The sequence below is a fragment of the Dendropsophus ebraccatus genome, chromosome 13 (genome assembly GCF_027789765.1).
Source record: "Dendropsophus ebraccatus isolate aDenEbr1 chromosome 13, aDenEbr1.pat, whole genome shotgun sequence".
NCBI classification, from domain to species: domain Eukaryota; kingdom Metazoa; phylum Chordata; class Amphibia; order Anura; family Hylidae; genus Dendropsophus; species Dendropsophus ebraccatus.
The window spans coordinates 11,365,818-11,437,906 of NC_091466.1; the positions used below are offsets into that span (position 1 = coordinate 11,365,818).

General features: G+C 43.9%; 2 protein-coding genes across 5 annotated transcripts; one reads left to right on the plus strand and one right to left on the minus strand.

Annotated features, from left to right (window-relative positions):
* Nucleotides 1-7,338: 7,338 nt before the first annotated feature.
* Nucleotides 7,339-16,262, plus strand: HAPLN2 (hyaluronan and proteoglycan link protein 2). Its single transcript, XM_069949894.1, has 7 exons — nucleotides 7,339-7,414; nucleotides 10,483-10,610; nucleotides 12,099-12,215; nucleotides 12,713-13,066; nucleotides 13,627-13,743; nucleotides 14,017-14,199; nucleotides 14,665-16,262. The coding sequence occupies exons 3-7, from the start codon at nucleotides 12,125-12,127 to the stop codon at nucleotides 14,946-14,948; spliced, it is 1,029 nt and encodes a 342-aa protein (XP_069805995.1). The 5' UTR covers nucleotides 7,339-7,414; nucleotides 10,483-10,610; nucleotides 12,099-12,124; the 3' UTR covers nucleotides 14,949-16,262.
* Nucleotides 16,263-20,209: 3,947 nt separating this feature from the next.
* Nucleotides 20,210-39,463, minus strand: BCAN (brevican). 4 transcript variants are annotated; one of them, XM_069949440.1, is made up of 14 exons: nucleotides 39,427-39,463; nucleotides 36,941-37,025; nucleotides 34,144-34,530; nucleotides 33,538-33,712; nucleotides 33,333-33,460; nucleotides 32,636-32,929; nucleotides 32,073-32,462; nucleotides 30,434-31,621; nucleotides 28,728-28,838; nucleotides 26,115-26,273; nucleotides 22,331-22,413; nucleotides 21,888-22,032; nucleotides 21,611-21,793; nucleotides 20,210-20,969 (listed from the first exon to the last, which is right to left on the minus strand). In XM_069949440.1, exons 1-14 carry the CDS (start codon nucleotides 39,445-39,447, stop codon nucleotides 20,959-20,961), a joined length of 3,360 nt encoding a protein of 1,119 aa, XP_069805541.1. In that variant the 5' UTR covers nucleotides 39,448-39,463; the 3' UTR covers nucleotides 20,210-20,958. The 4 variants fall into 4 exon arrangements, with proteins under 4 accessions (XP_069805541.1, XP_069805543.1, XP_069805540.1 ...); XM_069949442.1 differs by having other exon boundaries at nucleotides 31,538-31,624; XM_069949439.1 differs by having other exon boundaries at nucleotides 30,434-31,624.
* Between the last annotated feature and the right edge of the window lie 32,626 nt (nucleotides 39,464-72,089).

Sequence of the window (72,089 nt, forward strand, 5' to 3'; positions counted from 1 at the left end):
GTCATGTGGGTCTCACCAGGAGGAGTGCAAAACACGGAGAAAAGAGAGAAACAAAATACGGTTCAGGGAAGAAAAAGAGTGCTGCACCTCACACCTATGGCTGATACTAGTACCTCTCGGCTGCATAAAAAACATCAGAATTCTGTATGTGAATTGATCAAGCCACACTGCCCCATGTACCTCGTGCAGGTATCTGATACACATGGGTCCCTACACTAAGTCCACACTGTGCCGGTCAGTGACCACCACCCCCGCAGGCGTGCACAGTCAGGGAAGGGGGGCCATGGAACGGCCCTGTAACCCCCATGCCACAGGACCAGTCCCAAAAATGCCACACCAAAACCCAGCCAGCACCACCGGCGGAGGAAGCTGCCCCCAAACAGCACAAGTCTGGATAAGGTATTGCACTCACCATAGCTATCAAAGATAGAATGGGACAGACAGGAGGGATTAAAACCATGAGCACTCAGGTGTCTCCTGCTAATTGCGGTCATGTGGGTCTCACCAGGAGGAGTGCAAAACACGGAGAAAAGAGAGAAACAAAATACAGTTCAGGGAAGAAAAAGAGTGCTGCACCTCACACCTATGGCTGATACTAGTACCTCTCGGCTACATAAAAAACATCAGAATTCTGTATGTGAATTAATTAAGCCACACTGCCCCATGTACCGCGTGCAGGTATCTGATACACATGGGTCCCTACACTAAGTCCACACTGTGCCGGTCAGCGACCACTACCCCCGCAGGCGTGCACAGTCAGGGAAGGGAGGCCATGGAACGGCCCTGCAACCCCCATGCCACAGGACCAGACCCAAAAATGCCACACCAAAACCCAGCCAGCACCACCGGCAGAGGAAGCTGCCCCCAAACAGCACAAGTCTGGATAAGGTATTGCACTCACCATAGCTATCAAAGATAGAATGGGACAGACAGGAAGGATTAAAACCATGAGCACTCAGGTGTCTCCTGCTAATTGCGGTCATGTGGATCTCACCAGGAGGAGTGCAAAACACGGAGAAAAGAGAGAGACAAAATACGTTTCAGGGAAGAAAAAGAGTGCTGCACCTCACACCTATGGCTGATACTAGTACCTCTCGGCTACATAAAAAACATCAGAATTCTGTATGTGAATTGATCAAGCCACACTGCCCCATGTACCGCGTGCAGGTATCTGATACACATGGGTCCCTACACTAAGTCCACACTGTGCCGGTCAGCGACCACCACCCCCGCAGGCGTGCACAGTCAGGGAAGGGAGGCCATGGAACAGCCCTGCAACCCCCATGCCACAGGACCAGACCCAAAAATGCCACACCAAAACCCAGCCAGCACCACCGGCAGAGGAAGCTGCCCCCAAACAGCACAAGTCTGGATAAGGTATTGCACTCACCATAGCTATCAAAGATAGAATGGGACAGACAGGAGGGATTAAAACCATGAGCACTCAGGTGTCTCCTGCTAATTGCGGTCATGTGGATCTCACCAGGAGGAGTGCAAAACACGGAGAAAAGAGAGAGACAAAATACGGTTCAGGGAAGAAAAAGAGTGCTGCACCTCACACCTATGGCTGATACTAGTACCTCTCGGCTACATAAAAAACATCAGAATTCTGTATGTGAATTGATCAAGCCACACTGCCCCATGTACCGCGTGCAGGTATCTGATACACATGGGTCCCTACACTAAGTCCACACTGTGCCGGTCAGCGACCACCACCCCCGCAGGCGTGCACAGTCAGGGAAGGGAGGCCATGGAACGGCCCTGCAACCCCCATGCCACAGGACCAGACCCAAAAATGCCACACCAAAACCCAGCCAGCACCACCGGCAGAGGAAGCTGTCCCCAAACAGCACAAGTCTGGATAAGGTATTGCACTCACCATAGCTATCAAAGATAGAATGGGACAGACAGGAGGGATTAAAACCATGAGCACTCAGGTGTCTCCTGCTAATTGCGGTCATGTGGATCTCACCAGGAGGAGTGCAAAAAACGGAGAAAAGAGAGAGACAAAATACGGTTCAGGGAAGAAAAAGAGTGCTGCACCTCACACTTATGACTGATACTAGTACCTCTCGGCAGACAGGAGGGATTAAAACCATGAGCACTCTGGTCTCTGGGTCTGGTCCTGTGGCATGGGGGTCGCAGGGCCGTCCCATGGCCCCCGTTCCCTGGCTGTGCACGCCTGCGGGGTTGGTGGCTACTGACTGGCACGGTGTGGACTTAGTGTAGGGACCCATGTGTATCAGATACCGGCACGAGGTACATGGGGCAGTATGGCTTGATCAATTCATACACAAAATTCTGATGTGTTTTTTATTTAGCCTAGGGGCACTAGTATCAGCCATAGGTGTGAGGTGCAGCACTCTGTTTCTTCCCTGAACCGCATAACTACTATAATACTGCTCCTATATACAAGAATATAACTACTATAATACTGCTCCTATATACAGGAATATAACTACTATAATACTGCCCCTATATACAGGAATATAACTACTATAATACTGCTCTTATATACAGGAATATAACTACTATAACACTGCTCCTATATACAGGAATATAACTACTATAATACTGCCCCTATATACAGGAATATAACTACTATAATCCGACATGGAGATAGAGGAGCGGCTGCACATCACACCTATGGCTGATACTAATGCTGCTAAGCCTATTTTAAAAAACCAACTTCAGGATGTTGGAATATGAATTGATCAAGCCATATCGCCCCGTGTACCAACGTGCAGGTCTCCTGGTTCACACAGGTCCCTATGCTAACTCCACACTGTGTTGGTCAGTGACCACCACCCCCGCAAAGCGTGCACATGCAGGGAAGGGGGGCCATGGAATGGCTATGCAACTAACTACTATATTACTATATACTACTATAATACTGCTCCTATATACAGGGATATAACTGCTATAATACAATGGGTTCTCCTCACACTCGGCCATGAAGGGGTTACTTGTACATTTCCCGCTATATTACTATGGGGTGATAGTAGTAGTGTGGGTGATGCTGGTGTTTGCCATTGATCGGACGTGTTTGGGCAGAGTTGAGGCTGCGGTAAGATTCATCTCTGTTGTTATGTGAAAGTTGTGGGGGCTCTGGCAGTATACAGCGGGGTACACAGCGATACAGTATGAGGCGTGCAGTCACATGTAGCCGCATCTCAACTCTCAGTGACCCAGATGGCTTCACATACAGAGAACATTCCAGGTATCCAGGAGCAGTCACCATGGAGAGGAATGTCTCATATCATAGACTGAGGGATGGGGGGAGTAGTCTTGGGGGCCCAGACTGTATCACACATTATAGGCTTAGATACAGCAGCTCAGCAGGCAGTATAACACATTATAGGCTTAGATACAGCAGCTCAGCAGGCAGTAAAACACATCATAGACTTGGATACAGCATCTCAGCTGTCAGTATCACACATTATAGGCTTAGATACAGCAGCTCAGCAGGCAGTAAAACACATCATAGACTTGGATACAGCATCTCAGCTGTCAGTATCACACATTATAGGCTTAGATACAGAAGCTCAGCAGGCAGTAAAACACATCATAGGCTTGAATACAGCATCTCAGCTGTCAGTATCACACATTATAGGCTTAGATACAGAAGCTCAGCAGGCAGTAAAACACATCATAGACTTGGATACAGCATCTCAGCTGTCAGTATCACACATTATAGGCTTAGATACAGCAGCTCAGCAGGCAGTAAAACACATCATAGGCTTGGATACAGCATCTCAGCTGTCAGTATCACACATTATAGGCTTAGATACAGAAGCTCAGCAGGCAGTATCACACATGAGCACGGGACTAGATACAGAGGCTGAGCAGACAATATCACATTATTATAGGCTTAGATATGTGGTGTCCTAACATGGGTGTTACGTGTATATACACCCCTCGCAAAAGTCTGTACTTATTGTGTTATTATGGTGATGAAATCATTACTAAGTTACGCCACTAGATGTCGCTGTATTATGTCTATGTATTTAGAAGCCACCCAGCTGAATCACCAGAATCTGTAGACCAGTAGGATTCATGTTTTCTTCTCTCCTATCACCTCTCTCCTTTTGTTTCTTCTGTTGCACTCTTCACCCACTCACAGCGCACCTTACATGCTGGGAGGAAGTACGTCACATGGATGTTTGAGGAGAAAAGGTCTTTCGTCCTGGACATTATGGAGGAAGGACACAAGCCAGTTAGTTCTCTACAGTGATCCTATCTGGGCCCTGGCCCTCTGCCAGGTCCCCATTCTCTGAAGTACAGTCTTAGCTAGCACCCCATATGGGAAGGACACAAGACAGTACACCTCTAACAACTTTCCTATAAGTACCGCAACCAAGCACTATGCAGTTTGAAAACCTCTTAGGAGAGGACAAGCCAGAGACAACCTCAACCCACGCCGTGGACAAGAAAAAGTCACAGAGCAGGACAGTATCCAGTACAGCTAAAGAGCTAGGAACTGAGCAAAATTGCGCAAAGCCTAGGAACTCTATCTCGCAGCACAGGTGTCAGCAGGGAACCCTCAGCATTCCGCTCATCCCAGGTAACAAGGTCTGGGGCCTGTGTCACCCATTAGGAAGGTTCAGCCGAGTTTAGTGGGAATAAGGTGGTGTGAAGACTAAGTAAAGGTCAATACACTGGCACAAGTATTCTACCTCATCCCGGCAGAGCGAAGTACGACATAGGTTGAGACTCTCGCGGCATCCTCCTCTCTGCTACTCTTTTTCTACGTATCACTCAGCACTGCTCAGTCAACACGACTATATCCTACACTGCACTTTCACTACAGATCTGGTCGTTTTTATTTGGAACTATTGTCAAGTGTGTTATCAAGTGTTTTACCCAAAGGAACTTTATACTACCTATTCTGTATGACCTGCTGCACATTTGCCAATAGTAAAGCAGCTTAACTACACTCCAGAGACTCTGTGATTTATCGCAATCCACCTACACAGCACACACCGCAACCTTGGGGCACTTCTGTGGGTGGGGGGTCACTACACCACTCTGGCCATCCGTGACATAACCCCAAGGGACCTAGTAGCAGGACACTGACCACAGGGGAAAAGGGTACAATCAGCCTTACACTACAAAAGCAGGCGTGCCATCACTGGCGTCACGAGTTACCACCATGTCCGGCTGTATCTCAGCCAACCACCACCAGAGTGGAGTCACACCAAACCACCTAGCAAGTGACCGGCCGATCCTCCGATGTAACATCATCACTGGGGGCATACTACCACACCACAGATACAAGAGCTTAATAGACAGTATCACAGATTAGAGGCTTAGATACAGCAGCTCAGCAGGCAGTATAACACATTATAGGCTTAGATACAGCATCTCAGCAGACATTATCACACACTAGTACAATATCATGCACGATAGGACTAGATACAGAGGCTGAGCAGACAGTATCACAGATTAGAGGCTTAGATACAGCAGCTCAATAGACAGTATCACAGATTAGAGGCTTAGATACAGCAGCTCAAAAGACAGTATCACAGATTAGAGGCTTAGATACAGCAGCTCAGCAGACAGTATCACACATGATATGAGTATCATACCCGACAGGACTAGATACAGAGGCTGAGCAGACAGTATCACACATTATAGGCTTAGATACACCAGCTTAGCAGACAGTATCACAAATGACAGACTTAGATACAACAATTCATCAGACATGTATGACAAATGACATGCCTAGATACACTTCAGAATCACAGTATGATAGGTAAGCTACTAACTGGGATCTGTAGTTCTCCTCCTCCCTGACCCTCAGACCTCAGAATCCCCCTGTGTATATTATCAGGGTTATTGATATCGGGGTCCTAGTGCCCCCCTAGTCTCGGCTCCTCTGCGATCACATGATCTGATGATTAGACGGCACATTACATCGATCTCTCGTGGTCACTGCTGCTGTCAGTCACCATAAGTGTTGTACTGATGGATCCCTTGTACATGATTGTCAGCAGGTAACAGGGAGGAGGAGGGGGATGCGGCTGCACACAATCACTTTAAGTGCTGTGATGACGGATGGGATTTCCCCTTACATGATCACATCTCTCCTATATCTGCAGGTGTATATTCGTACAAGACAGCACGTGTCTCTAGGTCCCTCTCAGGTTGGATACACCAGTCTTAAAGGGGTTATCAATATTTCTGCAAAGACCCTTTACTTTAAAGGGAACCTGACAGGTTAATATACGGTCCAGTCTGGGGCCATCGTGTTATAGAGCAGGAGGAGCTGAGGGATATATAGTTTTATAGGAGAATTTCCAGGATAACTTGTCATTTATTCTCTGCTCATTCTTGGCTCAAGTGGTCAAGTGGGCGGTGCTTATCAGTGATTGGCAGATACATATAGGGGGAGATTTATCAAACATGGTGTAAAGTGAAACTGGCTCAGTTGCCCCTAGCAACCAATCAGATTCCACCTTTCATTTTCCAAAGAGTCTGTGAGGAATGAAAGGTGGAATCTGATTGGTTGCTAGGGGCAACTGAGCCAGTTTCACTTTACTCCATATTTGATAAATCTCCCCCACTGTCTGCAGATTCAAAGTGCCAATTTCCTTTTAAAGGGGTTGTCCACTTTTACAATCTCTTGTTGTTAGGATTATCCTTGGCATGAAGCAGGCCAAGGCTCATCCTCCTTTAAGGAACCCCCCAGTGATGAGTTGTAATCTGTGGTTTAACCTGCTGGCGGGTGCTTATTTCTGCTGCAGCGCCACCACAGGGGAAATAAAGCATTACACAGTTTAAAGGGGTACTCCGCTGAAATGTATCCCTTTCTGTCCTCTCTGCAGTCAGCCCCCTGCCCTGTACTGATGAGGGGTAACAACGTCCACAACAGCTGTATATAGATGGGTTACTCTTCCCTCTGGGGAAGTCCTGGTTCGGCTTATTAAAGGAGTAGTTCACCGAAATATTTTTTTCTTTCATATCAACTGGTGGCAGAAAGTGCCAGAGATTTGTAATTTACTTCTATTAAAAAATCTTCAGTCTTCTAGTACTTATCAGCTGCTGTGTGTCCTGCAGGAAGTGGTGTATTCTTTCCAGTCTGACACAGTGCTCTCTGCTGCCACCTCTGTCCATGTCAGGAACTGTCCAGAGTTAATTTGAAGGAAAACATTTTTTTTGGTGAACAACCCCTTTTAATCCCCAGTCATGTTCTGTGGCTTCTTAAATGAACAAAAACCTTGACTTGTAAGGAAACATATCTCCAAAAATGGAGACCTTTTAGTACAGACCACAGTCCGATTGGAAATTTCTATTTTCTGTTATAGGAAATTCTCTATAAAGAGATCATCAGAATAACCAGAGACGCAGAAGAGAAGATGATCATATAGCGGCCACAACTGACTTCATGAGGAGCCAACAGCACCATCTTGTGGTCATTGGGAGTATTGCAACAGTTTTCCCAGATTTACTGGATTCTCCCAACAGGATTTCAACTATTTAAATGGAATCTCTGCTTGCTGTCATTGAATGGGAGCACCCCGAGCCCGGTACAGATCTATTTCTCCTGACAGCTGAGGGTTTTTAACCATCACCTGTATCACCGTTATTGATACCCTGGACGGTGTAGTAGCCATAACCTAGGTGAGTGTTTCCATTCACTGACAGCAAGCAGAGAGCTCGAAATACAGTCAGTTATATATGATGAGGGGCATAGAGTCATAGTCAGCTGTATATTATGGGGGGGGAGGGCATAGTCATAGTCAGCTGTATATGATGGGGGGGGGGCATAGTCATAGTCAGCTGTATATGATGGGGGGCATAGAGTCATAGTCAGCTGTATATGATGGGGGGGCATAGTCAGCTGTATATGATGGGGGGCATAGTCAGCTGTATATGATGGGGGGCATAGTCATAGTCAGCTGTATATGATGGGGGGCATAGTCAGCTGTATATGATGGGGGGCATAGTCATAGTCAGCTGTATATGATGGGGGGCATAGTCAGCTGTATATGATGGGGGGCATAGAGTCATAGTCAGCTGTATATGATGGGGGGCATAGTCATAGTCAGCTGTATATGATGGGGGGGGCATAGTCATAGTCAGCTGTATATGATGGGGGGGCATAGTCATAGTCAGCTGTATATGATGGGGGGGGGGCATAGTCATAGTCAGCTGTATATGATGGGGGGGGCATAGTCATAGTCAGCTGTATATGATGGGGGGCATAGTCATAGTCAGCTGTATATGATGGGGGGGGGCATAGTCATAGTCAGCTGTATATGATGGGGGGGGCATAGTCATAGTCAGCTGTATATGATGGGGGGGGGCATAGTCATAGTCAGCTGTATATGATGGGGGGGGCATAGTCATAGTCAGCTGTATATGATGGGGGGGGCATAGTCATAGTCAGCTGTATATGATGGGGGGCATAGAGTCATAGTCAGCTGTATATGATGGGGGGCATAGTCATAGTCAGCTGTATATGATGGGGGGGCATAGAGTCATAGTCAGCTGTATATGATGGGGGGGGCATAGTCATAGTCAGCTGTATATGATGGGGGGGGGCATAGTCATAGTCAGCTGTATATGATGGGGGGCATAGAGTCATAGTCAGCTGTATATGATGGGGGGCATAGTCATAGTCAGCTGTATATGATGGGGGGGCATAGAGTCATAGTCAGCTGTATATGATGGGGGGCATAGTCAGCTGTATATGATGGGGGGCATAGTCAGCTGTATATGATGGGGGGCATAGTCATAGTCAGCTGTATATGATGGGGGGCATAGTCAGCTGTATATGATGGGGGGCATAGTCAGCTGTATATGATGGGGGGAGCATAGAGTCATAGTCAGCTGTATATGATGGGGGGGCATAGTCATAGTCAGCTGTATATGATGGGGGGCATAGTCATAGTCAGCTGTATATGATGGGGGGCATAGTCAGCTGTATATGATGGGGGGCATAGTCAGCTGTATATGATGGGGGGGCATAGTCAGCTGTATATGATGAGGGGGCATAGTCATAGTCAGCTGTATATGATGGGGGGCATAGTCATAGTCAGCTGTATATGATGGGGGGGCATAGTCATAGTCAGCTGTATATGATGGGGGGCATAGTCAGCTGTATATGATGGGGGGCATAGTCAGCTGTATATGATGGGGGGCATAGTCAGCTGTATATGATGGGGGGGGCATAGTCAGCTGTATATGATGAGGGGGCATAGTCATAGTCAGCTGTATATGATGGGGGGCATAGTCATAGTCAGCTGTATATGATGGGGGGCATAGAGTCATAGTCAGCTGTATATGATGGGGGGCATAGTCATAGTCAGCTGTATATGATGGGGGGCATAGTCAGCTGTATATGATGAGGGGGCATAGTCATAGTCAGCTGTATATGATGAGGGGGCATAGTCATAGTCAGCTGTATATGATGGGGGGCATAGAGTCATAGTCAGCTGTATATGATGGGGGCATAGTCATAGTCAGCTGTATATGATGGGGGGCATAGTCATAGTCAGCTGTATATGATGGGGGGCATAGAGTCATAGTCAGCTGTATATGATGGGGGGCATAGTCAGCTGTATATGATGGGGGGCATAGTCAGCTGTATATGATGGGGGGCATAGTCAGCTGTATATGATGGGGGGCATAGTCAGCTGTATGTGATGGGGGGCATAGAGTCATAGCTGTATATGATGGGGGGCATAGAGTCATAGCTGTATATGATGGGGGGCATAGTCAGCTGTATATGATGGGGGGCATAGTCAGCTGTATATGATGGGGGGCATAGTCAGCTGTATATGATGGGGGGCATAGTCAGCTGTATATGATGGGGGGGGCATAGAGGCATAGTCAGCTGTATATGATGGGGGGGCATAGTCAGCTGTATATGATGTGGGGCATAGAGTCATAGCTGTATATGATGGGGGGCATAGTCAGCTGTACATGATGTGGGGCATAGAGTCATAGCTGTATATGATGGGGGGCATAGTCAGCTGTATATGATGGGGGGCATAGAGTCATAGTCAGCTGTATATGATGGGGGGCATAGAGTCATAGCTGTATATGATGGGGGGCATAGTCATAGTCAGCTGTATATGATGGGGGGGCATAGAGTCATAGTCAGCTGTATATGATGGGGGGCATAGTCAGCTGTATATGATGGGGGGCATAGAGTCATAGCTGTATATGATGGGGGCATAGTCATAGTCAGCTGTATATGATGGGGGGGCTCTGCGCTCGGGGTTGGGGGACGTTTGCAGGTGTCGGGTGTTATGTTATTATAACTGGGGAAGGAGGCGGCACAGAAAGGTTACTGGGAACACTGGGCTCCTGTCTAGTCTGGTGAGTGGGACGAGACCGGACAGAGGTGTCTAGATCCTCCAGCCACATGCTGACATTTCTCCCCGATCCATCAGAGGGAGCAGACAGTCCGAGCATTGACAAGACGTCCCCGGCCCATAACAATGGCGCATTGTCTCCTCATTGTCATCACAGCCCAGGGGAAGCGGACGACAGGCACACCGAACGTCTACTGGCCGCCCAGCAGCCGGAGGGGATACAACGGCCATCTGCACGGCCCGACACCAGGCGTCTGCTCCATCCCAGGATGGCCAGCTTATGAGGTGAGAGGATGGGGGCTGCATCATACACAGCCTATGGAGGTATCAAACATCATGGGCTTAGATACACCCACTGGATTATACCTGATAGGCTGCAAAATATGGAGCAGCAGAAAGTATCACAGATAATAGGCTTAGATACGGTAAAGAGTATCGTTCATGATAGGCGTAGATACACCGGCACAATAGACAGTATCATGCATTATAGGCTGAGATATACCATCACAGTATCACACAATATAGGCTGAGATACACCATCACAGTATGACACAATATAGGCTTAGATACACCAGCACAGTACACAGTATCATTCTTGGTAGGCTTAGATACACCAGCACAGTAAACAGTATCAAACATGATAAGAAGTTGATACACCGACACAGTACATAGTATCACACATTATAGGCTTAGATACACCAGCATAGTATCACACAATATAGGCTTAGATACACCAGCACAGTTGACAGTATTGTTCTTAGTAGGCTTAGATACACCAGCACAGGAGACCGTATCAAACATGATGGGATTTGATACACCAGCACAGTAGACAGTATCACACATTATAGGCTGAGATACATCAGCACAGTAGACAGTATCACACATTATAGGCTGAGATACACCAGCACAGTAGACAGTATCACACATTATAGGCTGAGATACACCAGCACAGTACACATTATAAACAGTATTGTTCATGATAGGTTTAGATGCAGCAGCACAGTAAACAGTATCACTCATAATAGGCTTAGATACACCAGCACAGTAGACAGTATCGCACATAATAGGCTTGGATACACCAGTACACCACTCATGACAGGCTAAGACATATCAGCTCAGCAGGCGGTATCACACATCATAGGATTAGATACACAGCAGACAATGTTATAAATAACAGGCGTAGGTACATGAGCTTAGCAGACCATATCACACCTGAACAGATGAGGTACATGTCAGAGAGTGTTGCAAATAAAGGACTTAGATACATAGCTGAGCACACACTGCAGGCTTAGATACATGGCTCAGCACACATTAGCGGCTTAGATACATGGCTCAGCAAACAGTATGGATTTGGGAGATACATCAGCACAGCAGACAGCATCACATATAATAGGATTAGGTACATGGCTTAACAGACAGTATCACACATAATAGGCTTAGATACACCAGCACAGCAAACATCATTTCTCATGGTAGGATTAGATACATGGCAGATACAAGCGTTACATATGACAGACTCAAATACTTCAGTTTGGCAGACAGTATCCCACTTGATAGGGTTAGATACACTGAAGGCAATGTTACAATATAGTGGGCTGAGATACATGGTGAGGCAGTCAGCAGCATCACATGATAGTTGTAGATACCTCAGCACAACAGACAATATGAAGACAGGCTTAGATACACTCGCTGTGGACATGTCATTGTGGATAATAATCAGCGTATAATCTCCTGTCATGGCCGTCGCTGTGAGTCCTTTCTTATCTCGCACAGACAGCGGTCGGGGCTTCTCCTCAGGGATGGACGGATCCTTCATTCTTCTCTTCTTACTCTTTGGCTCGTTCTCCTTCCAGGACAACAACGTCTATCGCAACGCCAACCGGAACCAAGGTCTGCGGATTTATAGGGAATGGAATAGATTGTGGGGTAACCAGTTTATGGAGAAACCAGGGAAGAGTTAGTTAAAGGGGAACTCCAGTTCCAGTACTTATCAGCTGCTGTATGTCCTGCATGAAGTGGTGTATTCTTGAACTGACACAGTCCTCTCTGCTGCCACCTCTGTCCATGTCAGGAACTGTCCAGAGCAGCAGCACAACCCCTATAGAAAACCTCTCCTGCTCTGGACAGTTCCTGACATGGACAGAGGTGGCAGCAGAGAGCGCTGTGTCAGACTGGAGAGAATACACCACTTCCTGCAGGACATGCAGCCGCTGATAAGTACTGGAAGACTGGAGATTTTTAAATAGAAGTAGAGTACAAATCTCTATAACTTTCTGAAACCAGTTGATTTGAAAGAGAAAAAAAATTGCCAGAGTACCCCTTTAATTTCTTCAAAGTGCATTTTGGGTAGATGTGATCACACCCTCCATGTCTCTTTCACTCCCCAGATTACACCACAGCAACCAACTACCTGCTGAATCCCATCCACAATGTGGTGCAGAGCACCCGGGGGGCCAACGTCACCCTCCCCTGTATCATGAGACGACGGCCACGAAGCTATAAGGTCAAATGGAGCAAGGTTAACCCCGAAGACCCCCTGGAGAACCTGATCGTCATCTCCAATGGTCGCTACCACAAGAACTACAACAGCCTGAAGGGCCGGGTGAGGCTGAGGAGAAGCCACAGACTGGACGCTTCCCTCATCATCACCAACGTGACCTTAGGAGACGAAGGACGATACAAGTGTGAACTGGTCAATGGCCTGGAGGACCAGAGCCTGACCTTATCCCTGCAGCTAGAAGGTAAAGCTAAAGAATCCCTACCATATACTCAGGGTCACTCAGCTTTCCCAGAATCCTGCTGGTCACAGGGAGGCAAGGGAAGGGGGGGGGGGGGGGGGGTTGTATGATTACATACGATTTTTTTCTGATACCAAATCATATATATGTTTTTATATATATTTTTTATTACTTTGCATCATCGTATTTTGCCATATATATACAGGGTGGTCCAAAAGTAGGTGGACAGTATGTGTATAAAGGGGGAGATTTATCAAACATGGTGTAAAGTGAGACTGGCCCAGTTGCCCCTAGCAACCAATCAGATTCCACCTTTCATTCCTCACAGACTCTTTGGAAAATGAGAGGTGGAATCTGATTGGTTGCTAGGGGCAACTGAGCCAGTTACACCATGTTTCATAAATCTCCCCCTTCATACACATCCTGTCCACCTACTTTTGGACCACCCTGTATATATATATATATATTCGTATTTTCCATCTACGGTCCTGTGAGGACTCATTTCTTAAGGGGTGAGCCACAGACCATGGTCTCCATCATTTCATTTCTTTGATTTATTTTAGGGGTCGTCTTTCCATATCAGTCCAAAGAGGGGCGCTATCACTTTAATTACGCTGAGGCTTATCGAGCTTGTGAAGAACAAGATGGCCGTCTTGCCACCTACGCTCAGCTCTATCAAGGTGCGTGTGGTAGTTGAAGCGGCATCGTAAACAGTGTTCTGCATGGTGTAGGTGTAGTGTGGCAGCTTTTTTTTTTTACGGTACACCTATTGCTGTGAAAAAGCAGCGCAGAGGGTTTTAAGCACTTTCAGCGTTGCCAATCCTGTTGTTATTCACAAAAATGAGATAAGGGTATTACACACAATTTTTAGGGTTTTCGGTGAAGTAGTTTGGCTAAACTAAAGAGTTTCTCATCCCTAAAAATAAATATACAGGCGCTTGTCTCCTTTATAGCCTGGACTGATGGCCTCGACTGGTGCAATGCAGGCTGGCTTCTTGAAGGGAGTGTACATTACCCAGTCATTGTCACACGGGATCCATGTGGGGGCGACCTACCTCCAGGGATACGAAGCTATGGCCCCAAAGACAAAGTAAAGGACAGATACGACGCCTTCTGCTTCACCTCCGCACTTAAAGGTACGGCTGGGGCCAATACTGTATACCGAAATGCTACTGTTACATGGCAGAGTCACAGTTCTCTAAAGCTGTCTATTTCTTAAAGTGGTTGTTCACCCCCAAAAAAATTCCTTCAGATCAACTGAAGCCAGAAAGTGCCAGCTATTTGTAATTTACTTCTATTTAAAAATCTACAGTCTTTCAGTACTTCTCAGCTGCTGTATGTCCTGCAGGAAGTGATGTATTCTTTCCACTCTGACACAGTGCTCTCTGCTGCCACCTCTGTCCATGTCAGGAACTGTCCAGAGCAGCAGCAAATCCCCATAGAAAACCTTTCTTGCTCTACAGACTGGAAAGAATACACCACTTCCTGCAGGACATATAGCAGCTGATAAGTATTGTTAATTACAAATCTCTAGCATTTTCTGGCACTAGTTGATATGAAAGAAAAAAATTGTTGACCAACCCCTTTAATATATTTTGTAGGTCACGTCTACTTTGTCCAGGGCCCGATGACCTTCCGAGAAGCTTCCGCCGCCTGCAGTGCTCACAAAGCTGAGATAGCCAAGGTTGGGCATCTGTACGCAGCATGGAAGTTCTTTGGCCTGGATCACTGTGATGGGGGCTGGCTATCGGATGGCAGTGTTCGTTTCCCAATCACGGACCCTCGGGAACGGTGTGGAGGACTCCCAGACCCGGGTGTGAGGAGCTTTGGGTTTCCCAATGAGGAAAATAGATTGTATGGGGTGTACTGTTATGCCGCTACTTAGGCCTGGGCTTCTACTCAAGAAGGGAATGGAGTGGACTCAGTGTCTGGAGACAAGGATGTGGACCACAGGATGGACAAGTTCTTCTCCCCATGGTGTTAGCTGAGATGCATAGTCAAACTTTATACATAAGGGTCTATGAGGACGTCTCCACTTTTCAACAAGATTTTATAGGTTAAATCTCCATATACTGTAGCCCTGGAGGAGCTGGTGTATCTCACTTGCCCCATGTACTCAGCCCTACCTGTTCCTGCTCTTCTCTCTACACCCAGATGGGATCAGAGGAAAGTGCAGGACTGGGGTGAAGTGAGTATCTGAATGTTCCCAGGCATGGCCATAGTCCACACTGAACTCTCTAACCCAGCAACTTATGAGCTTTGCCTACCTGCTGGATGTAGGTGCCTCAGGCTGGATTCACACTACCGCCCATAGTGTTCTTACTGTCAAGATGGTGGCCACCATGGTGGAACCTGATGGACCTCTTTGAAGATCAGTGGACACTGTTGGAGTCTGTAATTTTAATGGGTTCATGAAAGAAACTCTATCAGCAGGTTTATACTGTACTATCTCGGGTGGCGTAAACTAGTGGCAGAGATGCTGAACAGAATGATGTATCACTTACATTGTTCTGTGCAGCTGATCCAGAGATCTCCTCCTGAATAACATGGACAATAAGTAGTCCTCTCCATTATGTGCATGAGCTCAGTAGTCCTGGATATTCATGAGAAGCAGAAAACCCCGCCCACCAGCTCCTGATTGGCAGTTATCTAGCCATGCTTTGTATAGGCAGTAACCTGTCAGTCAGCAACTGGAGGGCGGGGGGAGGGGTGTGTCAAGAATCCTATTCTCCTGCATATTAAGAGAACGGCTGAACAAATCGATACAACTAATACACCGATCTGTTCAGCATTAATATCACTAGTTTATGCTGCCCTCATTTAGGGTGGCATAAACCTAGTGACAGATTCCCTTTAAGGAATATGTTGCAGTATTATGCAATGCAGTATTGTGAGCGCCCCCTACTGCATGAACGGACCTGAACACGTCCTGTGGCTGCTGATACGTAATATCTATATTTATCCTCCATTGTATGAGTATCAGAGTATCAAAATGGAGCTGGTGCTGTATAAGAGTCTATACAGAGAGTGGGTCTGATCTAGTGCCTATATATAGGGGTGTGTGGCCTGGGGTCTGTATACAGGGGAGGTGTGGCCTATGGTCTGTATACAAAGGCGGTGTGGCCTGGGGGTTTGTATACAGGGGAAGTGTGGCCTGGGGTTTGTATACAGGAGAGGTGTGGCCTGGGGTCTGTATACAGGGGAGGTGTGGCCTGGGGTCTGTATACAGTGGAGGTGTGGCCTGAGGTCTGTATACAGAGGAGGCGTGGCCTGGGGTCTGTATACAGGGGAGGTGTGGCCTGCGGTCTGTATTCAGGGGAGGTGTGGCCTGGGGTCTGTATACAGGGGAGGTGTGGCCTGGGGTCTGTATTCAGAGGAGGCGTGGCCTGGGGGGTCTGTATACAGAGGAGGCGTGGCCTGGGGTCTGTATACAGGGGAGGCGTGGCCTGGGGGTCTGTATACAGAGGAGGTGTGGCCTGGGGTCTGTATACAGGGGAGGTGTGGCCTGGGGTCTGTATACAGGGGAGGTGTGGCCTGGGGTCTGTATACAGGGGAGGTGTGGCCTGGGGTCTGTATACAGAGGAGGCGTGGCCTGGGGTCTGTATACAGGGGAGGTGTGGCCTGGGGTCTGTATACAGGGGAGGTGTGGCCTGGGGTCTGTATACAGGGGAGGTGTGGCCTGGGGTCTGTATACAGGGGAGGTGTGGCCTGGGGTCTGTATACAGGGGAGGCGTGGCCTGGGGTCTGTATACAGGGGAGGTGTGGCCTGGGGTCTGTATACAGGGGAGGTGTGGCCTGGGGGTCTGTATACAGGGGAGGTGTGGCCTGGGGTCTGTATACAGGGGAGGTGTGGCCTGGGGTCTGTATACAGGGGAGGTGTGGCCTGGGGTCTGTATACACACTATATATGGGGGCAGTATACCTGTCACAGTATGTAGGGGGCTTTTGCCAAATCTTGTCAGAGCATGAATGTACATATTAACGTATTTTTGGTAGACTTAAACTATATACATTTTTCCCCATATGGAGATTTAAGTTTAACCATTTACTGTACAGATTGTTATAATAACACCACATCCAATATATATTATGTTATGGGTGGAAAACATCATAAAGAATCCAAAGAAAAATGACTATATGGCTTCTGTGCTAGTCAGACATGTACAGCTTCTGCTAGTGAAGTAAAATCTTTAACAAAGTTCTACAGCCCTCCTGAAATACTCTGTGCTGCTGGGAACTATGCTTCTTACTGTGATGTCTCTCCTCCTGACACTGATCCTGCCACATGCACATTACCCTAACATCATTACATGAGTGGATGGGTTACTGGCCAAAACCTGAAATACTTTGTGCTGCTGTAATATTCTTATAAGGTCTTTAGTTAAATGTGTTCTTGGTCTTTTTTTTTACGTAATAAGTGCAATGAGAAAATAAGAAAGTGCTTGGGCGATATTAAAGCTCAATATGATAATTGTTACAGAAAGGACTGTAAGTGCAGTACTCCTTATGTACCACTAGATGTCAGAAATCACATCAACAACAGAACCATCATATAGACAAAAAAAGTGTTCAATTTATCAGGAAAACTATTATTTCCTTTTCTTTGCTGTGTGGAAAAGCAGAATCTGCTGAATTTTTCTCAACATTGGAGCCTATGGGTAACAGATGCTGTTTAGTGACATCCACTGGAAGTATTCTTTAGGAAATATAAGTTAGGAAATCCCCCAGATGTATAACACCAATAGACACTGTGAGATACAGGATGAACACAGCCTAAATCTCCCCCATTATCAGAAATGAAACAATTAGCCCTCTATGTGCAAGAATATAACTACATTTCCTGGCAGGAAGAAGCGTACCATTACACATAACAGCTATTTCAGGACTAGCTGACTTACCTCCTCCTATATACAGGAATATATCTACTATAAAAAACGACATGGAGAGAAAGGAGCGGCTGCACATCCCACCTATGGCTGATACTAATGCTGCCAGGCCTATTTTAAAAACCATTGCCAGGATGTCGGTATATAATTTGATCAAACCATATTGCCCCATGTACCACGTGCAGGTCCCCTGGTTCACACGGGTCCCTACGCTAACTCCACACTGTGTCGGTCGCCAACCCCGCTAAGCGTTCATGTGCAGGGAAGGGAGGCCATAGAATGGCCCTGCAACCCCAATGTCACAGGACCAAACCCAAAATGCCCCACCAAAACCCAGCCGGCACCACCGTCGGGAAAGGCTGCCCCCAAACAACACAAGTATGAATATGGTATTACACTCACCACCACTGCGGCAGACAGAATGGGAAAGACATGAGGTACTGACATGTAGGCACAGGCATATCCTGCTAATTTAGGTATGACCCTGACGGTTTTTAAAATAGGCCTAGCGGCACTAGTGTCAGCCATGTGTGGGATGTGCGGCCGCTTCTCTCTCTCTCCATGTCGTGTTTTACAGTTCTCCCTTTTCTGAGCATATGACCCAAATTGACAGGATATGCCTGTGCTCACATGTCAGTACCTTATGTCTTTCCCACTCTGTTTGCAGCAGCATTGGTAAGTGTAATACCATATTCATACTTGTGCTATTTGGGACAGCCTTCCCCGCCGGTGGTGCCGGACGGGTTTTGGGGGGGCACTTTAGGTTTGGTCGTGTTACATTGGGGTTGCAGGGCCATTCCATGGCCCCCCTTCTCTGCACGAGCACACTTTGCGGGGATGGCGGTCGCTGACCGACACGGTGTGGAGTTAGCGTAGGGACCCGTGTGAACCAGAGGACCTGCATGTGGTACTCGGGGCTATTATGGTTTGATCAAATTATTTACCGACACTCTGCCGGTTTTTGAAATAGGCCTAGCGGCACTAGTGTCAGCCATATGTGGGATGTGCGGCCGCTCCTCTCTCTCCATGTCGTGTATAACTACTATAATACTGCTATAATACTGCTCCTATATACAGGAATATAACTACTATAATACTGCTCCTATATACAGGAATGTAACTACTATAATACTTCTCCTATATACAAGAATATAACTACTATAATACTGCTCCTATATACAAGAATATAACTACTATAATACTGCTCCTATATACAAGAATATAACTACTATAATACACGAACTGGAGAGAATGGAACCGCTGCACATCCCATCTATGGCTGATACTAATGCCGCTAGGCCTATATTAAAAATCAACACCAGAGTGTCTGTATATGAATTGATCAAGCCATATTGCCCCGTGTACCACCGCGCAGGTCCTCTGGTCCACACGGGTCCCTACGCTAACTCCACACCGTGTCGGTCAGCGACCGCCAACCCCGCAAAGCGTGCACGTGCAGGGAAGGGAGGCCATGGAACAGCCCTGCAACCCCAATGTCACAGGACCAGACCCAAAAAGCCCCACCAAAACATGGTTTTAATCCCCCCTGTTTTTTCCCATTCTGTTTGCTGCAGCTATGGTGAGTGTAATACCTTATCCAGACTTGTGCTGCTTGGGGGCGACCTTCTCCGCCGGCGGTGCTGGCCGGGTTCTGGTGTGGTGTTTTTGGGTCTGGTCCTGTGGCATGGGGGTCGCAGGGCCGTCCCATGGCCCCCGTTCCCTGGCTGTGCACGCCTGCGGGGTTGGTGGCCACTGACTGGCACGGTGTGGACTTAGTGTAGGGACCCATGTGTATCAGATACCGGCACGAGGTACATGGGGCAGTGTGGCTTGATCAATTCATACACAAAATTCTGATGTGTTTTTTATTTAGCCAAGCGGCACTAGTATCAGCCATAGGTGTGAGGTGCAGCACTCTGTTTCTTCCCTGAACCATAACTACTATAATACTGCTCCTATATACAGGGATATAACTACTATAATACTGCTGCTATATACAGGATTATAACTACTATAATACTGCTCCTATATACAAGAATATAACTACTATAATACTGCTCCCTATATACAAGAATTCCTATGTATAATACTGTGGTGTTTGTGGTGCAGGCCCTCTTGTTCTTCTCCTTAGATCACACACACACATCAATTTATTTTCTTTTATTTCAACAAAATCTGAAACATTTTCATCAATTAGTAAATGCTTCCACTTTATTCTATTCAGTCCCCCCCCCCCCCTCCCCCGCTTGGAACGTTCAGTACCATTTATACGGTTGTCGGATCTGTCTTCATTGCTGCTCTGCTAACAATGTTACGACCTGTCATTCTGGATCAGGGTTCGCTGTCATTTATCAGTGGGATCTGTGTGTGAGAAGGCGCGCGGCACACATCAGGTCGGTGTCACTGTGACTATGGTAACTCTGATTGGCATCTGTGACCTAAGTGAGTCATATGATGAACGTTAATGGCCGTGGATATCTCCACTTCTGTCTACACTCCCATCCTATTTTATCAGTTTTTTTCTCCGTTCACATCCAAAATTGTAAATTGTAAACTTTAACTGCAATGGATTGTGGGTGGTCATATGTAGGTGTGTCAGGAGGCTTGGCATACAGCTAATAGGAAGAATATAAGTTTCTCTTTGGATGTGACTGCAGAATAAAACAGGGTGAAACTGAGATGAAGACCTGGAGATGCTTGGGGGTGCTGGGGTATTGTTTATAGACTAGCCTTTCTCCCGAGAATCTGAATAAGAACATGTATCTAGCCTGGTCATTGTGGAGTGTGGGCGATAATGGGGTTAAAGATACTTGATATGGATCTGCCATCATTGGAGGAGGCAGGCCACAGTGTAATATAGTATATAGCACCTCCCTGTGGCTCTGCTTCAGCGGTGTGTTGGCCAAGTATGGCCTCGTCTTGAAGTCGTTCAGCCCGTGACGTTCGGCCACCAGTGTAAGACTTCATATTCGAGAGGCAGATGGCATAGGATCTTGAGATGTGGTTACATCACTGATGTGCTGTATGGAAAGAGGGAAGAAAGTAAATGGAAAGGTTAATGTGGAAGTAGGGTTCCATCGAAAAATGAAGGTTGGGTCCATATCTGGTGTTTTTCCTTGGAAATATTTGGTTTCCCATGCCGCACCAGCTTTATAGCTTCTTTGTACGCAAATAAACCAACCACCAGAGATTTACCATACTTGTATACCCCCAGGGTCCTACTTAGGTACAGTATTTCTTCACCCAGGCAACCTTGTTCATCTCAGAGTGGCTTGTTGGGTCACTTGCCCATTACATCTAGCACACACAAATGCCCCATCAGCCATCCCTATAAATATATGTTACTGGCAGTGGTAGGTACACTAGTAATGCTTGCCAGTGGAGGATTGAAAGAGGTATATGGTCAACACCAAAAAGACCACTTTCCTTCCTATACTTTCCTACCTTCCTCCAAAGAGTCTCGGCTATGTCATGGTACTATTTTACAACCAGTTACAAGAGTAGTTCAAGCCTCTCTTAGTGCGTGGTGGTGCTGAGGCGTCAGATATCAGAAGCCATCAGACTATGTGGTGTCTCCCCCGCAGTTTCTTGCCCCAAAAGGGTTCCTATCACAGTCCCATCAAAAGTGAAACTTCCAGTAACTATTCGGGAGCCGACTTACCAGACAAGCAATTTATCTGTGGTTCCTCCCATACACCATCTGGCTGGCACTTAATGATGGGTAAATTGCGTTGAACGAGACCTTCATCGCAACGATATCCCACCACAGAGCTGATTGGGTAGCGTGTTTTGGGTCGGCCGTATATGGAAGCATTAGCCACTTCGGGTGGAGAACCACAGGAAACTAGGACACACATGGACACGAGATGCCATAAAACATTGAAGTTCTTGATCAATTCCACCAGGTCGAATAGAGACAACTTTGTAACTACTCTTACCCAAGCCCATTTTACAGGTGTAAGGAAGGTGGTAGTTGCATGGGACATCGCTCCAGAGACCATTGTCATGCCAACCCATTACCACACAGTCTTCTCCAGAGAGGAAGTAGCTGTCAGGTTGTCCTTGCTTCCATTTCTCAAAAAGCTATAGGCAAAAAATAGAGAGTTATGATATTCCCTGTCCATATTACTGGACGTAATCACTAAGGTAGATCTTGTTCTTTAGGCATTGGATGGGTCAAAGTTGACTTCTTGGTAGTGTAATTGGCCAAAAATAGACTTGAGCAGCTTATGGCTTAGCAACTGAATGGTTGGGTTTGGTCTAGAGATGCGCTCATCTCGAGTTTGGTCTATAGATCCAAAAAAATATCAAAAAGTGAAGGCTGCTGGGAAAGAGGGAGCAGAACAGTGTAATGAAAGTATGGGATCTGTGCCGGACTCACCAGGGGATTTCCATCTGACCACTGAAAGTCTCCTTCTATCGTCCGATCATTGAGGCCCGTCCATTGGTAGTCCTTATACTTATCTATAGAAAAATAACATGTAACTATGGGTCAGAAAATACCCCTATTATCACAGTTCACGGGGATCAGCCAACCATCTATTGTGTATAGTGGAGAGAGGGATTGGTCATGTTGGATTTCGACTTCCAGGTATTTTTTTTTCTTTCAGAGATAAGCCACCACCAGAGTTGTCTGGCAGCAGCTTTCTCCCATCTCTCCACTCAGAACACATACTTGGCTGAGCCGATGCATGCATGTAGGGGGGGGGGATCAGAAGATAGTGATCAGCTGACCAGCTTGAGTTGGGGCCTTATGGACTCTTTCAGCGCTGGTCTGGATATATAAGACTCTCAGTCTTCCAGAGATTAGTTTTACTACTCAATTTTATAGCATGACTATCCTGTGGACCCCATACTGAGATATGCCTTTTTAACACAAAAATATATATTACAGTATATTGCTGAATGGGATAGAGTAGTCTATGATGCATATTGCATGCTTTTTCCGGTGTGGTAGTAATGTATGCTGGCCCATAATGTATGTTGGCACCATCTGTCAGTGGATTCCTGTAGATATGGGTACTGTGTAGCCCGAGAGTTAGAAACAGTTTAAAATGTTTATCCCACGATCAAAAGTTATCCCCTAACCACAGGATAAGTAATAACTAGCTGATCAGTGGGGGTCTGACCACTAGGACCCCTCCTAATCCCGGACATTGAGGTCAATTGTCCCCTAAATGAATGAGCCGACAGCACATTGCCACTCCATTCATTTGGTTAAAAATTGACTTTTTCGTTCTCAGGATTGGTGGGGGTCTGGCTGCTGGGGTACCCAGGGCTGTTTCTGCCATGAGGCAGAGTGAGCTTTCTGCCTGAGGAGGCAGATTCTTTACTCCACTAGGGGGTGGCGCAATCAGCTTGCATCTGGTCTGCATGCACAGCGCCAGACACCTCTGCCTCTTCATACCCCTCTGCCTCCTCCTCAGGCCCCCTCTCCGTAGCTCAGAGATGGACAGCCCAGTCACTGGGGGAGGCTGTCTCCTAGCTGCTGTCTGTCTGTGTCGGAGCAGAGAGGAAGGGGAGGAAGGCCCAGCACCACAGCAGTGTGCCCTGTCCCCTCCCATACAGCCTGATCTCCTGACCCCTTCACTGCTGGCCTGGGATGTGACATCTACTAGAGAGGAGACATATATATATGTGCATGTATATATGTCTGTCTGTATATGTGTATACCTTGCTGGGGAAGCAATAGAAAATCCCTAGATGCCATAGTTATAGCCGCACACTGTAATAATACCATAAGGATTAGTATACACTACTTACATTATTAGCGCAGTGTACTGTAAGGCTATGTTCACACTGCGTATGTTTCCGGGCGTAGATCGTATGCCGCCGTACATGTGCGGCTGAAACTACGTGCGTGGGAAAAATCGACATGCGGCCGGATGCGTACGGACCGCGAACATACACCCGCAGTACAGTTATGCTTCCCTAGCTTGTTTCGAAGCGATCTGAAGCAGGTAATTTACTTGGAAATCTTCGCCCAGCCCAATAAACCACACAGAACCTTTTGGATCGAAAAACCAAGTTCAATTTGGCTGAAATAAGTACTTCGTACGGGACCGCATGGAAATCCACGGCCGTGAGTTTCAACATTTCCGTCCTCAAACAATGGTCTTGTTCATTTTTCACGGCACCGTATACGATCCGGCCGTAAGCTCATACGTAGTGTGCACTGTGCAGGCGTATATCGTATACTTTCAAGCGAACGCATCAACCTCAAAACTACGTGCGTATATTCGCGGTTTGCACTACGGACGGAATCACACGCAGTGTGAACATAGCCTAAAAATGAATCCACTGTATAAAAAAATGCAAATCACTACTTTTCTCTATTTTTCAAATAAAAAAATCTAAACAAGAATATATATAACTATGAGTGTATGTTCACACTATGGAATACGCACGGAAATTTAAAGCGGAGACAGTGTGGCAGACTCCTCTTGAAGTTCCACCTATCCCATTGACTCTAAAATTTTTGAGCGTATTCCATAGTGTGAACATACCCTGAGACTATAGAAACTATATATATCTATAGAAATATCTGAACTAAACAAAAACCACATTACTTCTCTGCATGGTGAACGCCATAAAAAGAATATATCTGTGCAATGTATTCATTATTGGTATATACGTGCTGTATATTGCTACTAGTATATATCTATGTATGTATATATCTGTTTATGCAGTTGGCTACCTAGATTTCTTAACTACTATTCGTTAATTTGGGGGGGGGGGGGCGCCATTTCAATTCTCGCCTCAGGCAGCAGAAAACCAAGACTCGGCCCTGGGGGTACCATGCTGATACTGAGATTGAAGATCAACTGTGTGGATAGGGTATAACCTTTGATCTTGGGATAACCTGTTCATTCTGCTTTCTGGAAAGGCATACCAAAAAAACTGCATATATTCTATCGGGAATTTGGCTAAAATTAGCTGACAAGCTAGAAATGGAAATGGTTCAGCCATGTAATTTCTGTAATGGCATAACATCACAACACCCCCCCCCCCCCATTATGGTAATGCTGATGCTCTACGGATCTACTTCTAGATGTTCCAGGTGGGCTCGATCCAAGCATGATGGTAAGTGAAGCTTATTTAGTTGATCAGGGTTGTCATGAGCCAGCTTTGAATGTTGACCAGTTGCCTTCTACTGGTGCCAATACATTAGAGAAAATGCCAAAACTAGGTAAACCCATTGGACACACTGTTGACTTCACCCATAATACGTATGGTGGCTCCCCAACTCTCCTACAATGGAAGATACCAGGGAGAAGAAGAATCCAGCATCTTTGATTCCTTTTGTTCTTTGAGAGATAACCACCTACCAGAGTTTACCAGCACCAACATTCTCTCCCCTCCTTATTCAGAAAACATACTTGGATGGTACAACATGCACGGGCGATTGAGAGAAATAACGGTCACCATACTGGTCAGCCAATCCACCGGAATGAGATAAAGCGGTCGGTGCTACAGTGTGTATTGAAATTAATTCCCGGGGATGCAGACGTATGGGAGGAGGATATAGGTGGTGCTAACAAAGTAACAAAAAGGAAAAGAAGCAAGAATGCACGACCATAAAATCTTTCTTCATTTAGTCCATTAAAACATTCTCTAGATCTTTATTGCAGGCGACGGCATAGCACGCCAGCACCCTCCACTGATTGTGACAGCTGTTTCGTGCTCTGACGTCCGAGGAAGTGCTGTAATTAGCACAAAACAGCTGTCATCATCGATGGAGGGTGCTGGAGTGCTATGCCGTCGTCTGCTATAAAGATCTAGACAACATTTTAATGGACTGAATAAAGAAAGATTTTATGGTGAGTGCACTCTCGCTTCTTTTTCCACTTTGTTATACTGGTCATCCAACCACTGTCGGGAATGTATTGTCAGCCTAAACTATTACCTTGACCCGAGGGCCTTAGTATTTGGGCCATGCTTGCCAAAGCAGGGTGGGGTTCTTCTTTGTTTCAGACCCTTTAGGCATTCTCTACTTCTAAACAATGTATCATATCTCTAAGTATGTCTAGCCAGGGGTTGTACTAACAGTCTTCCCAGTGGGAAAAATTGAATCCGTAGTTTTTAGTTGACTTATTTGATTATTTGACTTTGAGGTAGGAGAAATATATGGAGGCCATTTATATACCACCGTTTTCTATACTTACTGTTTACAAAGTCTTGCTCCTCTGGGGTCACGATGCTCACAAGGTGACCGCCATATTCTCGGCATTGGGTTTCGGCTTCTTCCCAACTCTTCCGATCATAGAAATGCTTATAGCAGAATCCTTGGAATGTGTCCCAGTCTTCGAGACATTTTTCTACATCTAACCAGAGACATTGACAGGAAACATGAGATGAGGAGGACGATGGAAGATTGGTGTTCGGCATTGGCACAAAGAAATTTTTTTGGACTCTTAGGTGTTTCCCATCATTATCACTGGCCAGTTATTCTTATTCCTATGAACACTCATCCAGCCCTGTGTAAAATGGCCTTCAGTCTGCTTGGGACTGAACTATAATGGGTTTGACTTCTTAAAGGGCATTGTCATGGAAATATGAGCCGACTAGAAAAGAATGTGGACTGGGCAGGATGGTAGCGGGTTTAGTGCGGTTGTATTTGTGGTCTGAAACTACATAGTGAATAGGCCCGTGTTAGAGGAATCATGGTTACACTCATGTGGTTCCAAGTCTCCATAATTTAAAAGACAGATATTTGCAGAGATGCGGCTTGTCTTTAGGCATGGGAAAAGTATGCAAAATAGCTCTCCTCCAGAGGAAAGAAGACCTCGAAGCTGACAACAATCCTGTAATGCAATGTGGTGTGTGGTCCTCCCGGTCGTTATTGTGGTTCTATGCATCTTCCTTCTATATTGTGTGTGCTTAACATGTCTACTGTTCCCCATGTGTTCGGGTAGTCCCCCCCTACTTAGTTTTGTTGATACTCCCATAGTGGGTGGTTCTACTGTTTTATTATTTTGGTTTGTAACACAGGAATGGTAATTAATGGTTCTGTTTGACTTCTCTTCACTTTGTCTATATGGGCCAAATCGGACAAATCAGCCACGTAAAGGCTTATTAAATGGGTTCCCATTGTCAAAGTCAGTCTTTGTTATTTTGCCCTTGTTCATGTTAAAGGGCCTTGGGTATTAACCACTTTGTCATTTCCTGAGGGACCACTCCATGGGGGACGTTTATTAAGACCGACATACGTCAGTCTTAAATTAGGCAGTGTCCCCTCTTACTGAATCCGGCCGACCAAGCGCCCTACCCTGCTCCCGGCGTATCAAATATAGATATGAATCATGATTTACACCTGTGAGCAGGCGTAAATCATGATAAATGGGGCACAAGAGGAGACACCTCCTCCCCGCCTTGCCGCACCCCCGAGCCACCCCTGTCCACACTCCGGGCGAGCGGGGGATAAGGCAGGCGTCTGGCAGGGATAAGGGGTGAATCTACATCTTCTCCCTGGCGTAGCTCCGGCCTTAAGTTTGATAAATGTCCCCCATGTGTCTGCAGATTCTTCCTTATATGTATTTCCTCATGTTGTACGTCATACACAGTAGATATGTGTTGGCCAAACCCACTGATTTCTGTTGGACAAGTGGTGTAATGTGTATAGTAGAACTCCAGACTTACCCCCGATGACAGATGTCAAGGGAGAGAAGCATTGGGCATGTTAGATACTGCTTGATACATTAGGAAGATATCCGGACTCAGCTGAGCGGAGCATGCTTATGTACAGGGGTTTGGGAGACATAGCAGTTGCCTAAACCAGCCTTAACCAACAGCTTTCATATGTGTATAGCCATGTGTATATACCTATATGGTAGAAGAGAAACAGTTCATTCTGGAGGAGAGGTGTTTTGCCTACTAGATTTGCCGGACATATCATTTATACCTAAGCCCAAGAGCTGATCTTACATAATCCAAATTAACATAAAGCAGTCAATAAAAATTCAACTGACATAAAGCAAAAAAAAAAAAAAATAGCCCTGTTATCCTTGAGTAAAGAACAATTACATTTAGTTCGCTAACATTTATAAATTTTTAAAGTGAATCTGGCATACCCCTTGCCCACTCAAACCTTTTAGTATGGGCAAATCGTTGCTGTGGCGCTGAATCCAAAGATGTGCCCCATTTGTTAATCTGAGGTCAGGTCCCTGAGATATTAGGTAAATTGGTTTTATGCTACTGAGCTTTTTTGGTGCACTGGAGGCTGCGCTGGGACGGCTACCAGTGCACCAAAGAAGCTCACTAGCATAAAACCAATTTACCTAATATCTCAGGGTCCATACCTCAAATTAACAAATGGGGCACATTGTTGGATTCGGCATCGCAGTGCCGATCTGTCTCTGCTAAAAGATTTGCTTAGGCAAGATTTATGCTAGTTTGGAGCAGCAGGTCAGACCCCATAGCGGTCCTTATCTTTTTATTATAACATCTTTGCTTTCTAATTGTATGTGACCACGTTCTCAGTTTCCATTGGATCTTCTCACATGATGACAGGACACCAACATAATCCTACAGATAGAACTGCTGTCAGGGGCCTCTCCTGTCTCCTTGCTGCTATGTTTAATGCAACCATATTACATAATAGCCCTTATATAACCCCCATTGGGTCCCACATAGTACAATAATTCCCTCCCTTATTCCATGCATCCATCAGTGCTTGCAGTACTTATTCCATGTATATGTTTGAATGTCTGTATGTATGTGACACATGAATTCTATTGTGATATTGACAAAGACATAACAATAGCTCCCTCTTCACTCACTTATATCACAGACTTTTCCAAAATAGCCTGGCAAACACAGACAGCGAAATTCACCATCGTCTTCGTCAATGCAGGTCCCTCCATTTTCACAAGGGTTGGGGTAGCAGACATCTACAACACAAGGGACAATAGGAAACTGCGAATTTGCTCAAAAAAAAGAATCACTTATACTATATCTAATGAACATGTCATCAGCGATGACATTGTTAGAGTTAGAGATAGAAGCAAAGGTCAGGTGAGGTTTCAGTAGAAAGATAGCATATTCTAGGAAACACTTTTGGACAGGGGAATTCCCTTTTTGGTTTTCTTATAGAATTTCATGAGTAGAGATGAGCCCGACTTGGTGGATCTTTTGGATCCAGGTCTAAAGATGGCTCAATTTCCCATGCAAAAAGTATTTACAGTAGCATGGACTCCTGTCAAAGGTAGGTGTCCCTGCTCTTGCACAGTACACTAAGTTGGTTAGGGTGTAATAAAGGGATGGGAAACTTTCGGCCCACCAGCAAAACTACAGTTTTCATCATGGCTGGACAGCCAAAGTTTAAGCGTAATGGGAATAGTAGTTTTGCAACAACTGGAGGGCCGAAGATTCCCCGCCTCAGGTGTAGTGTGTCAACCCCACCAAATTTTTAAGCCGAATGTTGTACAGTGTTACGAATGCAGGAACAAAACAAATCTGGAATAAATCACAAAAAGTTTTATTCACTCATCTCTATTCATGACCTTCAACCCTACTGATGCCTAGGAGCCATGCATGGTGTTTCTTAGAAACACCAATGCTTTTGGAATAGGAGCTGTGTCGGAAATCCCAACTTCTGAAGGAGTTTAGGGAAAAGGTAGTACTGGGGGTATCTTCTCCATAGGATTTAGCTGAAGCTTCTTAGTGGATTTTCTTTTCTGCTATCCCTCAACTTGTCTCTACTTAAGCCTTCGTGTACAAGACTTGTTTCGGAGAATTTGAACATTTTATAGCTGAAGTATGTAATATCTTATCCATCCAATGGGTTACCATTTGGTCATGATGGACGGTAATGTGTCTAGTTAGTAGCTCAACTGTAGTTGTCCAGTTATTGTCCATATTGGCGGTATATTATTTTGAATATTTGCTCAGTGTATTAAGGCATCGAAAAGTAACCACCAGTTGGACAGGACAATGGAAAGAAATTTTTTGTCAAATTTGTCCAAAAACATTGACATATGTAGCTGAATGTCACTAACAGGCCATTATATTTTCCCCGAATGACAAGTCAATGTAAGGCTCTTGTAATTCCATTGCGGCTGCAAAGATTAACTATTGATTTTCCACTTTGTATTTGAAAGCAATGTTATAAAAGAGATGTTAGTGAAAGAATCAGGTAGACACACACACATAAAGAAGACACCGGAAAGGAATTGAAGGAATAAAGAAGATTATGACCTGAATCAAGTGCTTTAATTCTAAAAAAGCATTTAATTTGGTTTATTTTTTTTTTTCATGGAAACAATCATAAAAATACTTCATAGAAGTCAACAGAAACAATGCGTGCTCTCGAATGATCAGACTGGTTGGATTGACATAGATCAGGCTGCTGACAGAGATTCCCAGATTCTAATGAGACAGTGAAAGGACAAAGCACAGAGGTAGAAGTAGAAGATTCATCTCAAGGCATTGGTGATGTAGTAGACCACCGAAAGAATAAGGGCCATGCAGATATGTAGGTGGTTACCTGAAAAATTCACGGAAGATCCCACAATAGCTTTCTCGGTAGGGACTGCAGGCAGAGGATCTGTTGGGCTCAAGGATGCTGTAGGTTGAATGGTCTTCTCTAAACTGGGGCGTGAAGAGTTCCTGGGGTTGTTGGGTGATGAAGTGAAAGTTGTAATGGTGGGATATACAGATGTATTGGACTCTACGTCTTTGGTACTCTCCACTGGGCCTATCACCGTTGACTGTTCTACGCTTACATCCTTATCAGTTGATTGGACACGAGACATATTGGGACTTAACAGGTGGGAAGCTTGTGCAGTTGAAGTTTCATTTGAGCTGTATAAACCTTGTATGAGTAGCGTAGGTGTATGGGTTGTGTTGTGTTGGCCATCTTGCACTACGGTTGCATTGGTTTCATGTTTTTGGGTATGATTTGTATCGACAGTGGAACTTGGAGGCAATGTTATCCATGTGGGCTCTGTGACGTCTCCACTTCCGTCTTCCCAAGAAAATTTAGAGCTATTATGAGTTTCTGAATGTAAAGAAGGTGGAATTGGTGTTTTAGGATCCAGGTTGGAGGCTAACACATGGACTTCTTTTATGGGATCTTGAATACCACTAAAATGGTCACCAGAAGCTTGTTCCTCCACTGAACCTTGGGTTGTCTGTGGATGTATGAGTCCTCCTAAAAACACTGAGTGATCTTCTTGTCCAGATCCTTCAAAATGGTCAATGGATGGATGTATTGTGGGAAACATGTATATAGTAGTGGTTTGTGATGCAGTGTCATTGAGTTGATTATCAAATAAATGTGCTAAATTCTTATCAATATCTGTATAACCTACGTCAACCTCTATGGTAGAGGAGAATGTGGTTGACATGACAGAACTGCTATCTGCCTTAGTTATATTATACTCATCTCCTTGATTTATTCCTTTCTCAGTGTTTGCGTTCACTCCTTGTTCTCTTTTGGGAAACTGTGTAGGATAAGGGTTTTCTTCAATAGGATAGACGTTTGCTGATTCTGACACAGCAACTCCTGGTTCCTGTGCCGAGCCAGTAAAGTTTTCATAAACAATCTCTGCATCTGCATTCACAATTGTTACACTTAAGATGGAGTCACCTGCAGTGGTCAGAACAGGTCCTTCCATTGTTCTTCCGGTCGGCTCAGAAGAATTGTTCTCTGGGACCAACCCAACCTTGTCTTCTGCTAAAATAAAAGCAATATAATGAGTGTTATCATAGGATCATTCCAGAAAAACTAACTCTACCCATTATACATTGACCATCATTTTTTCCATGTTTTTGGAAAAAATTAAGGATCAAGCCATCTTCCCGTCTTTGGAAAGACTAGGATTGTTCATCATGAAAGATCTCTACACCGATGGCTTTGACCATTCTTAAATTATGTTAAATGTTGCTATGGTCATTGATGCTGTCGCTACCCATACTCATGCACATGTCACCATTGCTTGACAGCTTAAAGGGGTTTTCTAGGCAAAATGGATGTTTGGCTTATCAGAGGATAGCCTGGAAACCCCCTTTAAGGCCTATGTTGCCCTTTTTTACCCACCTAGTTGTGCACCTTCCCTTGACAAAGCCCTGCATACATCATTGGCAGTATGATGACTTGATGTTTGCTCACTATAAATATGTACCTTGAGAACTTGATAAAACTGGCATATTAATGGTAGAACCCAATGTAGATTCTTCACTGTCATCTGAATGATCTTCATAAGGTGGGAAACTTGCAAATGCTGGTGACAGATCTTCTTCATCCCTGACAATACTTTCAAGAGTAGGTGTTGTTGAGTATAGTGGAGATGGTGAAGACCCTTGTTGGTCATTGAGAACAGTTGTGTTCTCTTTATTTTCTCGACTCGCTTTTGTTACATGAGTCTCATTTAGTGGTATGGAGTCTACCGAGCCTTGAGCTTCATTTTCAGCTTTCACCTCTAGAAACTTTAATTCCTCAAAACTTTCTGTTACTGTAATAACATCTCGGTCTCTAGAGACTGGAGGATCATGTGTTGGTACAGTGTTTTTACCTGAAATGGAAGAGGACATTCTTAAATGTTTTACGTTGTATGCCTTCCTATATATGTATGAGAAATGTGGTCTGTACATTGTACCGTAAAATGGTCAATGGTCAAATCATGTGTGGAATGCACCAGCAAAATGTGGATTGGGTTACCTGCTCATGATCTACTTTATCACTTACCTTTAAAACAGTACACATCATATTTTGCCTTAGAGTCAGGGAAACCCGTCTGGTTACGGAACTGAAAGATAGTTTTGACCCCAGGAGAGTTGCCACCACACCTTTCCCTGGGTGCCACAATAGGGTATCGGACACTCCCATCAGCCAACCAGCCTGGGTTACATTGATCCAGTCCCCCGCTCCATGCAGCGTAGAGTTGACCTGTTGTCGCTATCTCAGAACCCAGGGTCCTACAATGTTCTCTAGCTTCCTTCAGGGTGAATTTAATTGGTGATGTACTCAAAAATACCTCGCCTACAATGCAAAAGCAGAGAGAGTTTATTAGGAGGTCTTTTTTTCTATGTACTAGTAACTTCTCTTCACATCAATGTTTGACCCTTAAAGGCCCCCATAGGAGCCACTTATCACTCATATGACTATGTTTTAGTTTCTGACCTTTACCTAAATGTTGACCAAAAAATGTTCATGTTGACCAAAAAAAAAGACAGTGAAACCCTTACAAGAACCATACTATAAATTCTTTTTAAAAAATAGTAAACGTGGAATTGCACAAAGGACCCCAAGTGTCAGTAACTGAATATGTAACTACAGAAACCAATAATTATCTGCCAAATTACAGAAAGAAGTGGTTTATAGTTTTGAACGGGCAATTTCAGACATATGTATTTTTCTTTTCCACATTACTCTTCAGAATTACCCTTGAGTTCCTCCACATAGCAGTAAACATCATACATGTCATCAGGGTATAGCACTCCGTAGTTCCGAACTCCCGGAAACCCATCCATGTCTCCATAGCAGCCCTCTCGTGGAGTCTGGATGGGGTATCTGCAAGGAGAAGAGTCAAACAGAGTTGACCATGTATTTGGCTTCTTAAAATAGGTTTTATAAGACAATTGCCCTACCTGACGGTCTGATCGGCGATCCAACCGGCATCACACTGTTCATAACCTCCACGATAGGCAGCCAGGAGCTGGTCAGCAGTGGCTATGTGTGCCTTGATTCTTGTACACGCTTCCTGGGCCATGGGGAAGGTGTAAGTGTACCGATCGGTCCCTTCACGATAGAGGAACACAACACCTAAAATAGAGAAGGACCCATCATATACCCTGCAATAATGCCTAGAGTTAATATTGAAGGGTGGAGCATCCCAGCCATGCTTGATCTTTTGACGAATCTGAAGAGTGACTCCATATGTGTTGTCTCTATCTGCCAACTGCACAATGGGTACTCCTAAATGTCTGTATCCTTACTATAGATATGGCTTCTCATCTCCAGAACACCTAGATATGTTAGGTTCATTAAACAAGTGATGGAGTAGACAAACATTTTTTCATGTTGATCCAGAATAAGTAAAAAACCAAACCCCTGAGAAGTAGATACATGTGGCAACTTAATGAGAGAGAATGAGGGCAAAAACGTCTTGGAAGATTATATATATATATATATATATATATATATATATATAATATATATATATATATATATAGTCTCCTGTAGAAAGAACCTACCTTTGACCTTGACCTCCACCATAGCATAGTCATCTTCAATTCCATGTTGTACATGACATCGGTATATCCCTGAGTCATTACTTATCAACTCCTTTAGGACTAATGTGACGTCAAATGCTGAAGTTGAGTATTCAGGAAGAGAGGCTCGAGATTTGTACCCCTCACTGATCTTCACTTTGTGGCCCCGGGCCACTAAGATTTCCACTTCTTTACCATTGGAGATAAAGGTCCACTTTACTCTAGGTATGCCCAAGACAGCTCGGCGCCCAGCAACAGTGACGTCTAGTTCTGAGTGATAGGTGATGTGGCATGGTATGGTGAGAGTACCAGACAGGACAGCTTTGGTGGTAGAATTTCCAATCCGAACCCTCAAGCTCTTGTGATCCTCTGAACGGGAAAAGAACATGGTATTAGTTATGGAAGGATGGCAATGTGTCATGCCAAACCACACTTGGCCACCTCAATGAACACTATACCACACAGAAAATTGAGACACCTCATTTTTCAGCAAGAAAAGGATTCGGAAAATCTGGGTCACTGCTCACGTCGTCTTTCTTCAATTATAAAACCACCACCATTAAAGTAGACTTGTCATCCTGACATCAAGTCATACTGCTTCCTTTAAGACATCAAAGCGGAATATTCTTCCAGATTGCCCATAAGAACATGACTACTTTATTAACCTATTAATCTTCTTTCAAAGTCTATCTATTTTACTATTTAAGTACATATAGCGGGTGATACTGATTTCAGTTTGGGCCAATTATATCCAAAGTTGCTTTTACAATCTTGTAACCAGAACCCTGCAGGTTCAATATCATGGCCCGGCATGGTATTCTGTTGTGGGAGCTAAAGCTCTCGGCACTGTACAAAGTGGCATACGCTAAAATGGACCTACCATTACAGTACTGTTTTTTGTCCAAATGTTCAGGTGTTTGTTTCCTCATCCATATCCTTTAGATGACTATTGGGCCCCCATGAATGTCGGACCTATAGGGGCAGAAGTCCTGAACAGGTTCAGTGTACCTGCCATGACAGCCTGCTGGCGGATCACTGGTAGGGTTCTCTGTTAATTCCGTTGCACGCAACCGCCATTAGATCCAATGGGGGTCACACGCATTACGGTCTCATGGCGTGTGGCTTAGCCGTGGAGACCTGAACTTACGGAACAGAGGAAATCTCCGCAGATTAGGCAGTGGGCCTTCAGGACAGGTACACTATAATAGCCATATGGTCAGACTATATGGTATGTATGTTCTCATGAGCAATGGAGCACCCCTCTATAGGAATTACAATCTTAGTAAAAATGGGGGCCCCCCACATCATTTGAAGGGGATGACCTTTGGATGATAAGGGGTTACATACATAAAAAAAAAGGGTCATCGGTAGTGATGAGTGAACTTGTGAAACGTTCCGGTTCAGCCAATAACCAAACGTTCGGCACTTGACCCCCCCTGCCTGGAGCAGTTGGCAGTATCCATGTTTTCCAGGAAACCCTAGGGATGCATCCAACCTGTCCATTGAGTCAAATGCCGAGCATTTGGGTCTGGCCGAACCCGAACATTCAGCCAGTTCGCTCACCACTAGTCATCAGCATCCATTATTAGATGAAGACACGAGACTTAAAGCGTAACTGTCATTTCAGGGTCATTTTTCTGAAACCATTAAATATCAACAGTACAAGCGATTTTAAGAAACTCTGTAATAGGTTTTATGTACTAAAAGAGTTTCCTTCTGTACTGAAAAAGCAATCTCCCAGCCTCCCCCCTCACTTGAGAAGAAGCAGGATTTCTGTCTCCATTATGTGGCTATGGAGAGGGGAGGGGCTGTTAGGAGTGACTGAGCACGGAGGATTTCTGCACAGCACAACACCCTGCAATCTTCTCTCAGTAAGTTCATAGATAAGCACTGACCTTTCTGACACCTGAATTTAGCGTTTTAGGTGCCCAGAGAGTCTACAAACAGCTGACCTTCATGTCACCTCTTCCTGCTCCCTCATCTCCCTCAGCCCCTCCCCCCTTCATAGGCTTACAATGGAGAGAGCAGAACCCGTCTTCACTGGCTTCTCTGTAATGAAGACGTGTTTGCCTGATAATGCACAGATAAGAAGTCAGGGGGGGAGGCTGGGAAATTGCTTCTTGAGTACAGAAGGAGGCTTTTTTGGCTGATGAAACCTATTACAGAGTTTCTTAAAATCGCTTATACTACTGATTTCTGCAATAAAAAAAAAACATGACAGTTACGCTTTAACGTTCAGCCATTGGATTTAAGAGTTAATGTTTTTGATCCTTCACAGCTGTATAATACATTAGTGCAAACCATTCCGAAAAACCTTGAGATGACTCATTCCGCTTTCTTATACTTTTTCATTAAGAACATTGTAACACACTCCAGGATATGACCGCAGCCTACAGTACAGTACATGTACGGTATGAATCAGTGGAAAGTACAGAAGTATCTTAATGTCGCTGTCACAATGTTCTCCATATCACTCGTCTTTGTAAGGTTAGACGTCTGCACTCATGACAGCTTTCTTTATGTTTTTTTTTTTTTCCCCCGGGTTCTCCCACTATTGAAATTAATGGAAAACAAGAGTGAATAGGTTTGCGGTATAACAAGTGTATGTGGGCGGACACGTGGATATTTCAACCTCATGGTATGAATGCCTCCCCCTTAGTATGACAAAAGAGAAAATAGAGGAGGAGGCCAAATGGAGGGTCTATATATGGAACAAGCAAGAACGTGACTGAACGATCAGACTCAGGCTTGATAAACTATAGAGAAGACAAAACTTAACTTGAACCCTCATCGACTTCGGATGTTAAAGCTTGGGAGGTGAGGGCCGACACGAAGAGAAGCAACAGGTTTATCTTCATTTCAGCCTGTAGGAAACAGAAATAACATTCATCAGTGACTGTCATGTTACCCGTGACACCATCACATGTGATATGTCATATATAGAACAGCCAAATGTTGGAAGTTATTGGGGTACTCCATATGCAGTGTCCTGGTACTTGAATCTTAGCCTAAAGTTGTTGTGTGGCTGAGAAGTATGTTCCTAAAAGTCTAAACTGTGTTTAGGTATTGTATGTGTCTTGTATGTACTGCTATGTTGCTTGTCACACCTACCCTCCAAGTCCTACGTTCCTGAACTATGTTCCTGAAGTGCCTGCTAGAAAGACAAGCTACAAGCAGAGAAAGCGTGCCTCTGAGACCCCCTAAATCTGTGAGGAAGACAAGCTACCAGCAAGAACATCTGCCTCTGAGTCAACTCCACCACATCCCAAGCTACGAGGATAAATTCTAGGTTCTAGTTTTCTTCTAGACCAGAGTTGATGACCTTGGTCACCACACATATCCATATACAAAAATCCTAGAATGATGGGTTAGCCAGAATACGCTGGCTAGATGAAAAACTTTGAGACACATGACAAATCTCTGGTCACCTTATAGAAGTTCCTCACCCCTAGTCTTGGCCATCCTTGGTTATCCCTTGCTTCTCATCACTTCAAACCAAGATGAAAACACGGCCGGAGCAGGTCAAGTGCAGGCACCTCATGTTATTATTATTTCCCAACACAAGCTTTAATTGGATGGTATAACAGTCATGTGACAGCTACACCCCTCCCTAGGTAGAAGAGACATCATAGCTGGAGATTCGCGATAAATTGATTTAAAAATATTATAAACCTGAATTTCCATTCTTTGAGTTCACGTATTGTAGAGTTCCACCGTAGAGTTCTTTTGTCAATGGAACTTTTTGCAATGACTTGCAAACAGAATCTTATATATCCATCATGTAAGGATATCGTGGCTCGTAGTAGAATTTCTTTACAAAAAAAACATTTTCTTCCCAGCCTTATAATAGCCTCGCTCTGTGTAAAGAATGGACCGAGGGCAGGCTGAATTGGCTGCCATACAATGGTGAGATACTCTCAATAGACCACCAATCCATAGAGGTCTGACAGTGGAGGGGGTGAGGAGCCTCTTAGGATTCTGCTCACGCCGGTTACCATGTGAAGCTCCTTAGCAGTTGTGATGACCAAAGTCCACCCTCAATACCTCCCATCACAAAGAAGCTTTCTTAGAAGGAATGAATGTCGGAAAAGGCAACGTCCTTTGATATCTGATGTTCTGTTTTCCATGGATCGTAACAGAAACTTGTTGTTTGTCCAGAAAACGTCGTCTATATAGCGTATACGTCTAAATCTGTAACATAAAGTCTATACGCATAAAGCTCACAACTAAGGTGGTGCAGTCGGTTGTCTTTTTTTAGGCTAGGTGCCCACTTGGGGGAACTTTTTTCCAATGGATCCAAAGACCATCAATTCTGAACTAACACATATACACATACATATTATATCACACACACACACATATACATATATATATATATATATATACCATTACAAACATATAAATTTACAAATATATAGACAGCTCTCACACAAATACATATGTATACCCATACATAATATAAAGGAGTATATTCACACGCATATATCAGAAATAAAATAGTTATGCTTTATTTCATATCCAGATTAAGGCTATGTAACACAACATACTATTTTTGAAAAGAACGGCCGTCGTTTTCCATTAAAACAATGGCTGTACTTTTCATACTGCAATGATATGCGTTGTAGTCAATGCAACAACGGCCGTTCTTCCATTGACTTCTACGCTATTCGATGCAGTGTGAAAAGATAGTATGTTACAAAAATAGTACATTATGTGAACATAGCCTAAAACATACACTAAGTATAGGTAAAAAAACCCTCATCCCTTAGGGCTCGTTCACACCGCGATTTGTGCCTCTGATGCCTTGATACAGCTGGAACCTGTCCAAATGACATGTCGCGGATCAGTATTGGCCCTATTTATTTCAATGGCCTGAGTGTTGTCAGTCACTGACTATGTGCAGGCTGTTTTCCTAAACATTTGCTCAGACTGAAGATAGTGAATTGCTGCACTTTTTAGTATGAGACAAAACTTGGATACCATAGTTACTAGCTGACCAATAGCTCAAACAAACTCAAACCATTGAAATGAATGGGACCCATGCCTGTCTGGGAATGTCTTTGTAACTCGGCCTGAGGCACAATTGGCGGGCTGAACCCTGCCGTACATGCAGCCTTGCCTCTCGTATACACATATATTACATGGAACCATGTTCACCTTCACATACATACCCATACATAAAAAGGGACACACATATATGTATACACACACACTCATACACACATATATATGTATCTTTTGTGTTCCCCTGGTATGATGACATACACTCGGCCGTTTTGCACACATCAAACATGGTGTAAAGTGAGACTGGCTCAGTTGCCCCTAGCAACCAATCAGATTCCACCTTGTATTCCTCACAGACTCTTTTGAAAATGAAAGGTGGAATCTGATTGGTTGCTAGGGGCAACTGAGCCAGTTTCACTTTACACCATGGTTGATAAATCTCCCCCATAGGGACCAATAGGGATTGTGCTGACTATAGGCCATACAGTAGGTGTAAGTGATTCCGATTGACACCTATAAGTACTAATGTCCCATACTATAATGTATAGACGGATACATGAAGGAATGTCTGAACGACAGGGCCCGCCGCCATCACTAGATAATCATTAGTATTCGCTCGGAGTAGCTGCCCAGTCTTCAAGACCACAATGTAATTCAGACCCTGAGCGGCTCACACCAATCCCCACCATGCGGACGCCTGCCAAATACTGGCTCCCCTTTGTTAAAGAGAATTTTTTTTCCCCAAGGCAACGTGGCAGAGGATGAAATAACCCTGAAATCCGGCGACGACATAATTCTCCAAAAGCTTGAAGGCGGTTTCCTCTTTCCTTCGGTGCCAGAAGCTGTATGCACCTAGTTAAACTGGTATTACTGGGAAGGTAATTTATTCAAGATGTCTGCCGCTTGGCAGGCATCACATACCGCACTTTAGGGCTGTAAATCCTACCAAGTTTAAAATTAACTTTCCTAAAAATCCCCGTACGATTCGCAGGAATATTGGGGGATATCGGGCCCATAAAAAAAAAAAATAATTCCACAGTGGAGATGTAATATCAGACGCCAGGGAAACTGTTCTGTCAGGGGAAGCGTGTACTGTCTGGAAGAGTAGAAGCATTGTGGGTAAAGTGACGTGGCCATGTGTGATTCGGACGTGTAACGTTCTCTAAATTGGACCTGTTGTGTAGAGGATGCTAAAGCAGCGCCAGTCCTGTCCTCAGGTTGTGTGTGGTGTTACACTTCAGCTCCATTCACTTCAATGGAACTGAACTGCAAAACCCACACCTAAACTGAGGATAAGAGTGGAGCTGTTTTTGAAAGAAAACAGCCATGTTTTTGTAAACCTGGATAATCCCTTTAGGGCTAAATAAGTGGCTGGCATCTGTCTGTTAGGGTATAGCAATAATCAAGTCACCAAAATAGGGTTTTTTTTGTTTTGGAAAACCCCAACTTTGCGGAAAGGTTCCGGATAACAAGGACCCTCTTTCTGGATTCTTAGCGATCAGCTGTAGTCTTTGGAGGAATCTAGCAGCGCCACCACAGGAGAAAGTAGGCATTACACAGAGTCCATTCAAATGAATGGGTTGTGTGAGTATTGCAGGACAGGAGAGGTCCTCCAGAGACACCCCATCCAATGGCCAAGGGGTAAAGATCTGGAACAAAGGACCTCCCTCAATCAACTACTAATAGGGTGAATGAAAATAGACTTTCTAAAAGAGAAAGCCTCCTGATACATGGAACCATGGTCACTTACTTCTGGCTGCCATTAGGGAAGATGGCTTGTGGGAAGCCTCCAGGTCTCTTAGCGCTCCCTATAACCTGTGATGAGATCTATAGCCAACCCTATGGAGGACATATTGAGGGAAAAATGAAGGGATTCCACAAGTACGGCTGTGGTTGGCGCATACTGATACAGGAGCTTATGGCAGCCATACCTGATATATGAATGTTGGCTATATAAGAGGAGTTACATTCATGAACGTCTGAGCTGAGCGTTCATCATGAGTATGGGGTAGGACAGCTGTATGACCATTCAACCAACAGTTCTCAGAGGTGAAATCCATTTTGAGTCTGGGTGACAGATTCTATTTAGAATTGGAGGTGCCCCAGTATGTACAGGAGTAGGGACTCCCATAAAGGGCAGGTGTCCCTATTCCTGTAGAGTACATTGGGATGAGTGCAGACTACCAGATGTACCGAGCAAACTAAGAGTGGGGCACCACATTATTATAAACATCATGGGCTGTGAATGGACTTGCCCTTTAAGTATTTTAGCTATTAGTAGGGGGCTTTGGTCTAGGCCGACTTATACTTGGAGCCATACAGATTCTGCCCTTGAAACCATCATTAACCTCAATAATCCTGACGCTTCACAGCCCACAGTGCCGGGACGGTGGCACAAGGATTACTTGACAACTCATTTTCCATATAGTCAATGAATCTACCTCTGTGCTAGAGACATGCTAGGCCTGAGATGAGACCACAGATGAATGAGGAGACATGGCTGCCCTCCAGGAGAAAGCAGCCATCACCTAGCCAGCAGTTACTAATGGATGAAACCAACATCTCGTCCATGATATGAGAATGATAAGATGCATGGGATACATGATAGGATGTGAGGACGACAGCAGGAGGAACTACAACTCTCAGCAGTTCCAGAAAAGTCAGTGTAATGAAGGGTTACAATTCCCGGCCACACTAAGTGCGCCTACCACTAAAACATTGTCGTTAAAGGGACACATTTGCATTCTATCCCTCCCACTTCCTTGCTGTTGCCGGCAGTGACTCCAATAAACTGAATATATCTGTGGCAAACCTCGACAAGTGCTGGATTCTATTGTTTTTCTTATTACATAAATACTATAATACTGCACCCTATATACAGGAATATAACTACTATAATACTGCTCCTATATACAGGAATATAACTACTATAATACTGCTCCTATATACAGGAATATAACTACTATAATACTGCTCCTATATACAGGAATATAACTACTATAATACTGCTCCTATATACAGGAATATAACTACTATAATACTGCTCCTATATACAGGAATATAACTACTATAATACTGCTCCTATATACAGGAATATAACTACTATAATACTGCCCCCTATATACAAGAATATAACTACTATAATACTGCTCCTATATACAAGAATATAACTACTATAATACTGCTCCTATATACAAGAATATAACTACTACAATACTGTCCCCTATATACAGGGATATAACTACTATAATACTGCTCCTATATACAAGAATATAACTACTATAATACTGCTCCTATATACAGGAATATAACTACTATAATACTGCTCCTATATACAGGAATATAACTACTATAATACTGCCCCTATATACAGGAATATAACTACTATAATACTGCCTCCTATATACAAGAATATAACTACTATAATGCGGTTCAGGGAAGAAACAGAGTGCTGCACCTCACACCTATGGCTGATACTAGTGCCGCTTGGCTAAATAAAAAACACATCAGAATTTTGTGTATGAATTGATCAAGCCACACTGCCCCATGTACCTCGTGCCGGTATCTGATACACATGGGTCCCTACACTAAGTCCACACCGTGCCAGTCAGTGGCCACCAACCCCGCAGGCGTGCACAGCCAGGGAACGGGGGCCATGGGACGGCCCTGCGACCCCCATGCCACAGGACCAGACCCCAAAACACCACACCAGAACCCGGCCAGCACCACCGGCGGAGAAGGTCGCCCCCAAACAGCACAAGTCTGGATAAGGTATTGCGCTCACCATAGCTGCAGCAAACAGAATGGGAAAAAACAGGAGGGATTAAAACCATGTGCACTCAGGTGTCTCCTGCTAATTGCGGTCATGTGGGTCTCACCAGGAGGAGTGCAAAACACGGAGAAAAGAGAGAAACAAAATGCGGTTCAGGGAAGAAACAGAGTGCTGCACCTCACACCTATGGCTGATACTAGTGCTGCTTGGGGCTATATGGCTTGATCAATTCATATACAGACACTCTGGTGTTGATTTTTAATATAGGCCTAGCGGCATTAGTATCAGCCATAGATGGGATGTGCAGCCGTTCCATTCTCTCCAATTCGTGTTTTACAATTCTCCCTCTCTGAACAGCTAGCACTCCTTTATAAGACCCACGTGACCAAAATTAGCAGGATATGCCTGTGCTCACATGTCTGGACCTTATGTCTTCCCCATTCTGTGAGAGCAGCAATGGTAAGTGTAATACCATATCCATACTTGTGTCGTTTGGGGGCAGCCTTCCCCGCCGGTGGCGCTGGCTGGGTTTTGGTGGGGCTTTTTGGGTCTGGTCCTGTGACATTGGGGTTGCAGGGCCGTTCCATGGCCTCCCTTCCCTGCACGTGCACGCTTGGCGGGGTTGGCGGTCGCTGACCGACACAGTGTGGAGTTAGCGTAGGGACCCGTGTGGACCAGAGGACCTGCGCGGTGGTACACGGGGCAATATGGCTTGATCAATTCATATACAGACACTCTGGTGTTGATTTTTAATATAGGCCTGGCGGCATTAGTATCAGCCATAGATGGGATGTGCAGCGGTTCCATTCTCTCCAGTTCGTGTGATACCTACTATAATACTGCTCCTATATACAAGAATATAACTACTATAATACTGCTCCTATATACAGGAATATAACTACTATAATACTGCTCCTATATACAAGAATATAACTACTATAATACTGCTCCTATATACAGGAATATAACTACTATAATACTGCTCCGATATACAGGAATATAACTACTATAATACTGCTCCTATATACAGGAATATAACTACTATAATACTGATCCTATATACAGGGATATAACTACTATAATACTGCCTCCTATATACAAGAATATAACTACTATAATACTGCCTCCTATATACAAGAATATAACTACTATAATACTGCCCCCTATATACAGGAATATAACTACTATAATACTGCCTCCTATATACAAGAATATAACTACTATAATACTGCTCCGATATACAGGAATATAACTACTATAATACTGCTCCGATATACAAGAATATAACTACTATAATACTGCCCCTATATACAGGAATATAACTACTATAATACTGCTCCGATATATAGGAATATAACTACTATAATACTGCTCCTATATATAGGAATATAACTACTATAATACTGCTCCTATATCTCGGAATATAACTACTATAATACTGCTCCTATATACAGGAATATACTACTATAATACTGCTCCCTATATACAGGAATATAACTACTATAATACTGCTCCTATATACAAGAATATAACTACTATAATACTGCTCCTATATACAGGAATATAACTACTATAATACTGCTCCGATATACAGGAATATAACTACTATAATACTGCTCCTATATACAGAAATATAACTGCTATAATACTGCCTCCTATATACAGGAATATACTACTATAATACTGCTCCTATATACAAGAATATAACTACTATAATACTGCCCCCTATATACAGGAATATAACTACTATAATACTGCTCCTATATACAAGAATATACGCTGCCCAAAGCAATGTTTCCAATATCTCTAATATTCCCTCCACTGTGACAATGAGAAGGTGATGGATGTATCATCCTATTATCTCTCTGTTCTAGGGGAAGCTGTGTGACAACCTATAAACTAGTCTCACCATGGTAGCAGAGGTTGTCACCCATCTTTCCTGCTATATATCCCGCGGCGAGCACAGTCAGCCCTTCTATGCCATTCAGGACCATGGAAAGGAGGGAGGGGTTCAGGAGGTCCCGGCAATGTGGGTGACTGTCCCGACCAGGTGGTTTATGACGTCAGGACCACAGGAGGGGGCGGTGTACCAGTACGACCTCTGCCAGCAGATCGATAGGGATGGAGATGTCTGACTTGTGACCTCATACGGCTGGATGATGACACGATGAGTTATAGCGAGGTCGCGGAGCTCTCACATCCCTCGTCTCCACCTTCCTCCCTTCGCTGATTCAGGAATTTCTCTAATAACAGATTAAACTCCAATGAAAACATGGGATGTGCAGTCAGCAAAGTGATTCACTCCGCCAGCGCTTAATGGGCCAAAGGATGGAAATTTATGGCGTTGATTGAGGAAAGCGAGAGTCTGGTCTGTCACCACATAATGAAGAAGAGGTCCAAGACCATCACAGGAGAACCCTCTGCCCCCTCCGTAATGAAGAACCATGGCCGCCCATCCCAAAGTCACCGCAAAGAACGGGAGCCGAAGTGTCCGCCAGACCATGGCCGGAAAGAGATGAAGGTGAAGTCAAAGTGTGACCAAAATAGTGACCAGGTTATACAGGAGATACCCAGGTTATAGCAGCTGTACATAAATAATTATATACAGTATATACCCAGGTTATACCAGCTGTACATATATAATTATATACAAGAGATACCCAGGTTATACCGGCTGAACATATATAATTATTTACAGGAAATCCCCAGGTTATACCAGCTGTACATATATAATTATATACAGATATACCCAGGTTATACCAGCTGTACCTATATAATTATATACAGAAGATACCCAGGTTATACCAGCTGTACATATATATTATATACAGGAGATACCCAGGTTATACCAGCTGTACATATATAATTATATACAGGACATACCCAGGTTATACCAGCTGTACATATATCATTATATACAGGAGATACCCAGGTTATACCAGCTGTACATATATCATTATATACAGGAGATACCCAGGTTATACCAGCTGTACATATATCATTATATACAGGAGATACCCAGGTTATAGCAGCTGTACATATATCATTATATACAGGAGATACCCAGGTTATAGCAGCTGTACATATATAATTATATACAGGAAATACCCAGGTTATACCAGCTGTACATATATCATTATATACAGGATATACCCAGGTTATACCAGCGTACATATATAATTATACCCAGGTTATACCAGCTGTACATATACCTTATATTTAGGAAATACCCAGGTTATACCGGCTGTACATATATCATTATATACAGAAGATACTCAGGTTATACCAGCTGTACATATATCATTATATACAGGAGATACCCAGGTTATAGCAGCTGTAAATGTATATAATCATACCCAGGTTATACCGGCTGTACATATATAATTATACCCAGGTTATACCGGCTGTACATATATGATCATACCCAGGTTATACCGGCTGTACATATATAATTATACCCAGGTTATACCGGCTGTACATATATAATTATATGCAGGAGATCCACAGGTTATACCAGTTGTACATATATACTTATATACAGGAGATACCCAGGTTATACCAGCTGTACATATATAATTATATACAGGAGATACCCAGGTTATCCCAGCTGTACATATATAATTATATACAGATATACCCAGGTTATACCAGCTGTACATATATAATTATATACAGGAGATACCCAGGTTATACCAGCTGTACATATATCATTATATACAGGAGATACCCAGGTTATACCAGCTGTACATATATCATTATATACAGGGGATACCCAGGTTATACCAGCTGTACATATATACTTATATACAGGAGATACCCAGGATTCCGGCTGTAGATATATAATCATACCCAGGTTATACCGGCTGTACATATATGGTCATACCTAGGTTATACCGGCTGTACATATATAATTATATGCAGGAGATCCACAGGTTATACCAGCTGTACATATATACTTATATACAGGAGATACCCAGGTTATACCAGCTGTACATATATAATTATATACAGGAGATACCCAGGTTATACCAGCTGTACATATATCATTATATACAGGGGATACCCAGGTTATACCAGCTGTACATATATACTTATATACAGGAGATACCCAGGATTCTGGCTGTACATATATAATCATACCCAGGTTATACCGGCTGTACATATATGATCATACCTAGGTTATACCGGCTGTACATATATAATTATACCCAGGTTATACCGGCTGTACATATATAATTATATGCAGGAGATCCCCAGGTTATACCAGCTGTACATATATACTTATATACAGAAGATACCCAGGATACCGGCTGTACATATATAATCATACCCAGGTTATACCGGCTGTACATATATAATGATACCCAGGTTATACCGGCTGTACATATAAAATCATGCCCAGGTTATACCGGCTGTACATATATAATTATACCCAGGTTATACCAGCTGTACATATATAATTATATACAGATATACCCAGGTTATACCAGCTGTACGAATATATTACTGTATATACAGGAGATCCCCAGGTTATACCAGCTGTACATATATAATTATACCCAGGTTATAGCGGCTGTACATATATAATTATACCCAGGTTATAGCAGTATGGTGGGTATATAAGTGGTGATATATTGGGTGTGTGGGATTATCTTGGATCTCCTCGCTCCGGTATAAGGCGACGTCCTTGGCTCGGAGCAGATGTCTTCTGGAGACCAGACTGTTCCTTTTCTCAGAATTTTCCCACTCACAAGCTGGAGCCGGTCTGTATTCTGGAAGGACGAGGATCTATATCCATAGCAACTGAGCATGTCACATGTCACATCGCAGCCAAGCGGTACGGAGCCCTTACAATGATGTCACCCAGCTTTCCACAGACCCTGCATGGCTTACATTCACATATTCTATTAACCAGAAGGAGCTGGGATCCTGAGGACATATTCTCTAGCGCTCCATGTGGCTAAGCAGGGTATTGCAGGTTTCCTATACATTATACCCATGTGGACCATGACAGGTCATGTGATTAGCTACACAATGACCATAGAAACATAAGGGAAATATAGGAGCAGACTAGACAGACCAGCTAGCCCATCTAGTCCACCTTTATGGTGATTCTTTTTTTATGTTTGTATGTATCTACTACTCTTTTAGTTCTGTTATATTTTCTCACGTTGCTTCTGATCTTTCCCCCAGTAACCTCTCACTGTCTCCTCCTGTTCTTGTGTTCAGTTTCTTCCCTCCTGAACCTTCTTTCCTCCTGTAACATATATAAAGGTTTCCATCATGTCCCCCCTTTCCCTTCTTCCTCCTGTAACATATATAAAGGTTTCCATCATGCCCCCCCCTTTCCCTTCTTCCTCCTGTAACATATATAAAGGTTTCCATCATGTCCCCCCTTTCCCTTCTTTCCTCCTGTAACATATATAAAGGTTTCCATCATGTCCTCCCTTTCCCTTCTTCCTCCTGTAACATATATAAAGGTTTCCATCATGTCCTCCCTTTCCCTTCTTCCTCCTATAACATATATAAAGGTTTCCATCATGTCCCCCCTTTCCCTTCTTTCCTCCTGTAACATATATAAAGGTTTCCATCATGTCCTCCCTTTCCCTTCTTCCTCCTGTAACATATATAAAGGTTTCCATCATGTCCTCCCTTTCCCTTCTTCCTCCTATAACATATATAAAGGTTTCCATCATGTCCTCCCTTTCCCTTCTTCCTCCTGTAACATATATAAAGGTTTCCATCATGTCCTCCCTTTCCCTTCTTCCTCCTGTAACATATATAAAGGTTTCCATCATGTCCTCCCTTTCCCTTCTTCCCTCCTGTAACATATATAAAGGTTTCCATCATGTCCTCCCTTTCCCTTCTTCCTCCTGTAACATATATAAAGGTTTCCATCATGTCCCCCCTTTCCCTTCTTCCTCCTGTAACATATATAAAGGTTTCCATCATGTCCTCCCTTTCCCTTCTTCCCTCCTGTAACATATATAAAGATTTCCATCATGTCCCCCTTTCCCTTCTTCCTCCTGTAACATATATAAAGGTTTCCATCATGTCCTCCCTTTCCCTTCTTCCCTCCTGTAACATATATAAAGGTTTCCATCATGTCCTCCCTTTCCCTTCTTCCTCCTGTAACATATAGAAAGGTTTCCATCATGCCCTCCCTTTCCCTTCTTCCCTCCTGAACCTTCTTCCCCCTGTAACATATATAAAGGTTTCCATCATGTCCCCCCTTTCCCTTCTTCCTCCGGTAACATATATAAAGGTTTCCATCATGTCCCCCCTTTCCCTTCTTCCCTCCTGTAACATATATAAAGGTTTCCATCATGTCCCCCCTTTCCCTTCTTCCCTCCTGTAACATATATAAAGGTTTCCATCATGTCCCCCCTTTCCCTTATTCCCTCCTGTAACATATATAAAGGTTTCCATCATGTCCCCCCTTTCCCTTCTTCCCTCCAGTAACATATATAAAGGTTTCCATCATGTCCCTTTCCCTTCTTCCTCCTGTAACATATATAAAGGTTTCCATCATGTCCTCCCTTTCCCTTCTTCCCTCCAGTAACATATATAAAGGTTTCCATCATGTGCCCCCTTTCCCTTCTTCCTCCTGTAACATATATAAAGGTTTCCATCATGTCCTCCCTTTCCCTTCTTCCCTCCTGTAACATATATAAAGGTTTCCATCATGTCCTCCCTTTCCCTTCTTCCTCCTGTAACATATATAAAGGTTTCCATCATGTCCCCCCTTTCCATTCGTCCTCTTGTAACATATATAAAGGTTTCCATCATGTCCCCCCTTTCCCTTCTTCCCTCCAGTAACATATATAAAGGTTTCCATCATGTCCCTTTCCCTTCTTCCTCCTGTAACATATATAAAGGTTTCCATCATGTCCTCCCTTTCCCTTCTTCCCTCCAGTAACATATATAAAGGTTTCCATCATGTGCCCCCTTTCCCTTCTTCCTCCTGTAACATATATAAAGGTTTCCATCATGTCCTCCCTTTCCCTTCTTCCTCCTGTAACATATATAAAGGTTTCCATCATGTCCTCTCTTTCCCTTCTTCCTCCTGTAACATATATAAAGGTTTCCATCATGTCCTCCCTTTCCCTTCTTCCCTCCTGTAACATATATAAAGGTTTCCATCATGTCCTCCCTTTCCCTTCTTCCTCCTGTAACATATATAAAGGTTTCCATCATGTCCCCCCTTTCCCTTCTTCCTCCTGTAACATATATAAAGGTTTCCATCATGTCCTCCCTTTCCCTTCTTCCCTCCTGTAACATATATAAAGATTTCCATCATGTCCCCCTTTCCCTTCGTCCTCCTGTAACATATATAAAGGTTTCCATCATGTCCTCCCTTTCCCTTCTTCCCTCCTGTAACATATATAAAGGTTTCCATCATGTCCTCCCTTTCCCTTCTGTAACATATATAAAGGTTTCCATCATGTCCTCCCTTTCCCTTCTTCCTCCAGTAACATATATAAAGGTTTCCATCATGTCCTCCCTTTCCCTTCTTCCCTCCAGTAACATATATAAAGGTTTCCATCATGTGCCCCCTTTCCCTTCTTCCTCCTGTAACATATATAAAGGTTTCCATCATGTCCCCCCTTTCCCTTCTTCCTCCTGTAACATATATAAAGGTTTCCATCATGTCCTCCCTTTCCCTTCTTCCTCCTGTAACATATATAAAGGTTTCCTTCATGTCCCCCCTTTCCCTTCTTCCTCCTGTAACATATATAAAGGTTTCCATCATGTCCTCCCTTTCCCTTCTTCCCTCCAGTAACATATATAAAGGTTTCCATCATGTCCTCCCTTTCCCTTCTTCCCTCCTGTAACATATATAAAGATTTCCATCATGTCCCCCTTTCCCTTCGTCCTCCTGTAACATATATAAAGGTTTCCATCATGTCCCTCTTTCCCTTCTTCCTCCTGTAACATATATAAAGGTTTCCATCATGTCCTCCTTTCCCTTCTTCCTCCTGTAACATATATAAAGGTTTCCATCATGTCCCCTCTTTCCCTTCTTCCTCCTGTAACATACAGTATATAAAGGTTTCCATCACGTCCTCCCTTTCCCTTCTTCCTCCTGTAACATATATAAAGGTTTCCATCATGTCCCCCCTTTCCCTTCTTCCTCCTGTAACATATATAAAGGTTTCCATCATGTCCTCCCTTTCCCTTCTTCCTCCTGTAACATATGTAAAGGTTTCCATCATGTCCCCCCTTTCCCTTCTTCCCCCTGTAACATATATAAAGGTTTCCATCATGTCCTCCCTTTCCCTTCTTCCTCCTGTAACATATGTAAAGGTTTCCATCATGTCCTCCCTTTCCCTTCTTCCTCCTGTAACATATGTAAAGGTTTCCATCATGTCCTCCCTTTCCCTTCTTCCTCCTGTAACATATATAAAGGTTTCCATCATGTCCCCCCTTTCCCTTCTTCCTCCTGTAACATATATAAAGGTTTCCATCATGTCCCCCCTTTCCCTTCTTCCTCCTGTAACATATATAAAGGTTTCCATCATGTCCTCCCTTTCCCTTCTTCCTCCTGTAACATATATAAAGGTTTCCATCATGTCCCCCCTTTCCCTTCTTCCTCCTGTAACATATATAAAGGTTTCCATCATGCCCCCCCTTTCCCTTCTTCCTCCTGTAACATATATAAAGGTTTCCATCATGTCCTCCCTTTCCCTTCTTCCTCCTGTAACATATATAAAGGTTTCCATCATGTCCTCCCTTTCCCTTCTTCCTCCTGTAACATACAGTATATAAAGGTTTCCATCATGCCCCCCCTTTCCCTTCTTCCTCCAGACTATACAAATTCATACCGTTGAGTCTTTCCTGATATGTTTTATGACTGACACCCTCCACCATATTTGTAGCCGTCCTTGGACCCGTTCTATTTCATTAATATCCTTTTGTAAATGAGGTCTCAAGGACTAGTCACAGTATTCCAGATGTGATGTCACTAGAGCTCTATACAGCGGGATCACAATCTCCCTCTCCCTACTGGTTATACCTCTAGCTATACAGCCCAGCATACTATTATATACACAGCCCAGCATAGCATTATATATACAACCCAGCATACCATTATATATATATACAGCCCAGCATAGCATTATATATACAACCCAGCATAGCATTATATATATATATATATATATATACAGCCCAGCATAGCATTATATATATATATATACAGCCCAGCATACCATTATATATATATATACAGCCCAGCATACCATTATATATACAACCCAGCATAGCATTATATATATATATATATATACCGCCCAGCATACCATTATATATATATATATATACAGCCCAGCATACCATTATATATACAGCCCAGCATACCATTATATATATACAGCCCAGCATACCATTATATATACAGCCCAGCATAGCATTATATATATATATATATATATATATATATATATATATATATATATATATGTACAGCCCAGCATACCATTATATATATATATACAGCCCAGCATACCATTATATATACAGCCCAGCATACCATTATATATATACAGCCCAGCATACCATTATATACACAGCCCATCTGTTAAGCATGGTGGAGGTCATGTGATGGTCTGGGGTTGGTGCTGGTAAGGTGGGAGATTTGTACAGGGTAAAAGGGATTGTGAATAAGGAAGGCTATCACTCTGCACCGCCATGCCATACCCAGTGGGCAGCGCTTGGTTGGAGCCAATTTCATCCTACAACAGGACAATGACCCTAAACACCTCCAAATTGTGCAAGAACTATTTCCAGCAGAAGCAGCAGCTGGTATTCTATCATAGGTAATGGAGTGGCCAGCGCAGTCACCAGATCACCACCCCATTGTGGGAGCAGCTGGACCGTATGGTACGCCAGAAGTGCCCATCCAACCAATCCAACTTGTGGGAGCTGCTTCTAGAAGCGTGGGGGGCAATTTCTCCAGCTTACCCCAACAGATTAATAGCTAGAATGCCAAAGGTGTGCAATGCTGGAATTGCTGCAAAAGGAGGATTCTGGGACGGAAGCAAAGTGTGATGGAAGAACAATGTTATTTCACATACAAATCATTATTTCTAACCTTGTCAATGTCTTGTCTCTATTTTCTATTCATTTCACAACGTCTGGTGGTGAAGAAGTGTGACTTTTCATGGAAAACACTAAATTGTTTGGGTGACCCCAAACTTTTGAACGGTAGTGTATATACAGCCCAGCATACCATTATATATATATATATATATATATATATATATATATATATATATATACAGCCCAGCATACCATTATATACACAGCATACCATTATATATATAAAGCCCAGCATATAGCCCTTTATGTATATATACAGCCCAGCATACCATTGTATATATACTGCCCAGCATATCATTATATATACAGCCCAGCATACCATTATATATATATATATATATATATATATATACAGCCCAGCATACCATTTTTTATATATATATATATATATATATATATATACAGCCCATCATACCATTATAAATATACAGCCAAGCATACCATTTTATATATTGTAGGGATCTTCCCGGGGGATGGTGTGTTTGGACACAGTTCAGACAGCAAACTTGGACTTATAAAAACAACTGGGTGTTTATTAGCTGCATAAACAGTCCTCAACAGAAATGTAGCAATACCGTGCTTTTCAGAACAAACCAAAAACAAAAAAAGGTCCTTGCCCGTCTGGGCACTTACTAACACAGGTCTCCTGTCTAACTCTTCAGTAGGCAGTATCACCGGGTATGAATAGGCCCCAGCGGCGGCAGTATTCGTTGCTCCCAGGAGATACAGCATGCAAGCTGTTCACCCCTGGCTGAGAGCAATCCCCTGTAGCACTGTGAAGCTTTTAAGTTGTTGCAGGCTAATCAGGGCACACCTGATTGCAACAACCGAACTGGATCGGGGGGAAGGGAATGGCAGGTCCCACTACCAACCTACCCACCATTCCAGTAAATCCGGCCCGGAAAATGTAAAGAACAACTCAGCAGCATAACACTGCTGAGTAAGAGATCTTTCCCGGATTTACCATCTCACCGTAAGCAGTAGCCTGGGTGAGATGTACCTCCCCTCGCACACTTTACCAGTGACATGTCCACATATCCCCCCCCTCTTTTTCAGACCGGAGGGCTGAGCATTTTGTCCCCACAGACAGTGTACCCTTGATAGGGCGTCCGCATTTGCCTGTAACTTTCCTGGCCTGTGTTCCACGGTAAAATTAAAGTTTTGGAGGGACAGAAACCATCTAGTCACCCTCGCATTTTTCTCTTTATTAACCTTCATCCATGTTAGGGGGGCATGGTCGGTCACTAACTTGAACTTTCTGCCTAGCAAGTAATACCTCAGGGACTCTAGGGCCCATTTCACTGCCAGACATTCTCGCTCCACAATGGCGTAGTTTTTTTCGGCCGGGGATAGCTTCCTGCTTAAGTACATCACCGGGTGCTCCTCGCCATTCACGACCTGTGAGAGAACGGCGCCTAACCCTGTATTAGAGGCGTCTGTCTGGACCAGAAACTCTTGCCTAAAGTCAGGGGTGATTAGTACAGGTTGTTGACACAAGGCAGATTTAAGGCTTTGAAAAGCCTTCTCGGCCTCTGGAGTCCATGTCACCATTGCGGACTTACCTCCCTTTGTCAGGTCAGTTAGCGGGGCTGCAACTGTGGCAAAGTTTGGCACAAACCTACGGTAATAGCCCGTAATGCCCAGGAAAGCTCTGACCTGTTTCTTTGTGAGGGGTTGAGGCCAATTCTGTATTGCCTCAATTTTATTTAGCTGTGGTTTGACTAACCCCCTCCCAATAATGTAGCCCAAGTATTTGGCCTCCTCTAAGGCTAGTGCACACTTCTCTGCATTGATAGTTAACCCTGCATCACTTATGGCCTCTAACACCGCCTGGACTTTACAGAGGTGACTTTCCCAATCAGGGCTAAAAATGACCACATCATCGAGGTAGGCAGCGGAGTAATCACGATGTGGTCGCAGAATCAAGTCCATCAACCTCTGAAAAGTGGCAGGGGCTCCATGTAACCCGAATGGCATCACTACATATTGGAAGAGCCCATCAGGGGTGGAGAATGCAGTCTTCTCTCTAGCCTCAGGAGTGAGTGGGATCTGCCAGTAGCCTTTTGTGAGATCGAGGGTGGTTATGTACCTGGCATTACCCATTCTTTCAATCAACTCATCTACCCTGGGCATGGGGTAGGCATCGAACTTGGAGATCTCATTTAACTTTCTAAAATCATTACAGAACCTCCAAGTTCCATTGGGCTTTGGGATTAACACAATCGGGCTGGACCACTCGCTCTGGGACACCTCAATGACTCCTAGGTCAAGCATACGTTTTACCTCGGCTGACACCGCCTCCCTCCGTGCTTCTGGTATCCTATAGGGCTTAAGGTTTACCCTGCTTCTAGGCTCAGTTTCAATGTGATGGTGAATGAGATGCGTACGCCCTGGAAGGTCAGAAAACTTGTCTTTATTTTTCTGTAAAAACTCTTTAGTCTCCTGCTTCTGTGACACTGATAGAGTATCACCAATCTTGACCGGAGGGATTGGTTGTGACAAATTATTAATAGAGTTTGTCGCCACCAAGGATTCCCTGTCTTTCCAGGGTTTGATCAAGTTTATGTGATAAACTTGAAAAGGCTTCCTTCTACCTGGTTGGTGTACCTTGTAGTTTACCTCACTGATTTTTTCTACAATTTCATAGGGACCCTGCCACTTTGCTAAGAATTTACTTTCTACAGTGGGAACAAGAATGAGTACCCGGTCACCTGGGCTAAATGTCCTGATTCTCGCAGAACGATTGTAAATTCTGCTTTGGCTCTCTTGCGCCCTCTGGAGGTGTTCCCTTACTAGGGGCATTACAGTGGCTATACGGTCCTGCATTTGTGCTACATGCTCAATAACACTCTTGTATGGGGTGGACTCACTTTCCCATGTCTCTTTCGCTATATCCAACAAACCCCTAGGGTGACGACCATAGACTAATTCGAAGGGAGAGAACCCTGTGGACGCTTGGGGTACTTCCCTAATAGAAAACATCAGGTAAGGAAGTAAGTGATCCCAATCCCGACCATCTTTTTCCACCACTTTCTTTAACATATGTTTTAGGGTTTTATTAAACCTCTCCACTAATCCATCTGTCTGGGGATGATATACAGAGGTACGTAGGTGTGAGATTTTAAACAGTTTGCATACATCCTTCATCACCTTTGACATAAACGGGGTACCTTGGTCGGTCAAGATCTCCTTGGGGATCCCCACCCTGGAAAACATATAAAACAATTCACGCGCAATTGTTTTGGATGCAGTGTTTCTTAGGGGGACAGCCTCAGGATAGCGGGTTGCGTAGTCTAAGACTACCAAAATGTACTGGTGTCCCCTTGCCGACTTTACAATGGGACCCACTAAGTCCATTGCAATGCGGTCAAAAGGTACCTCTATAATGGGGAGCGAAACCAACGGACTGCGGAAATGCGACACTGGGGCGCTAAGCTGACATGTGGGGCACGACTCACAGTATTTTTTTATGTCAGCATAAATCGCAGGCCAATAAAACCTCTGGAGGACTCTCTCCTGTGTTTTATCTGTCCCCAAGTGTCCCCCAAGGACATGATTATGGGCCATGTCGAGTACCTGACGCCGGTACGACTTAGGCACCAGAAGCTGTTCCACAACCTCATCATTAATTTTAGTGACTCTATAGTAGAGATCGTTAGTCACAGAAAAATGTGGAAACTTTTTCTCAGCTTCTGGTTCCTGAGGTACCCCATTCATAACAGTGACCTGCTCTCTCGCATTTTTGAGAGTGGGGTCCTGCAACTGTGCAGTACCAAAATTATCCCTAGACACCTCTAAGTCTGGAACATTCTGCTCAGTGGGAGGAGCCTCTTCCTCACCAGCCAGGACCTGCAAAGGAAAAGCATCATTTTCATCCTGTACATTTTTATCATTTACCGTGGGTAATGCAATAGACTTAGGGGTCTCCTCACTCCTTTCAGGGGATTGTTGTTTTCCCCATAGAGCCCAGAACAATGGAAAATCACGCCCCAATATCACATTATGCATAAGGTTTTTAACCACACCCACTTCATATTGTACAGCGCCCAGTTCAGTCCCGACATTAGCCAGTACTATAGGGTAAACCTTTGTATCACCATGTATGCATACCACACTCATATGTCTTTTTGGCACAAAGTCCCCAGTCACCAGGCTGGCATGCACCAAGGTGACAAGGCTTCCTGAGTCCAGCAACGCCTTAACAGGGAAGTTATTGACAGTAATGTGGTAGACTTGCGGTTCAGTCTCTAGTCCAGTGACCGCAACAAAAGACGGTTCCGCAAATAGCGACTGACGCCGGCTAGCGTCACACTCCATGGGCTCAGCGGTAAGAGGGCATTGGGCAGACACATGTCCCGTCTCATGGCATCTCCAGCACTGGATAGGGCCTGGTCTCCTTGGCAAGGAGTCCTTTTTAGGGCCACTTAGCCACCTGGGACCATCACCAGTCTTTTGCCCTTGAGACACCTCCTGAGCGCTCTTCCCTCTATCAGCACCCCTCCACACTCCCCCAATAGATGGAAGTCTCTTACCAGATGATGGCACAGATCTGGCACTCCGGGGAGGTGACGGTGCTGCAGGAACATCACGGAGGTAGTCCTCGGTCGCCTGGAACCTCTCCACAAGGCTGACGAGTTCGTCGGCACTCCTAGGGTCACCTTGTCCCACCCAGCGTTGTAGATCAGCAGGAAGGGCACGGAGGTAGCGATCCATCACGACCCTCTCTAGGATCTGGGCAGGAGTAGAGGTGTCTGGCTCCAACCACTTTCTTGCCAAATGGATCAGGTCGTACATCTGGGACCTCGCTGACTTGTCCAGACTGTAGCTCCAGTTGCGGACCCTCCGGGCACGGACAGCAGCAGTAACTCCTAGTCGGGCGAGTATCTCTGCTTTTAGCCGAGGATAGTCTTTGACCTCTTGCTCACTGAGGTCATAATAGGCCTTTTGAGGTTCGCCTGTTAAATAAGGCGCAATCACTTCTGCCCACTCAGTGGAGGGTAACTTCTCTCTCTCAGCCACCCGCTCAAAGACAGTTAAGTAGGCCTCAATATCATCATCAGCAGTCATCTTTTGCAGCGTACGCTGCACGGCTCTTTTCACAGACAAAGTCTCTGGCGCGGCTGCTGCCACCAGCTGGGGATTAGCACCTGCAGACGCCTCCTGCTTTGCTATCAGGTGCTCAATAAGTCTCTGTTGTGCAGCCATTGTCTGTTCATGGCGCAGGTTAGCGTCTGTCAGAGCCTGTTGTTGCTGCAAACTCACTTGCATTAACTGCTTCATCATCTCCTCCATGTTGCTTGGCTGTTTTTGGAGTGAAGCAGCAGCCTTCACCCAGGACATAAGCAGCTGTAGCCAAGTTGATGCACACCGTTGCCCCTAGCAACCGTTTTGCCCGCTCCGCAGCACCAATTGTAGGGATCTTCCCGGGGGATGGTGTGTTTGGACACAGTTCAGACAGCAAACTTGGACTTATAAAAACAACTGGGTGTTTATTAGCTGCATAAACAGTCCTCAACAGAAATGTAGCAATACCGTGCTTTTCAGAACAAACCAAAAACAAAAAAAGGTCCTTGCCCGTCTGGGCACTTACTAACACAGGTCTCCTGTCTAACTCTTCAGTAGGCAGTATCACCGGGTATGAATAGGCCCCAGCGGCGGCAGTATTCGTTGCTCCCAGGAGATACAGCATGCAAGCTGTTCACCCCTGGCTGAGAGCAATCCCCTGTAGCACTGTGAAGCTTTTAAGTTGTTGCAGGCTAATCAGGGCACACCTGATTGCAACAACCGAACTGGATCGGGGGGAAGGGAATGGCAGGTCCCACTACCAACCTACCCACCATTCCAGTAAATCCGGCCCGGAAAATGTAAAGAACAACTCAGCAGCATAACACTGCTGAGTAAGAGATCTTTCCCGGATTTACCATCTCACCGTAAGCAGTAGCCTGGGTGAGATGTACCTCCCCTCGCACACTTTACCAGTGACATGTCCACAATATATATATATATATATATATATATACAGTCCAGCATATCATTCTATACACAGCCCAGCATACCATTATATATACAACCCAGGAAACCATTATATTTATACATCCCAGTATACCATTATATATATATATATACAGCACAGCATATGATTATATATACAGACCATTATACTATTATATATACAGCACAGCATACCTATATATATATATATATATATATATATATATATATATATATATACAGCCCAGCATACCATTATATATATACAGCCCAGCATACCATTATATATATACAGCCCAGCATACCATTATATATATATATATATATATATATATATATATATATATATATATATATACAGCCCAGCATACCATTATATATATACAGCCCAGCATACTGTTATAAATATACAGCCAGCATACCATTGTGTATATATATATATATATATATATATACACACAGCCCTGCATACCTTTATGTATATATACAGCCCAGCATACCATTATATACACAGCCCGACATACCATTATATATAAAACCCAGCATACCATTATATATATATACAGCCCAGTATTCCATTATATATATACAGCACAGCATACGATTATATATACAGACCATTATACCATTATATATACAGCACAGCATACCATTATATATGTGTATATATATATATATATATATATATAGCCCAGCATACCATTATATATATATATACAGCCCAGCATACCATTATATGTATTCAGCCCAGCATACCATTATATATATAAATATATATATATATATATATATATATATATATATATATATATATATATGAAGAAGGCAAGAGGCGGCACTCCAAGATTATAGTGAACAAAACGTGGTTTAAGTTTATTCACCCAGTATGCAACGTTTCAATCTACTCAATGAGATCTTTATATATATATACAGCCCAGCATACCAATATATATATATATATATATATATATATATATATATATATATACATATATATACAGCCCAGCATACCATTAGCTTTCCCTACCGCATTGTTGCGCTGGTGACTGATTGTAAAATGTCAGAAATCACCGCCCCTAAATCCTTCTCTTCTGAAGTCTTTGCCAACACAGTTCTGCCGATATGATACTTGGATAAAGTATTTCTCCTCCCAAAGTGCATTATTTTATATTTGAAAACATTAAGCTGCAGTTTCCAATGTTTTAAGCATTTTTCTAGTAAAGCTAAATCATGTTCCATATTACTGACCCCTCCAGGAATATCAACGATGTTGATCAGCAAGCAAACCTTACCTACCAAACCTTCTCCTATGTCACCATCCTTACCTACCAAACCTTCTCCTATGTCACTATCCTTACCTACCAAACCTTCTCCTATGTCACTATACTTATCTACCAAACCTTCTCCTATGTCACTATACTTACCTACCAAACCTTCTCCTATGTCACTATCCTTACCTACCAACCTTCTTATATGTCACCATCCTTACCTACCAAACCTTCTCCTATGTCACTATCCTAACCTACCAAACCTTCCCCTATGTCACTATCCTTACCTACCAAACCTTCTCCTATGTCACTATCCTTACCTACCAAACCTTCTCCTATGTCACCATCCTTACCTACCAAACCTTCTCCTATGTCACTATCCTTACCTACCAAACCTTCTCCTATGTCACTATACTTACCTACCAAACCTTCTCCTATGTCACTATCCTTACCTACCAAACCTTCTCCTATGTCACCATCCTTACCTACCAAACCTTCTCCTATGTCACTATCCTTACCTACCAACCCTTCTCCTATGTCACTCTCCTTACCTACCAAACCATCTCCTATGTCACTATCCTTACCTACCAAACCTTCTACTGTCACTATCCTTACCTACCAAACCTTCTCCTATATCACCACCCTTACCTACCAACCCTTCTCCTATGTCACTATCCTTACCTACTAAACCATCTCCTATGTCACTATCCTTACCTACCAAACCTTCTCCTACGTCACTATAGATGTCACTATGGAGGATACAATTTACTTGGGGGTGGGGGTACAAAGTGTTTTAACTACTATATGGATCCACAGAGGTGGGCACACTACTATATGGGGAAACAAAGGGGACCTAATTACTATTTTTAGGGACATAGAGCAGACCCTATTATTATTATATGTGGGCACAAAGAGGTGTAACTACTTTATGGATACACAAATGGGATATAACTACTATTTAGGGGCACAGGGAATAGCTAACTACTATTTAGGGGCACAGTGAGGAGATAACCAATATATGGAGCACAGATGGACCTAACTACTATTTGGGGACACAGAAAGATCTAACTACTATATAGGGCATGTAGAGGTCTAACTACTATATGAAGGCACAAAGAAGACCTATACTACACAGCTGCAAAGAGGGGACCTATACTATATGGAGGAACAAAGAAGACATATACTACAGCTGCAAAGAAGGGGCCTATATTTATGGCGGAACAAAGAGGGCCTATACTACTATAGGGGGACTACTACTATATGTATATATATCCTATACATTGGCTTTCAGAGGGGGCTTATCTACTATATGGAGTCACTTTAAAATGGATATATTTCTTCCCCCGTAAATAAAATATAATTGAAATGAATGAAAACCCTAAAAAGGGGAGGAGTTCCCTGGCTCCCTGCATCCCATGTACAAATATCCTATTTTTCAAATAGGGATCAAGTACTGATCTAAGGAACTGGAAGCAAGGACAAGAAAATGGGATCGAGGGCTAGAAGAAATACTGGCTATAGCCGCATAGGGGGAGATTTATCAAACATGCGGTGAAGTAGAACTGGCTCAGTTGCCCCTAGCAACCAATCAGATTCCACCTTTCATTCCTCACAGACTTTTTGAGAAATGAAAGGTGGAATCTGGTTGGTTGCTAGGGGTTGCTATAGAGTATACTATAATCCGCACAGAACTTCACAAACCAAGAGAGGTTAAGAAATAGGAACTCTGCTCCCCTGAACAGGCCCGGGGCACTGACAGGGAGGAGGGCGCAGTAACCCGCACTGACATCTGATCACCGCCCCCCCCCCCCCCGGCACATATGATCGCTGCAGCGCCACCCCCCGGCACATCTGATCGCCGCCCCTCCCCGCACACCTGATCAGCGCAGCGTCGTCCTCGGGAACATGTGATATCCGCCCCTCCCGGGACACCTGATCGCCGCAGGTTTCGGCGATCTAGTGTGCCTCGGAGGGTGCTGTGAGGTAAAGTTGCTGGCCTCCTGGGCCGGTCCCGGCCCCCTCTATGCCTGGCTACATCCCCCGCCCACTGTGACGTGCCTACGTCACCTCCACGGTTCCCGGCTCACATCCCTAGCGCTGCCCTTACTACTCAGACGCCGCCCTCACGTTCCCAGGGCCCCCCTCTTCTCCCCAGGGCCGCCCCGCCCCTGATCTTGTTCTTGGCCGCCATTTGCAGATTCCCGCCTGGCCTGTAGTGAGGAGCAGAGAAAGGCTGCACAGGAGCAGCAGCAGGTAGTAAAAATAAGTATAAATGAAAAGAACTGTAACGTAAGCTTTAAGTGTGGAAGCTGGGCCCCTAGAATTAAAAAAATTTGATTATAATGAAAAATTGTGAACTTCACCTCCCAGCATGCCCTGACACTGTCATTTATAAACCTTCAGGAACTGCTGGGAGTGGTAGTTCTCCCAACAAAATAAAAATAGATGTATTTTGTAGGGAGAACTATAACTCCCAGCAGTTACTGAAGTCATATAGCTGTCAGGGCATGCTAGGAGTTGTAGTAAAATTTTTTAATCATGTAAATGAATTTTCCAGAACTATGTAACACCCAACCCCATAGATTGGGAACTACAACTCCCTTCATGCCCTAGCAGCTAGAAACCCAGTTCTCCCAACAAAATGAAAAAAGGATGTTGTAGGGAGATCTATAACTCCCAGCAGTTACTGAAGGTATATAGCTGTCAGGGCATGCTAGGAGTTGTAGTTCACAATCTATGGCAGGGGTATTCAACAACTTTTAGTGAGGAGCCACTTACTGGGGTCTATTGTCAGGTGAAGGGCTGAGCTGAACATCAGTAGTAAACGTGTTGCGCTCCCCAAGTAGTATATAGCCCCCCTGTTACTCCCCCAGTAGTATATAGACCCCTGTGCGCTCCCCCAGTAGTATATAGTCCCCCTGTGTAACGCCTGGAGTAGTGGATCCACTGGACCGTCACTAGCGATAGCACTAACCTCACCAGGGAGCGGAGTCTAAGGGGCCGCTGGTTTTCACCAGAGCCCGTCGCAAGGCGGGATGGACTTGCTGCGGCAGGTGACCCCCAGGTCGCTACCCCTGGCTTGGTTGCTAGTGACGGCAGGCGAGGCGTGGCAGGAGCAGTAGTTCCCCTGGAACTTATAGGGGAGTGATTGACATATGGACCAATTAGGAGCGCACTGCCCCTTTAAATCTGAGACAGCCGGCGCGCGTGCGCCCTAGGAGGCAGGGACGCGCGTGCCGGCCGGCACAGCGACGGACAGGAGCGCGGTGAGGTGAGGGGCCGAAGCAACAGCAGCGCCAGGTCCCTGCCTATGGACACCGGCTGCTGCAGTTGTAGGAGAGAGGGTGCGGCGGCGGTCCGGAGAACGGGACGCCGCCGTGGCCCTAACACCCTGTTACTCCCCCGGTAGTATATAGCCCCCCTGTTACTCCCTCAGTAGTATATAGACCCCCTGTTACTCCCCCAGTAGTATATAGACCCCCTGTTACTCCCCCAGTAGTATATAGACCCCTGTGTGCTTCTGAATTACTACTGTTTGAAGCCTGTGTGCTCCTGTATTGCTGCTGTTCGAAGCCTAAGTGCGCCTGTATTGTTCCTGTGTGGAGCCTGTGTGCTCCTGTATTCCTGTTTGGAGCCTGTGTGTCAGTATTTATTTTATTTATAATTTATCTTATTGGCACATTATTTGCCTTTCAGAGTATTATTTGCTAAATTGTATTATTTGGAAATAGAGACGTTTAAAAAAATTTATATGTATCTGAACCTTTTTTTTTTTTTTTTTTTTTGGGGGGGGGGGTGGGGGGGGGGGGGGGGCGCTTTTTTCACATTCGCCCTGTAGCTAAAATGACCTAGAAACTGCCCTGCCCCTGAATGCCATAGACCTAAAAAAGTTAAAAAAAATATAATCAATACGGTGTGAAGCTATATATAACTTGACTGATGATCATATTGGCACTTTAGGCCCCAGATAGAGATTTAGCAATACAGTGGTGCCTTGGATTACGAGCATAATTCGTTCTGGGACTGCGCTTGTAATCCAAATCCACTCTTAAACCAAAGCAAATTTTCCCATAAGAAATCATAGAAATGTAAACAATTGGTTCCACACCCCAAAAATAATGATTTATTATTCTGAATAACATGTAAAATTAATGAAACAAACATTCAGAAACAGCAGAATATGTGATATTATAAGTTACTGTACAGTAATGGAGAGGATGGGAAACACAAGGGCGGACAGAGACTGCAGGGAGTATGAGGGAATGAGCAGGACAGATGTGGTATATATAGCAGCACTCTCTGTCCAGGGAGAGAGGGGTTACAGCTATGGAGAGATTACCTCCACAGTCCTGTCCCCTGATGCAAGCCCCAGCCTGAAGTGGATCTGCTATGATTTGGAAGGTGAGGGAGACTTCCTGGGTCAGAGTACAGGGCTCTAGACCCCACTATGCAGACCATGCCCCTCCCCCACTCGCGCTCCCACCCAGTACAGGGAACTCTTAAACCAAAGCAATGCTCTTAAACCAAGTCACAATTTTGAAAATCTGTGAGCTCTTAAACCAAAACGCTCTTAAACCAAGTTACTCTTAAACCAAGGTACCACTGTAATTACCAAACAATAAATGTTCTGCAAGTACAGAGCCCTTTTTACAGCACTCCCTGTGGTCAGACTTGGTACTGCAATACACAGCAATGTTTCAACTGTATGTAGTGTTTTGTGACTTGACTCGTTTGTAAGGTAGGACTCCAGTCGGTTCACGTGTCTTTGCACGGTTTTGAGGTATATATAGTGACATCCTTGGCTTCAAGCAAGGAAACACAAAGATGCGATGAAATGTAATAAAATTTAGCGTAAGTGAATTAATTGGATTGCTGTAACCCAATTCCCTGTGCGGTGATTCTGGCCGCGGTTCAGGGCGGTGAATATATCTACTTGTTATAACAATGAAATGTTCCATTAATAATGAATCAGATCCCGACAATCAGATGGCAGCGCCCGGGATGATGGAGCTACATGGAGCTTCTCCCTCATGGTGGCATCCATCTCTGTTATCTACGGGTGGATTAATATCCTTAGGCGAGAGGAGGCTTTACCATATATCATATAGGACGGCTGTAAATTCACCACTATATAGAACGTACTATATCTGGGTCTATACGGAAACTTCTTTGTTGGTACTACAATCAGACACTATTATAAATGCAGGTCTAATGTGCTCTTTTACCCCACTGTTTAGGCACTGCTACGTAGTACCGGTGTGACACTAGCTCCAATATTTCCCTTAGCACTATTGTTTGGGAACTATGTAGAACTACTCTAAAATCACCTCTGATATGCCCTGAGGTACTACTGTATAGCACCAATGTAAAATCACCTCTGATATGCCCTGAGGTACTACTGTATAGCACCAATGTAAAATCACCTCTGATATGCCCTGAGGTACTACTGTATAGCACCAATGTAAAATCACCTCTGATATGCCCTGAGGTACTACTGTATAGCACCAATGTGAAATCACCTCTGATATGCCCTGAGGTACTACTGTATAGCACCAATGTGAAATCACCTCTGATATGCCCTGAGGTACTACTGTATAGCACCAATGTAAAATCACCTCTGATATGCCCTGAGGTACTACTGTATAGCACCAATGTAAAATCACCTCTGATATGCCCTGAGGTACTACTGTATAGCACCAATGTAAAATCACCTCTGATATGCCCTGAGGTACTACTGTATAGCACCAATGTAAAATCACCTCTGATATGCCCTGAGGTACTACTGTATAGCACCAATGTAAAATCACCTCTGATATGCCCTGAGGTACTACTGTATAGCACCAATGTGAAATCACCTCTGATATGCCCTGAGGTACTACTGTATAGCACCAATGTAAAATCACCTCTGATATGCCCTGAGGTACTACTGTATAGCACCAATGTAAAATCACCTCTGATATGCCCTGAGGTACTACTGTATAGCACCAATGTAAAATCACCTCTGATATGCCCTGAGGTACTACTGTATAGCACCAATGTAAAATCACCTCTGATATGCCCTGAGGTACTACTGTATAGCACCAATGTAAAATCACCTCTGATATGCCCTGAGGTACTACTGTATAGCACCAATGTAAAATCACCTCTAATACAGTTATATAGATATAGTAGTATTATATGAGGCACCACTGTTGGACACTACTATGTAGCACTACTATTACTTCTTATAACTCATTTAACATCACAGTTTGGATACTACTAGTACTATTTGCTCCTAGTTTATTAGGAGACTGATTGGGCACTACCATATTGCACTACTATCATTCCCAATAACCCCTGAGGCATCATTGTATCACTCCTATATAGCACTACTGTCTAATTACTCCCACTAACCCCTGAGGTATCATTTTGTGGGCACTACTATATAGCACTACTGTTAAATCACCCTCAATATCACTAGAGGAATCAGTGTATGGACACTACTACAGTATATAGCACTACTGTCAAATCACTCCCAGTATCCCCTGAGGCATCATTGTATGGGCACTACTATATAGCACTACTGTCTCATCACTCCCAATATCCCCTGAGGCATCATTGTATGGGCACTACTATATAGCACTACTGTCTAATCACTCCCAATATCCCGTGAGACATCATTGTATGGGCACTACTATATAGCACTACTGTCTCATCACTCCCAATATCCCCTGAGGCATCATTGTATGGGCACTACTATATAGTACTACTGTCTAATCACTTTGAATAATCCCTGAAGTGTCATTGTATGGACACTACTATAGCACTACTGTAAATTCTTATGGGACACCACAGTTTGGGCACTACTGTATAGTTACCATATAAGTCATTACCCATAGAAGTGTTCACATAGATGGTACTGTTATATGGGCATTCCCATGTTAGTAATATATAAATATATATATATATATATATATATATATATATATACATATATATATATATATATATATATATATGGGCTGGCACTGCTATAGTGACCCAGTATATGGCTGGCTGACATACAGAAGCCTTTGTCTGCTGCTCATTTAGCATATTGTCTGCAGGAATATAGCACAGATCTGTGATCTCCATCCCACATTCCTGTCTGCGAGCCGGAGACGTGTCCTGTACATTACGGACGGACGGCTCCTCTGGGGGATCTCCCTCCCTCCATGGCCGCTTAGTGGTTCCCTCTCCTGGTGGTCCGGTCCTGGTGGGCCACTTAGATAATAGTATCCCTGGTGGTGAAAAGGTTAGTAATAATACTCCCTGTGCTGTTAGGGTTAATAATACATTCAGCCTACAGCGCCCACATATCCTGTAGAGCACATGAATCGGTGGCCATGTTATAGTAGGGACCCCACTCCCCTATGAGGCATTGAAGATGGGTTGTTGTGTGGCGTAGTATCGTGTAATGTCCCTGGTGGTCCAGGGAGGTGACATTAGCCCTGGTGTCCATTGGTCACTACCATAGGTAAGGTATAATGGCTCCACCATGGTCAGCTTCCTGCGCCAATCCTAGAGACAGGACGGGTTTATACAGCGATGTGGCGGCTTTTCCTGTATACAGGAGTCAGAGTAAAGAACATTGCTGCAGCTACATACCGCCATACTGACACATCAGGAGTCACCACTAGACTGCCAGGGCTCAGCTCCTGAAATGTTCTGTGCTGCTGTGAGCATTCTAATACCTAATGAAGCTAAAGTACTTCAGCCAATATGAGCTGACTGCAAAACAGTTATAGATTAGATTTCCCATCTATTATCTATCTATCTATCTATCTATCTATCTATCTATCTATCTATCTCCTATCTCCTATCTATCTATCTATCTCCTATCTATCTCCTATCTATCTATCTATCTATCTATCTATCTATCTATCTATCTCCTATCTATCTATCTATCTATCTATCTATCTATCTCCTATCTCCCTATCTATCTATCTATCTATCTATCTCCTATCTATCTATCTAATATCTATCTATCTATCTCCTATCTATCTATCTCCTATCTATCTATCTAATATCTATCTATCTATCTCCTATCTATCTATCTCCTATCTATCTATCTATCTATCTATCTATCTATCTATCTATCTAATATCTATCTATCTATCTCCTATCTATCTATCTATCTATCTATCTATCTATCTATCTATCTATCTATCTCCTATCTATCCATCTATCTATCTATCTCCTATCTATCTATCTATCTCCTATCTATCTATCTATCTATCTATCTCCTATCTATCTATCTATCTATCTATCTATCTATCTATCTATCTATCTATCTATCTATCTACTATCTCCTATCTATCTCCTATCTATCTATCTATCTATCTATCTATCTATCTATCTATCTATCTATCTCCTATCTATCTATCTTCTATCTATCTATCTATCTATCTATCTATCTCCTATCTATCTATCTATCTATCTCCTATCTATCTATCTATCTATCTATCTATCTATCTATCTATCTCCTATCTATCTATCTATCTATCTATCTCCTATCTATCTATCTATCTATCTATCTATCTATCTATCTATCTATCTATCTATCTATCTCCTATCTATCTATCTATCTCCTATCTATCTATCTATCTATCTATCTCCTATCTATCTATCTATCTCCTATCTATCTATCTATCTATCTATCTATCTATCTATCTATCTCCTATCTATCTATCTATCTATCTATCTATCTATCTATCTATCTCCTATCTATCTATCTCCTATCTATCTCTCTCCTATCTCTATCTATCTATCTATCTATCTATCTCTCTCCTATCTATCTATCTATCTATCTATCTATCTATCTATCTATCTCCTATCTATCTATCTATCTATCTATCTCCTATCTATCTATCTATCTATCTATCTATCTATCTATCTATCTATCTATCTATCTATCTATCTTCCTCCTCCATATCCTCCCGGGCACATGCCGCGCAGTATAACTTGATAAAATATACTTGTGTTCCCATTACATACACTGCTGCACTGTTCTGTGTCCATAGATGTAGCAGTGCTGAGTGTGTTCTGCCTCGGACTCCTGGAGTCTAAGCAATGCAGTAGGTTTGCCTGCAGTCCTATGTAAAACCGTCAAAGACTCACTGTATCATTTTCAATAAATGACAAACTCAGCTCTGCTCCATCTGACAGCCTCAGCTCTGTGCAATGTGAATGTATAGTGGAGATGAGTGCGGGGGGTCACTTACTTGTGGGCTGCGGGTGCTGAGGAGACTGGATGGAAGTTTCTATGGTGCAGACTTGAGAGGATGTTGCAGTTGGGGCAATGCGGAGGTGAACTGCAGCTGAGCCAGGATCTAGTGTTACAGGATACACAGTGCGACCGCCTCTCCCTGCTACTACTGCTGCCACTGCTGCTGCTGATCTCCCTGTTGGAAAACCCTCCCGGCTCACACCATCATCAATCAATGCACTTGCCCCCTTTCTACCTCCGTCAGCCCTTGGAAAGCAAAACTGGGAGGGAACAGAGGGGACCCCGGATCATATGAGAATAAAAGGTGCGGGGGGGTATATCCGAGTGGGAGGGGGAAATACTGGGGGTGGAATTAGCACTTTGTGGAATCAATGGCTTCCTTGCTGATTCATTAGACCTAATACAAACTGCGGAGTTTGTTAGAGCAGGAATGATGGATGGGGCCGGTCCTACAGTCCAGGACGGTGCGGCTGACCGAAGCAAAATGTACTTACCTGCGAAAGGGTGATCCCCCTCCTAAGATCAATAAAATCTCAGTCATTTACTTACTTACATATTCTGGTCAACCACGACTCAGAAGCATCTATTTATCAGATACAGAAAAACAACCAGGAACGCCGATCCAACTTCTCATCCAGCTTTCCCCAAGGAGAAATGTATCTAGTTGCATCAATGTGTGAGACTATGTAACTATGCTGAGTTATTCAGTACTGCCCCCTATGTACAAGAGTATAACTACTATAATACTGCCCCCTATGTACAAGAGTATAACTACTATAATACTGCCCCCTATGTACAAGAGTATAACTACTATAATACTGCCCCCTATATACAAGAATATAACTACTATAATACTGCCCCTATATACAAGAATATAACTACTAGAATACTGCTCCCTATATACAAGAATATAACTACTATAATACTGCTCCTATATACAGGAATATAACTACTATAATACTGCCCCCTATGTACAAGAGTATAACTACTATAATACTGCTCCTATATACAGGAATATAACTACTATAATACTGCCCCCTATGTACAAGAGTATAACTACTATAATGTCTGTGCTCACAGTCTGGACCCTATGTCTTCCCCATTCTGTGAGAGCAGCAATGGTGGGTGTGGTGCCATGTCCATGCTTGTGTCGTTTGGGGGCAGCCTTCCCCGCCGGTGGTGCTGGCTGGGTTTTGGTGGGGCTTTTTGGGTCTGGTCCTGTGACATTGGGGTTGCAGGGCCGTTCCATGGCCTCCCTTTCCTGCATGTGCACGCTTTGCGGGGTTGGCGGTCGCTAACCGACACGGTGTGGAGTTAGCGTAGGGACCCGTGTTGACCAGAGGACCTGCGCGGTGGTACACGGGGCAATATGGCTTGATCAATTCATATACAGACACTCTGGTGCTGATTTTTAATATAGGCCTAGCGGCATTAGTATCAGCCATAGATGGGATGTGCAGCCGTTCCACTCTCTCCAGTTCGTGTATAACTACTATAATACTGCCCCCTATGTACAAGAGTATAACTACTATAATACTGCCCCCTATGTACAAGAGTATAACTACTATAATACTGCCCCCTATGTACAAGAGTATAACTACTATAATACTGCTCCTATATACAGGAATATAACTACTATAATACTGCCCCCTATGTACAAGAGTATAACTACTATAATACTGCTCCTATATACAAGAATATAACTACTATCATACTGCTCCTATATACAAGAATATAACTACTATAATACTGCTCCTATACATAATAATATAACTACTATAATACTGCTCCTATATACAAGAATATAACTACTATAATACTGCTCCTATATACAGGAATATAACTACTATAATACTGCCCCCTATGTACAAGAGTATAACTACTATAATACTGCTCCTATATACAAGAATATAACTACTATAATACTGCTCCTATATACAGGAATATAACTACTATAATACTGCTCCTATATACAAGAATATAACTACTATAATACTGCTCCTATATACAGGAATATAACTACTATAATACTGCCCCCTATGTACAAGAGTATAACTACTATAATACTGCTCCTATATACAGGAATATAACTACTATAATACTGCCTCCTATATACAAGAATATAACTACTATAATACTGCTCCTATATACAGGAATATAACTACTATAATACTGCTCCTATATACAAGAATATAACTACTATAATACTGCTCCTATATACAAGAATATAACTACTATAATACTGCTCCTATACACAAGAATATAACTACTATAACAGTGCCGTCCTCATATACCAGCTGTGTCAGCCATAGTTCTGTAAGGTCCATGTAATTGACATCATCAGGCAGGCAGTACGTGAGCTTCTCCTGTATATCTGGCTGGGTCAGCGCGGTAGAAATAGCTCACACAATAAGAGACGTGGTGGGGGAATCTATTCCTGTACATAGAGGAGGAGGAGGACACTATTTTTGTAAACCTGGATGTGATGCTGGGCACAAAGTATAGACCTGCCACAGTCCACTGCCTGCCAGGTGCTGGTTGTATA

Bases quoted from the DNA above. Each gene is read 5' to 3' on its own strand.
- HAPLN2 (XM_069949894.1), top strand. From the start codon at position 12,125: ATGGACGGATCCTTCATTCTTCTCTTCTTACTCTTTGGCTCGTTCTCC. The intron at 13,067-13,626 runs GTAAAGCTAAAG...GATTTATTTTAG, and splicing joins CTTATCCCTGCAGCTAGAAG to GGGTCGTCTTTCCATATCAG. The intron at 14,200-14,664 runs GTACGGCTGGGG...TATATTTTGTAG, and splicing joins CTTCACCTCCGCACTTAAAG to GTCACGTCTACTTTGTCCAG.
- BCAN (XM_069949439.1), bottom strand. From the start codon at position 39,447: ATGTGTGCAAAACGGCCGAGT. The intron at 37,026-39,426 runs GTATGTCATCAT...TGTTTCCTACAG, and splicing joins TGTGTGCAAAACGGCCGAGT to GCTGAAATGAAGATAAACCT. The intron at 32,930-33,332 runs GTAATTCTGAAG...TTTGCATTGTAG, and splicing joins CTATGTGGAGGAACTCAAGG to GCGAGGTATTTTTGAGTACA.